At 39.2% G+C, this 72,089-nt stretch overlaps 1 protein-coding gene and 1 long non-coding RNA gene across 3 annotated transcripts; one reads left to right on the top strand and one right to left on the bottom strand.

Annotated features, from left to right (window-relative positions):
* Nucleotides 1–6,448: 6,448 nt before the first annotated feature.
* On the bottom strand, nt 6,449–10,685 carry LOC135987775 (uncharacterized). The gene is made up of 4 exons (XR_010606048.1): nt 10,552–10,685; nt 9,856–9,912; nt 8,714–8,985; nt 6,449–6,512 (listed from the first exon to the last, which is right to left on the bottom strand). It is a non-coding gene; the product is annotated as an uncharacterized LOC135987775 (long non-coding RNA).
* An 8,312-nt stretch (nt 10,686–18,997) lies between these two features.
* On the top strand, nt 18,998–51,805 carry HS3ST5 (heparan sulfate-glucosamine 3-sulfotransferase 5). Of its 2 annotated transcripts, XM_065631712.1 has the most exons (4): nt 18,998–19,157; nt 20,054–20,220; nt 45,383–45,521; nt 50,178–51,805. In XM_065631712.1, the coding sequence occupies exons 3-4, from the start codon at nt 45,415–45,417 to the stop codon at nt 51,106–51,108; spliced, it is 1,038 nt and encodes a 345-aa protein (XP_065487784.1). In that variant the 5' UTR covers nt 18,998–19,157; nt 20,054–20,220; nt 45,383–45,414; the 3' UTR covers nt 51,109–51,805. The 2 variants fall into 2 exon arrangements, with proteins under 2 accessions (XP_065487784.1, XP_065487783.1); XM_065631711.1 differs by lacking the exon at nt 20,054–20,220.
* The last annotated feature ends 20,284 nt before the right edge of the window (nt 51,806–72,089 follow it).

The raw sequence follows: 72,089 nt of genomic DNA, 5'->3' as shown, positions 1-72,089 counted from the left end.
AAATATACATCTCTAATATATTTTGAGGTGCCCCAGAGTACCACAACTCTGAAAGGTGGGTGTCCTCAGTTGTTCCTGTGTCATACCTGTTAACACTGTGCGTGTATCTTGAGTTATTACAGTGTATCAATTGGCATTAAATGCCTGTGTCCAGATACCTGAACTACTCTTCACATTTTTAGGGCACTGCAGCTGAAGGAATTCTTCCTTCTCCCCACATAGCATACAATGAGTCTTACACATAGGTACAATGTTACAACGTTTGGAAAAGAGATATCTTGAGAATGTGCTTTCGCATGCAAAAGCAATATTTCCTCAAAATTAAATCCATTGATCTTTCATGTAAATATTTTTTTTTTCCGTAAATTTTATGTTTATCCACCCTAATATGCCACTGGCATTCAGCTTGCCTTGGGCAATAAATTTGTTTGTAGTAGTAGGACTAAAGCAATAACTCTGTATTTTACAGTCTTAAAATAATTATTCTGGTCTGGTTTTGTTTTCTTTCTTTTTTAAGAACATGTTCTGTCTGCAAACACATGACTTGTTTTTGAAAAGAGTTCATCTTCCTCTAAAAGAAAAGAAAATCAAATAATATTGATCTAATTGTGCACTCACTAACGACTGCCTCAAGAAAGCAAATAATTCGGGAAAAAGAGGTGACAGGTTTGTAGTTTGACCATATCTATTATCATCTTAATTTCATAAAACTATAGACTGACCTTGAATTGACCGTGCATTTTATAAGCTCAGATGAACAGTTATGCAACCAGATCAGCTATCACTCGAGAGAGCAAAACCAGCCAGCTGACCAGTCACTTAAATTCAAGAAGAGATAAATCATAAACCTATAGATTTTGCATACAGTTTTAAAATAAATCCCTACAGTGGTTTTGCTTTGCACTTACACTGCAGGCACTCTGTGGTTTGATCAGCTTTGTCATTTCCTTTGAATTTACATTTACTAATCTAACTGGTTTAGCTTTCATATCCTTGGCAGAACATCATATTGAGAGGCTCCTTCTCTCAGATGGCCTAATTCAGCTCCCATTAAAGTCAATTAAATTACCTTGTTGGCTTAAGTGAAAGCTGAGTTAAATATTACACACAGACTGTGCAGGAACACCTACCAAAAGTGCATTTACTCCACTATCCCATGTCTGACAAGAATAAATAAAGCATGCTAAGAAACAGGGCAAATACAGAATGATACTATAACTTGTACCCTTGCTACTCCAAATAATTTGTATTTCAGAGACTTTTTGAGCTGTATGTTGTAATCACTTCTCTGTTTTTAATAGCTTTTGATGGATTTTTCATTGAAAGTCTTCAGTCTGCCTTTGAATCCACTCATACTTTCGACATTCACAAAGAGTTCCACAACTGAATTATGCCTATTTGAAAAAGTACTCTCTTTTGTTTATTTTAAACCTCCTAATGATAATCTCATTTGGTTCTTCCTAGTTCTTACATCCTGAAAAATAATCAGTCTCTTTTTCAGTATCTCCATGCAATTTGTAATTTTAGAGACTTGAACTATATTTTCTTTCTGCCAATATTCCTTTTTCAACCTGAAGAGTTCCAGTTTATGTAATTACCCTTCACAGGGAGGTCATTGCCCAACCTTATCATTCTTCTTTGAAGAATATGTACTTCTACTTCGTCTCTTTTGAAGTGACACAACCAGAACTATCTGCAGAACTCAAGAAGTAGGCACACCAGGAATGTACACAGTGACATGATGATGTTCCTCTATTATCCCTTCCTTTTCTACCATTTATTTTATATTTCAGATGTTCTGAGCACTAAGCTGACATTTTGCACAGAGCTATTTGCATTCATCTCTCCTGATGGGCAAGAGCTGATTTGCATGGCTGTGCTTTACTGTACATGTCTACTTAAGGTTGTTCCTACCAACATAGATTAGTTTGCCTTTTTCAACATTGAATTTTGTCTGCCATCTCATTTTCCTGTCATTTTGTACCATGAAATTCCTTCTGTAACTCTTCTCAATCAGGGTTTTTTTGGACTAACATGATTTTTTTGTCTTACCAACTGTTTCACTATTCAGCTCACTATTCAACTCAGTTTCCAAGTCAGTTTTGCCTATGTGTAATGAGAAATGACAAGAGATACTCTTTAGAGGGATGGTTATTGCTCATTAGTGATTAAATCTGTTCATTAGAAAGAACCAGAATTTTTATATAGTCCTTGAGCTGAAGCTCTACAGTGTCCTATCCTCCCACCTGTCTATAGAAATGCATCCTCTGAGATGGGTCTCTGTGTGCATCCCAACTGCTCAAAGTTTCCTTTCTCTGATACATCCTCACCCATTCCCTCACTCCAGGCAGGTGAATATAGTTTAGTTTGGGATTAAACCAGTGTTTACTTCTTCCAGTGGCAATTGTGAGCTTTCAGGGGTGATGCCCTCCAGCCAGTCCAACCACCCTTATTCCAAGGCTTTCAAGTGGCTGCAGTCCCACCTTCCAGCAAAGCTGGACTCTGTTCTCTACACTGAGCATGCAGATTTCAGTGCCTCTGGGCACCCGCTTAGTACTGGCAAGAGCTTGTCTGAGCAAGGCATTTGTCACATTCTAGTCTGGGGTCTGTGCACAACTGTTTCTGGTAACCTTTTTGAACAGAAGCCTCTCCTGTGCCAGATCTACAAGTGCTCATATGAGTTAGTACACAAGCGTATTAGTTTCAGATCAAAGCTTGGATTAGACAAGAATATTTTCCTTGCATAGGTACAGCCTAAAATGTGCATGCATAATCAAGGCAAAAAAAGAAAAAATTCTGTGTCTATAGAACTGTCCAAATAGTTTCTAATACAGGCCACATAGAAGCCCATGCAGCAAGATAAGTGAGTAAATGAAAATATAATAGCACACATCAGTACAGGGAGCAGTAGTCAGGGGGTATGGTGAGGCCAAATCTTGTTGCATGTGAGGAATTTTTCCATGTTCCAGGAGGATCTGTGGAGCTGCATGTCTTGAGTTAAGGAGTTGTGGAATAAGCAGTCGGCAAACTCGGTCCTGGAGTTTCCCAAAATATTTTAAAGCTTTAGATGTTAATACCAAATCATCAAGGGATTTAAATAGAAAAAGAGATAAGAAAGAGAGTTAGCACACCATATAAACTACTAGGTGAAAAAGCACAGATGTATTAGGTGTATCCCTGCAGGGAGCTGTGACAACAACAAAACCCTTGAAGTTAAAATACTATCTAACATGCTTTAATCAAAAGCCATGTGGACCTTTTGGATGCTCTCTTTCATCATTACTGTGATTAACATCATCTGTTCTTTCTGGCAAGCAAATAAATAGATAACTAAAACATGCTCAGAGGCTTTTGCCCGAAATGTGACAAATATGCCTTGCCAATGGATGAGAAACATCTCTTTCCCAGAGATGGACCAAAGTCAAAAAGTTGTGAGGCTTTTTTTTTTGTTTATATATGCATGTAAAATTTGGGAGTGGTACTCTTCTTGAGTAAAACAAATATATGTGAGTAAATCTCTTGAGCGAGAACTGATACCAAACATGTCGGGCTATGTGAATTACTTGATGATAAGATGAATGAAATAATCTGGGTTTTTTTTTGGTTTGTTTTTTTTTTTTTTTTTTTCCTGAAGAAAATGTGGTTTACTTAAATATTCTATCTGTATTTGTCTGGCAGGCTCTTATGACTTCCTATTAATTTTTGAACCAAACTTGACAGAAGATAGAAGTTTTGGTGATAGCTATAAAGAGAAAATTAATACTTGAATTAAGTTTTTGTTTCAGTTATTATTTGGGTATATAAAGTGGCTCTTTTCATTATTACAATATTTTCTTTTACTATGTGGAAGGGTTGTGTGCCTGGATTAAAATGGAAAGTGTTAAAAGTCATAACGGTAAAGGAAATATCAAGGTTTGATTGAATTTTATTATCTGATTTAGAATGATACTTAGAGTGCTGTATTTAAGAACAAACAAACAAAATCTACAATTTTTTTCAAAACGAATCTCTCTGTACATGGAGGTGAACATGAAAAGCACAGAGCAGGCTGCATGTTCTATAGTGTCTCCATGACATTTTTACATCTAAAGATCAGCTAGATGTCCCAGGTGTATTGTAGCATTTCTTCTGGGTTAGTTTGTTCTTCTCTCCAACAAATTCCAGGACTGTACTGTGTACTCCACCTTGTAAGTGCAAATAGCAACAGCCATAAAAAATAAGAAAAATGTTTTGAATTGGTAAGACTCTAATGGAGCCTGCATTTAGGAACAGCTTTTTATTAAAGGCTTCCACGTATTTTCCATGTTAGTAATACTGAAATACTATCAACTGAATACTGTAATTCCTGGTAGATCAGGACATATTTTTAATTTTATTCTATGTAACATTTGAAACACAATTAACATACTGCACATCAACGAAAAGAGCTGTTATTTTCTTGAGAGTACATAGCATGATGTGTGTTTGTGTTTCAAAAATGAAAGATTTCTTTCAAGAGGCTAGATATTGGCATTTTTTTAAATGTGTACATTATAATATCCCCCCAAAGAATATTTGTTGTTCACACGTTGGTTGTTTTTTCTGAAAAATAAGAGGTTACAATACGTATGATTCAATTTGGTTCACAAGCTAGATCTCAGACATCAACTTTCCATAAAGGAAAAGTTACCTAAAGATTGTAAATTATCTAATACTGCTAGTTTTCTTGCAGGCAATGAATTACATAGACCTCTGATTTAATCTACCTCGGCAATTCCTATGCCCCTGCATTTCTTCTAATATCTTCAACGTAGCTTTATATTGATAGAAATCCCAAAAGTGTTGTCACTACATGCTTTACACAAGAAAAGCAAATTTATAATTGTAGGATGACTTACACAGAAACAATGAAAGGTGAAGGAAAAAGGGTTTCTTATGGTAGGTGTGAATGAGTGCTGTCCACAACAATGGAGCACGTTAACAGCATAGTTAACAATAATCACTTAATTACTCTGCTTTCATAGATGTTTTTACAGATGCTGTCACAGCAATCCTTTCAGATATCCTTTCAGATAACCTTCGTTCTTTTAAAATGCTTTTCCTTGAAAGCAAATATTCAGATAATTTTCTTTCTCAGAAAGCCCACAGTGAAGCAAATGACTTTGCTCAATGCCATGAGGGATTAAAAAAAGAAGTTTGCTTCATGCTAAGAGAAAGGACTTTGTGCTAAGGGATGAAGTTAGGAAAATACTCCAGTGCAAGTAAAATATGCTGAAGATAAACGAGAGGAGTTCGCTCTGAGATGAGGGGACTCAGCTTTCCCTAGCCATACAAGTACAAACACCTTTTAATTTGTAGGTTATACATAAAATACAGTTGTAAGGAGGAAAAAAAAGATAAAATATTAATCTAAAACCTGCTATTGACAGTTGGCAAGATTACATTGTGGAGTAAAAGTGGGTAAGAGATTTCAGGTGAAAATTTTGACCTTAGTATTTGAGGTAACTGCAAAGAATTCAAAATTTAACATAAGTGTTTTTCCAGTCATGGAAAATGTGTATATATATGTGTGTGTGTGTATATATATATATATGTGTATATATATATCTTCAACACTTTTAAAACAGACTATTTCAGTTTTCGATGTGATTGTTCCTTAATTTTCAAACCTTAATACCAGAAAGTCAGCTCATGGTTTGGAGGTTGGGGGTAGCCTGCATATTTGGAGTTCTCCCCAAGATTTCTGAAGTCATGCTGAACCCAAATGAATTGTTTGCACACCTATAATGATTTTTACTTTCAAAAAACAGGTGATCAGTCCCACTTCAACAGACTTGATAAATTGAATAGATTTAGAGCAGACATGTTTTACTAGTAAAAGAAACAATTCTTTAATGTTCTCTCAAATGCAATCAGGAAGAGATGACAATGAGATGATGCTGTCTTATTGCCTGCCCATTTGCAGCTGCAAGTCACCTTGCACAAGTTTCATAAAAGACTACATGAAATAACTCCTAGACATATATTACAGTCTGAAAATGGCAATACGATTAATTTTCATTTTATGAGCATGCTCACACTCAATTGAAATCCTATCCTCTGCTTCTGTGAATACTTATTTCTTTCATACTCTTTCACTTACTCTCCTTGCTGGCTTCTATACTTCTGCCCCTTTGCTCTCTCCATTGTAACATTCCTGTGCTTTTTTCATTATTTTTTTCAAGAGGCACAGTTGAATACTGTTTCTCCTCTTGTTCTCTGAAACAGATGAATTATTTTGACTATGACATTTCTATGCCCAAATCAGCTTGAAAAAGACACCAGACATAGAAAACTCAAGACTGCATCCTCAAAATCTGAGAAAGTTTGAAGCCACAAAAAGCATGCTCTAGCACTAAGAAGCATCAGGAAATTTTTACTGAGGTCAGCAGTGTCTACCTCACCTTTAAGTCCTTCCTTTCTAGTGGAGCAGAGGATGTGCCTAAAGAGGCAAGGGAAGAGGAAGGTCATGTTCAGGTGGTAAAAATGTGCATCTGTTGGACAAAAGACCAAATAATAGCCCATTCACTTCATTGCCTGACTGCTGCCAGGATTTCACTCAAAATCATTTCAGGCTTGTGATGCGGAATTATTTTTATTCATACTGAGTTCAAAGGGAGCTAATGACTCTCAGCCCCTTCCACAAGTGAGCATTAACAAATAAGTTGGCCAGGCAGATAGGACCCACAGGAGAAATCCCTCTAGACAGGGTGTCTGACTCCCTGGAGAAAAGAGGTTTGCCTCAGAGACTCTGGAAACCAGCTGTCTTGGAAAGCTGAAAATTCCTTTGTAGGCACAGGTGTTGGCCTCAGGCCAGCTGTGGGGCTTGGAGCAGCTTTACACTCTCCAGCCCTTAGCTGCTGAGGGCTGCCTTCAGGTCCTCTGGACCTGCTGCACACCTCTCGGGCTCCCACTCCCCAAAACTGAAGAAAGGACAAAATCAAACTAGCCCCTTCTCCCCACCACCTTTGTGGGCCACTTACCATGAAAACCCACATCACCAGGTGGGAGGAGAGGTGTTCTTCTGGCCAAGAAAAGACCAGGTCCCTTGCCTGAGGCTGGGCAGTGTGTTTCCTCAGAAGACATCCCTGATCCATGCTAGAGCATCACAACCCCATCCCCTTCTGCAGTGCTAAGCACAGCCACCTGCAATAGACTGCCTGGGTGGCACCTGGGGTGACAGCGATGCTCTGCAGGAGTGTGTGCTGTGGCACAGGACAGGGACACCAGGCTTCACTCTCAGGTGTCATGAGTGAGTGCAGCTCAACTGGTCTGATGATTGTAGGTGTGTCATTTTGTGTGTGCACATGAGAAGACCTGAGATAACACGTTCTCTCTCTGCAATATAATTCACTGGATTAATCTATCTGATAAATTGAGACTATTTTTTTCTTACATCTAAAAGGAAACATGAGGCATTTTTTGTTCTGGCAAACACTCAATCACTTTCTTTGGTGAAGAAAAAAAAAAAAAGAAAGAAATTATTTTAGGTTTGCATGTTCTCCAGTAGCTGAAATTTTGAAAAATGTTTAGTAGCTTAAATCCCCAAATAGTCTGTCTTATCACTCAGCCGTAAAAGGCAATTTGAAACAGAAAGTTTCATACATTATTTAAAGCCTTGTAGATTTGTTATTTCCTGAAAGCCATTCTAATTTCATGATGCTGTTCTGTTTGCTAGAATTTTCTCATCATAGCTGTCTTGAAGATTTAGGCTAAAAATAACAAATATATCTTCCAAAGAGTAAAAATGTCAGAAATTGGTAGAGGAACTTCAGAGGATTCTGAAATGTTAACAGCAATGTGGAGGACTGATGCAGTAAAGCAGAGATAGATAGATTTTAATTTCCAGAGATTTCAAAAGTGGTTTTCACTGGTTTGAGTTACCAGTATTATTCTTAAAGGAGTGCCTTGTCAATCAAGTGTGATTTTTTTAAAGCTTCCTTAGATAGACCAGTAAAACCGTGGCCCTTTACATCTTCACATGACATTTTTTTGCATGAAATCTAATAAGCAACATCCCAGTCATATTCCATATTTCCATAAGCATAATTACTTTTGCATTAATAAAGCATGGTGGACCCCCCAGAAGGATGCTGCGGAGGTAGAGGGGTCCCCTTCACCCAGCAGCACCCCAGCACTCTGCACACTGGGCAGAACAGGAGGGCTGTCACGCTTTGCTGTGCTGAGCACTGCAGACAGGCTCTGACACTGCTGAACATCACATTGCATGGAACAGTGCAGATAACCACAGTTACAGCTTGTTCTGCCCAGTGTCATTTCTCATCTAAGATTCTGGTCCTGTGTGCAGGTACTTGCATGTGCTTTTTTTGGTGTGTTGTTGTTGTTGTTTTGTCTTTGGTTTTGGTTTGGTTTTTTTTGGTTGGTTGGTTGGTTTGCCTTTTTGGTTTTTTCGTTTGTTTGTTTAGTTTGGTTTTTTGTTTCATTTGTGGGTTTTTTGTTTTGTTGTTTTTCCTTTTTAATTTTGTTTCATTTTTTGTTGTGTTGGTTTTGTGGGTTTTATTTTAATGTAGTCTCATACTGCAGTCTTTGTAGGATCTAGGTTTGTCTTGTATGAAAGAAAATAATATACCTCGCGTAACAATGACATAATTAGCAGAGCCAAGAAAGAAAGCTAGAAATCATTCTGTCTAATGTACTTTAACCTTAGGCTTAAAAAGGAAAAAACAAACTTTACCTTGATGCAAGGCAGATGAAAGGCAATATCCCTCACACCACAGCTGGCTGCAAGTGTCCCCTTTTTGGAAAACAAGAGGTGTGGTGAGTGCTTCTGTGGTCCCTGCTGTCACCAGAGAAGTGCAGCCAGTCAAAAATGCCCTGCAGACATCAGGAGTCAGTGATGCCAAAGGGAGCTTCCCAGCACGTGTTCCCACACCTGCAGAGTGTGTTGGGGCTCTTCCTTGCTTCAAAGGCTTCTTTTTGGTCGCTATATAGAGGAAACGCAGACGTCTGTTGCAAAGGGGTGAAGAGCACAACAGAATAGTTGCTTTCCAAAGCTACAGAAGGTGCCCACAATAATGCACTTGACTCATGTTGTACTTGGCATTGAATCAACGTCTTAGAGCAAAGGAAGGATTGCATGCAGCAAGGTCATATGCAGTTAGTGACAATCAGCCTCACAGTACTAAGAAGCAAGCCCAGCTTATTTTAGTCACTTTAATAAAATCATTGTGGGAAAATGTTACCCAGGACTAAAGGGACTCTCAACACACTTCCATTACCAAATTAATATCATGCAATGGGAAGGGGTTGTAAGCTGAGATGTATTCCTCAATATTGTGCCTGAATCCTGCTCTTGCTGTCAGGGCTTGCCTGTATGAAACAAGCAGTGCTGCCCTGTGGCTGCCCTCCAGACTGCCACCACACACCCCCATGTTGGTGGTGACGCCAGACCATGATGAGCATAGCAGAGATGGTAAGCTTGTTGGTGAGCTGCCTATGCGTTCAAGCAGGAGAAACAGGCACCTCCCACCGCTTTTTCCTGGCATCCTACTCTCAGCCTTGCCTTGGTGAGGAAATTATGGTAGGCATAGGTAGGAGAAGCCTTACATCCTCCTAATAGACTCTCTCTTCAGCTGTTACTAGGGAGAATATAAAATTATCTTCAAAGAAAGATTAGTATAAGTTTGCTTCCTTTTCACTTATATCCATACAACTCAGCTATACATTGGAAAACTTTTTTAAAGGGCTGTCACTATTGGGGAATGTTCATATGCTAACCCCCAAGCTGATGTGGGAACACACAGCAGACTCGCAGCTCTCCATTCAGCTTAGTTACATGCAAGGCAGCTTTGAGTTCAACAGAATTGCTTCACCGACCTACAGGAAGAGACAGGCTCTCAATATTGTATTTCGAGTTTGCTGAAAATTTTTCACCTGAAAAGATTTTAAATTAAAAAAAGAGCATTGTTGACGAAAATGTTTGTGATTATAAACTACATTACAAACTGCCTCTTGAAATGCTTATTTATTTGTTTTTTCTGGTATCTGTCCAGCTGGCTAGAGAAAAATATATATATGCCAGATTTTTTTTTGGCAGTATTCTGATGGAAAACATGGAGGAAAAAATGGCAACAATGGAAAACAAATCAGCATTTTTCAAAATACTGTTTGTTTAGAAAAAAAATGACCATTTCTCACTCCTTGAAATTCTAAGAGCTCTAATTCTTATGCATACATGAAAGGAAGAGAAGAATTGTTCCACTAGGTTGTCCCCTTAAGCAGAAAAACTCTCCCATATGTCTTGCTTGCCCATGGCTCTTAGCCATTTTTCATCATATTTTGCCCATTTACATCCTTTCTCCGCCCCCTCTGTAGCCCTGTGCCATTTGCACAACACTTGCAGGTGCTGCTTTTCACTGGCGTTCCCCAGGGTGCTCCCACCCCAGGGTGACTGCTCGATGCATCATGCTGGCAGGGCTCCATGTGGAGCCCTCGCCAAGATTTTCCCCCTCTCCCCCTTGGTATATGAATGTGTGTAAACTAAACTCAGCAAAAATTTGCATACAGACTTACCTAGACTGAGCACAGAGTTTTGATGGACTGATCAAGCATCACAAGTTTTCACTTTTCTTTCTGTCACGGATAGAAATGTTGTCACATTTTCACTTTATATATGAAAAGAGCTGCATACAGTTAATGAAAGTCATAGGAGCAGTTCAACTGTGTTGTTAGGTTCAGAGCATGAAAGATCATATATCACTGTAACCTACCTAACCTTCCCTGTACTAAATGACAAACTACTGGAAATAGCCTTTGGGTCAGGTCTCACATTCACTAAAGTACTTGTCCTTCAGCTGAGGACTCTGTTGAACTCATATATCATTCAGCATCTTAAATCACACAGACTTGCATAAATGCTAAATACTAATTAAGATTAAAAAAAAATAGTGAAAGATAAAGTCCATGGAACAGGTCAAACCAAGACTTAATTATATTTAGAATTTATCTTTTTAGGTGACCTTATGAAGATAAAAGACTGCAATTTTCTAAGAGTTTATTAGGTTGCTACTGTACTTCATGCTGCAACTCATGTCACCCTCAGAACTAATTCAGACTACAGCTTATGCTCATCCAGATTTCCAGTTGAACTATTCAAGAAGCAGGATGTGGTAACATGGCTGAGCTCATAGGGGCTTGGCTGGTGCTGAGAAGCTTTTCAGATTTTCCCTACATAGTTTGATTAATGGATCTCAACAAGCGGTTCTTAAAAGGTTTTATTTCACATGCAGGGCATCATTTGCTGGGAAAATGTTATTTCAAACTTTTCAAGGACTGATATAAAATGCATTTTGGAATAAAACAGGAGCTATAAGTGGTGGCTTGTGCAGTTAGGTGTACTATGAAGTTAGTAATTATTACTTAAGCACTGCTCCATGCATGCTAAATGCTTTCTGAGCAGTGTTTCTGTCCCAAGGAACAAACACGCTATGAGGAGACAGCTAAATAGTCAGCAGACACTGAAAAAGGGAAGATGAGAGACAATTTATGTATCAAATCAGTCAATTCTCTGCAAGTAGCATAGCAGAAGTGTTGGGGTTTTTATGTGGCAGAAGGCAGGAAAGTAGCAGATATGCTCAGGGAGGTCAGGCAGTGAATATAGAGCTTTTGGGTGATGGAAAAGCTGACAAATTGGCTGCTTTGATGTGCACTGAATGGCACCAGGGTTTTCAGAACTGAGTAACATGACTTTGCGTAGGGCACATGGTATACATAATGAAAAAGAGAAGGAGACACGGTACTGAGTCATATGTTTTGAGATAAGATACGAGTTGCTGGCAGGGAGATGCAGGACCTATTCTGAGTGCAACTGCAGAGGAGAGGACTCTCAGATGAGAGAAGTGATGAGGGAGGGGAGAAGGAGATTATAGTGCACGAGGTCAGGAGGAGTTGCATACACGTGACAAGCACTTTTCTTCTGCATTTCAAAATGTGCTGTTAGGACAGTGAACATATTTGACAATAAGAATGTAAACGAGTCTGTTCCTGCCCTCTCCCCATTCCTAGAAATCAGACACAAAGGGTGGCACAGCATTACCTCAATTTACTGTCTGTCCTGTTCCTTCTGCACCTGGGCTGCTGCAAGTGTGCCATTTCTGCTGCTCCCAATGCAGAGGTGTAATCCCCCCTGTCAGCTGAGCTATGGCATGTGCTGTGCTGGGGTAGTCCCTAAGAAATTATTACCAGCCACTGGAATTCAGACAAAGTCCAAAGCTGCTTTGAATTACACCCCAGCTGTGATTAATGCAGGCACGTGGTGCAAACTGAGCTTCTGTAAACTGCAATGTTGTGTAAGGCAAGGAAGGAAAGAGTCCAGGGTAATTTTTCTCCTCTATTGTTTAAAGAAGTCACAACATATCTGCGGTGTTTTAAATCATAGTTAAATGGAATTCAGATAGAATTGTGATTCCTAAGTGTTTGATATGTCTTCTGATTAGTCTTTGTTGGAATTATCTGTACTGCAGAATAATTATCTATACACAATTATTAGCATTATAGCCTAATCACATCTATATACCTTTATGTATAATTTTTTAATTGGTTCTGTAATAGCCTCAGTGTAAAACCAGTAACCTGAAGTGATTACTCATTATTTTCCCTGTCCCTGAGTCAAAAGAAAAGAGATGAGCTAATCAAATCCATACAACTACCCAGTCTTTTCCAGAAGTAGCTAGAAATAACAGAAGTTTCTTTTACAGGGCAGAAAATCACTTCAAATCTTTCCACAAATGACTGCACAAAATTCAATGTAGAGCTCCTACAATATCTTCTCCAAAACCACTGTGGCTTTATTTACATTGGACAGAGAATTCATGTAATTGTGTGTAAGTCAAAGCCTTACTTAACAAAAAGGAGAAACATATTCCTTTTATGTCCACTACTGTATTATTGACAGGAAATCTTTCAATAGATTAATAAATATGAAAATGTAAAATATGGTACTAATCAAACAATATAAATGAAAACAACATATGTAGTATTTATAACATGCAGTTAAATACCCTGGCTTATATTCTGGAGTGACATAAACTGTCTCCGTCTTACAAAATGAAAAGCATTATGCTTAACCAGATAGTTCTGTATCTCAAGACAGAAAAAAAGAGGCTATATGTAAAGTCTATAGTTTCATATTATTAATTTAATATACAATTTTATACACATGTATAATATGTAGTTATGCGCAATAAACAAAAATGTATGAGTATAATATGCAGGATTTTGACAATATTTTATCATATATGATTTGTGTACACTGGGACAATATTGGGTTTTGTTAAGTATTATTTAAAGGTATAGATGACCACTATTAGAGGTTAATATTATTGAAGGTATAGATGTCACTATTTAATTTACTGTTGCATATGTAGTCAATGCACTCAGTACAACAGATCTCTTTATGTTAATCACTGTACATAGCCAGAGAAAGTCCCTGACTTGAACAGTCTGAATCTAATTAGATAACACAGAGAAAGGAAATATTTTAGGATATGATGCTGAGGCAATCACCCAATCAGTTCATAGTCATTAGGCAAAGGGGAAACTGAACTTGGATGTCCTATATCCTAATGATGTATCCTAAATTCAATGACCATCCTTCCCTACTAATGTTCATCATATTCTGTTATTCCCCTTTTTATCTTATTTTATACAGTGCTGTACTTCCTTTTTCAGGCAGAGTATATAATGGTCAAAGATAATATTGGTGCCAGAGGATAAAATTTCCATTAACAAGCTGATGATGTCAGATACTGTTACCAATTTATTTATTTAAAACTACAGATCTGTCAACAGAAAACTAAAAAGGGAACTTATATTTCCCTGAGTCACCCCCAAAAGATTTAGTAACTAAGCCAAGGGCATCAGGCTGGACTGATGTCACACAAAGGCTAAAGAGCTTTTGCTCAGCATCTTCATGACCCCAGTGCTCTGCAGGTTTGTCTGCTGTGGGATCCCTCCCAAAGGTCTGCTCTGTCTTTCTTGTCCTGTCGGTCTCTGGGATATGCACTGGAGATGTACTCTCAGGCACCAGTACCAGGGAAGAGGCTTTAGAGTGTTGTTCTTTGCCCAGAAGAACATCACCACAAGCCTTTCACAGTCATGCCCTGCTGAACAGCTGCCTTCTGATGCTGGATTTACTTGGACTCAGCATGGTCAGCCAGAATGTCTAGTCAGGCCCCCAAAATCATGATATTACTAAAAATTATTGAAAAAACATGGCTTTCTATCAGCCTTGGGTTTAGCTTTTGGACAACACTTCGATAATGTTTGCAAGCTATTCCCCATGGCCATTAAAGCTGGTTAATTGGCTGCTGATATATTGAGTGATATTTTTTAATTCTGTTTCTCCTCTTTAAACACGTGGATCTACAAAATGAGGCTTTATTAAAAATACTGAATATTATCAGATGCACTGTAAAAAGATGAAGGTAGGGTATACAGAGATAAAACAGCCTTTACCGAGAGCAACAGAAATTTTATGCTTGTATGGTCAGGGGGTGTGATTCAAATAGAGCTGTACCTTCAATAATATCTTTTTTTTTCTGCAGAATTTATGAGAGGAAGACCTTATTTCCAAGCTATGTTTTACCCAAGTACCATTAATCTGTTCCAACAAAATGGTTACAATACTAACAGTTCAGAACAAGGTTTCCACATCCGTTTATTAAAATACCTTTTTTTTCTCTCATCTTCACATCTTCTGTAATTTCAGCTAGTAACATTTGGCATTTTTTAAAGCTAGAGCCTACAGCATGCAAATTTTTCACCGTGATTTAGATGTGCTATTAGTGTAAGCATACGTATCAGGAAGTACAGGGAGAAATAATTACGGGGGGAGCAGAATTTTAAAAAGCTGGGCATTAAGTGTGCACCTGGACACTGACAGGAGAAAACAGAATACCTGTCTTGTCATCGTGTTAGCAGAAGCCAAAACTCTGCTACATTACTTTCTAGTAAGATACATTTTTTTAAAGATGTACCATTTTAAATGACACGAGATATTAGGAGAAAAATAGTAAAGGTTCAAATCTTTGAGCAGGAATTCAGCAGAGCTATTCACATAAAACTAAATGTAGGAACCCTATTCTTATGTTCCTAAGCACTGCTACCTGCTAAAAGTGTTATTAAATATCCAGATTAAATGATGCTACTACAAGGTGGAATATCTGCCTTTAACTTGAAGGAATTGTGCATCCAGCCACATGTGTGGTTGTGTGCGTGACTGCTATGGATATGCTGGGAGAAATGCTAATGTCAGGACAAGGCTTACGCATGCGCACCTTACAGTAGAAAATACATCTCTCTCATCTTGTATCTCTAGAGGGCTATTTAATATGGTTTTTAGCAGTATAAAGATGCAATATTGTGCTCAATAATTCTTAGGACTGCTTGTGGCAGTAAAAGTGTTCTCCTAATCTCTTACTCATGAGAAACGTAAGGGAAATAAAGCCATCATTATTAGTTCCTGGACTCTGAAAGGTGCCATTGCAATTTCGTCACTACTCTATAGAGACCTGTTCAGCAGCATCAGACTTTTAATTGCTCCAAACCAATCCAGAATTCAGTTAATTATGTGTCTTTTAAAAACTCCCTTTCTGCATAAAAGTAGGTTAAAATATTACCTTAATATGTTCCCCTTATAGATGTTTACACTTCTGGGTAGCCGTGTCAGTTAACCTTATTTTGCTTTGGAAGTTTTACTCGAGCTAGAAGGATATAGATATGTCAGCAGACACAGGATATGCAACACTCATTTTTACCTTTGCATCTACTTATCTATTTATGTCCCTACCTATAAGACTCATATAGCCCTGCTTATAATCATGTGTCTGGTCTAGGATTATAAAAATAAATACGCCAGGCACTTGCTAGGCTTTTCAAACACAGGTGTCTCCTGTCTGTCTTTTCCATGCACAAGGCAGCAGCATTGCAGTGCTGGGCCCTGCTGCTCACAGGTGGAAGAGGGGGATACTGCTGACAAGCAGGCCTGCTGCTAGGCTCCTGTGAGCGTGCACCTCTGAGCAGCAAATGACAGGAGCCTTTCTCCTGCTTCAGGATGCTACGGGTCAAATGCAGCTTGTCGGTAGCTGAGGCTGACCCTGACACTTGGGGCCACAAAGCAGGGAAGTGGCTACAGCACAGTGGTGTGAAAGGGTGACTTGCCAGCCTGGCTGTAGAGGAACAAGCGGCAGGCTTCAGTGATGACAACCAGACACTCAGGTCAATATGACTGACAAACGTCCAAAATTGCCAAAGCCTTAAACTTAGGTTTAAGTCAAAGATCCCTTACGAAAGCCTTACCTCTCTGAATCTTTCAAACACCTAGCAGTCCAGCCTAGCCAGTGCCCTTGGCTTCACACAAAATATTCCTGTCTCTAACACCATTTAACATAATGTAGTCAAGTGCAAAAGTGTGAAAGGTGAGATTTGTTTAATAATAGCAAAGTAAGGAAAAAGAGGATACTCCCCATATACTTTACTTTTAGCTGTCTCTTGATTGCCTTTAGACTCTATGGTGTCAAGATTGGAATTGTTGACATTCTGAACTTCAGAAAAAGCCAAATCAGCAAAGTCATGAGCAGGGTTTTATTCTGGGTTTTCTTACGTTCCTGCTGAGACCAGAAGTGTTTAGCTCTATGGAGTTTTCAGTTCAATCCACATTCACATTTGTACTGGGATCAGATTGATTGTGACTGGGTGATTTTTTTTCAGTCATATTTAACCCTTAATGAATGCAGAACCTGATCTGATTAATAACCAGCATGTTGCAAGCCCAGACTGCCTCAGTAGTAAATGATTAGCCAATGGAGTTTGCTGTCGAAAGAAATGATTGAGGACATGAACTGAATAAGATTAAATACATTTGACATCAGAATTTTAAAGCATGTAAGCAGAAAAGTACCATGTACTGAGCATGAACCAATCACTGATTAAGAAGGTTAGGAACTAACTTGCCCATTAAGTTGGTTCTTCTACAAATGTACACCTTGATTATATTTCACTATGTTGTTTGTAATTCATTTTATACTGTTCAGTTCCAGGGAGAAGGAGTATAAAGGAAAAATCCAGCATGCTTTGGACTCCATTGGAAACTGCTAGGAACAACTTGCTCTGATTCCCTCAGTATAGGGGGAAATTATAGTCCTGAAAATAGGGGTCTGACCCTGCATACCCAGAGGCAGCAGAGCAGCGCTGCATTAGGCAGACTCTGTGAAGGGGCGATGGCTTCAGGGAACAGGAGGTAACATAAGCAGGTTTTATCAGGCAGTTTGAACACTGGTTGGGATGCTGGCAGCTACCTGAGCTGAACTTTCCAAGCTGCCCACAGAACAGCCCTACCCTGACCACAGAAAGGGATCCACTAGGCAAGGTGTCAATCTGACTCATTCTGGTAATCCCTGACTGCTATTTCTGGGATTTTTAACAATGTAACCAATTTTGATAATCCTAATTCATGTGTACCTGTACAGACTTGTTGCTTAACAGTTATTAAACTTTTGCATGTGTAAACAGGCATTAAACACTCAAATGACTAAGAAAACCAATTGATGTCATTTTTTTGTGTTACATCAGTCTTTAACATTTAAGGAAACATTATGTGAAAGAATGGAACAACCTATAGTGGAGTATTGTATTGGAAATCAGACTAAGTACAGCATTGGGTCTGGTCATTTGCGAGTATTGTGCCAAATACACTGTGTCAAATATTTTCTACTGAATGGCAACTCATCCAAAGAGTTGTGCCATGCACAGAAATCATCTGCCTCTGTGAACAACCACAAGGCATTAAAAAAAAAAAAAGAAAAAAAGTAATCCTTGAATACTGGAAGTAAATTGTGGAATTACAACCCCAGGAGAGAATTTTCTTTTGCAGATTGCATGCCAGGCTTTTTCTGAATTATTATCACAGATGGTGAAACATTCCCATGGCCTTATCCTCATGTTCTTTTCTATTCCAAATGGAGTCCTTTGTGAAATGCCAGCATGACTGCATATGTTTGAACTCTGACTGTCCACTTAAACGTATGTTGCACTTCAGTGTTGTGGTCTCCAGGAGAGTGTTAGGCTCTGTTTCAGGAGGTTTATAACAATTTATTTTCACCCCAAGGCCACTGAAACCTTGCCTAGTAGAATCTCTGCTAGAGTATACTGCTAAACTAGAACAGAGTTGAAACACAATCTGTCATGCTGTGCTTAATCCAATAGAGCTGCAAGCTTCAAAAACTCAATTCCAGTCTCTCCCTGTCCTCCATACCCAGCTCCATGTGCCCATCACTTCCCTCAGCTCACTGCAGCGATCTTTCAGCTGCAGAGTTAGTGGGATCTGCTTGCTGATCCAGTGGAAAATGATGTGTGGCTGGCTCTGCAATCTCTTGGTCAAAGGTCTGATGCACGACCTCAGATAAGATGATTCGACTCCCTCTCTCTGCCTCAATAAAATGTGAAAATGATAGTGGTGAGGTCCCTGTAATTAGTTTCTATCCTGGTAAAAGATTTTCAATGACACTTTATTTCTCAGTAATTAGGGTGAGCCTATTTAACTGACAGGAAAGCCAAATATAAAATTACTTAGGTGATCTTATATCTTAGACCTCATATTTTCTTATGTTTGCAACAACAGGTATGTAATACCCATTTGTTACTTTGTATAATAGGTATTAAGAATCAATTTTAAAAGTACATAGTATCAGAGATATATAAAAGAAATCACAGGAGCTGCAGGTATTCTTACAGTGTCTGTGAAAATTTATATCATAGTGCTGTAAGTTTGGGATGAAAATACTGCTCACGTTTTGCAACTTCGTAGCAGCTGAATTTCAGAAGGAGGATAGGGGGAGCTGGGCAGAGTGGGTGCAATCTTTCTAGTGTGCCCGCAGTTTGTCATCCGATAGGGGCAGTGCTGACTGCCCAGCAGTCCTGCCCTCATTCCTCAACCCCCACTGCTGCTGCTGTGCCTGGGCACAGCACTGGAAGCTGTGGTTCCGCACTGCCTGTATTTGTAACCCCTATGTGACAGCCCATCACAATCTACAGGGGTAATTTACCTCGACTCCTGTTGGTGGAGCAGTACAAAACAGCTGGAGTGAGTGTGCTTATGGACTTGTAATTTGAGGGGCTTCTTGGTGAGTAGTGGTATGAGCATAATGTATCCAGTACTGGTACACAATGTACAAGCTGTATTGAAATAGATCTGTTCCACAGTAAATATGATTTTATGCTTCCTAATTAAGCAATTAATTTGAGTTTTGCCTACCAATTTGCAAATGTCAGGGGACAAAGTTGAGAACAAGTGCATGCTGTATTTGCATCAGGAGCTAACAGCTAAAGGATCGTGCAGAACTGATTGTATGCAAAATTGTTTTCCAGATTAATCTTTGGATGCATTTAAATGGATAGTTATTTTTACTTTTTTCTTCACTGATCTGATGTAACCTGGTATGACCCCCCCTACAAGAATAAGAATACAGATGTACAGAATGTCTTGGCTGACTGCTCTGAGTGTCCTTGAAAGTCCTTCTTTATTCTTATTAGGAGTCTGTTCTTTTCCACTGGGAAACACATGTTGTCCTGTAACTCTAAACTCGTAAGAGACAAATGTCAAGAAAACTTAGATGGTTAAATAAAAATTGATTTGCATGGTCTGAGACTGACAGCTGTTTCATACAGTTTGGGCCAGTCTATGGAAATTTTGAAGAATTAATAACCAGCAAAATCTGTTTCAAGTAAAATATGCTCAGTATGTTCGATCCAAATGACACTAATTTTGTCCACAGAAAACAGTCTTGAATAATCTTTGGTTCATCCACAGAAAAGAAACCAACCCTTTTGCTTAATAAAGATAGAGGAAACTTGTTTAATATGAGCATGTACTCATTTACCATCCATTATTTTATCATTACATGTATCTATGTATGTAGATAATTAGAGGTCTAACCCAGAAATGCCCAGAGAAGGAGAGTCAACATTGTGCTGGTTGTTATATCAGTTCTGCACCACTGAGGAATCCACTTTATTTAAGGAGAATCCCCAGGAAAGCAATGAAAGGAGTCAACGAGCTGCTTTACACAAGTGAGAAGACTCTGGTCATGCATGTCTAAAATGTGCCATAGAAAAAGATGTGATTGCCCATTTCATGGCCTATTGGACTTCACACGGAGTGTGCTTCTAGCAAAGAACATTTCTAAGGTACTGCATGCAATAAATGAATCCTCTAGGCTCTTGTTTTCAATGTTGCATGCACTTCTTTAGCATGAAAACTTCTGTGGAGGCTTCATGAGCTAAAAATTCTCTGAGGTGAGGTGTTGAGTCTCTAGGAAACAAAATTGGTAATGTTGTACCTCTGGGCATCTATACTCCCACTCTTCCATATTCAAAAATCAATGTATGACAAAGATGTTGTTTTACCAGGCCCACTGTACCCAGGCAGCTATTAAAATGTTATTAATGGTATCATAGGCAAATTGGCATTTGTTAAGCATATGGGCAGTATTATTAGCATGACATATGCCTGGCATTTGAGTAACTGTCACCAGTATATCTGAAACAGAAGGTGCCTTCTTCATGGGTCAGTTCTCTGCTGAAATCTGTAGAGAGTTGAATTGAAACTAGTTATTGAACCCAGTGCAATCTGGAGAAACTACCTGGTCCCTACAACTCCCATGTAAACCTGAGACTGAAGAAAAAGCTGCAGTTGACTGAGGAGGCTTATTCAACCAAAACAGCTGAGGTGATGCAGATACTTTCATCATGCAAATAAAAACGTAATATCAGCCAGTGCACCTGCAGTGTGATAAAGTACCCAGTGTGTATCTTGCAGCAGCTCCACAGGCTTTGTACTGTGTGTTTTGAAACTAAATCTTTCTTCCTTCTATTGACTTCTTGCCCTCTGGTACATTGAGTTGGCTTCTTGAGACGCTTTCACTAAGTACAAAGTCAATTGACTGTAAGTGGTGATGAAGAAAACGTCATGTGATTAATATTACAGTTCAAGCTCTTCTGATCAGTCACAGAAAGAGCAGTCAAATAAACTCAACTTCATTTTGAAGAATCACACATGGTTAATGGTGGAGAGTCTGCTTGGAACCCAAAGGGAAAAACAAGCCACTTGAGGCAAATCTCTCTTCTTTTACATAGAACAAACTGGTTGAGCAGTGTTAAAAGCTGCCTATTGATTTGTGCCCAGACTGAAAGCCATGCAGTGATGTAAATGAAAATGTGTCAAGAGTCAATATTGATTTTTTTTTCTTTTTCTTCTTCTTTTTTTTTAAAGCAAGGCCACCCCCCCTGGGAAATACTGTTAGCTATACTGCTAGGCTTGTCAGTGAGTGAAGTAAGACTCTTTTCCACAAGACTACATATGTCCAGACATCAAATTTCCTTCTTTTACTGAGGTAATATGGACAGCATGCTGAGAGCAGCTATGTTGAGAAAATTTCTTTTTTGAGAAAGTTGTCAGATGAAGAAAAAGAAATGACAAACAGAAGAAATCAAATGTTAGAGAAGATAAATTTACTGGGCTGAGCTTGCAGTCTAATACTTGCAGAGTAAACCCAATTTTAAAAAAAATCTTTGCTTGCAATAAATTTGTGTAACAATATAAATTATACTCAGCAAGAGCCAAGGACAAGGAAAGGGTAGAAAGGGAGTCCTGCTGTCCCTAGAGAGGTGTGTGCTTAGCTAGAGTAGACCTGGCAAGTTTCTCTAGAAAGATGCAGGCCCCAGCAAGAGGCTCTGCAAGAGTTTCTCTTTTTAGTGAAGCCTAGCAGAAGAGAAATGGGTGATCCCTGAAGAGTAATCCAAATATATTATTTGTTGAGTTCACGTCATGCTCAGCTAGGGATATATAAAGCAGTTTATGAAAATCCAGCTATCAGTTGCCTATTTTTTTTCCCTTGAAGAATTAGATGCAAACTGCAATTACTACTGTTCTCAAAATCAATATTACAGCTTTTTCTATTAGATGCCAAGGAGTAACCAGGCTCTTCTAACCAAAATTTCTACCTTACTGCCTCTTAGCAAGCAATATTCTTCCAGATTTTTGACAAAGACTCCTTCTCTGTAACTGTTATCAACCTGTGCTATCAAACTAATCATCTACACCTCACTTACAGGTGACAACAGGATGTGGCAGACAGCCTATTGCAGCTCTGATCTTCTAAGAATGAACCAAGGCCCACAAGTGAGGGTTGTATTTAGTGCAGAGACAGCCTTGTGAGAGATGCTTTTTATTTATTGGCACTTCTTAAGGTTTTGGATACTTCCACACCTCCTAGCTTTGCCTTGTGGTCAGAAGAAACACTGTGGTGTTTCTCTGTGAAAAACAGGTCTCCTGACTGTATCTGTCCCAAAGAAATCCTCACCTGAACCGTAGTTAACCCAGGGTGGCAAAAGAACTATTTTAAACTGAAAATAAATAAATGGAGAAACGAAATTCTAAATTTTATAGGGAACTAGACCAGGCACCACAGCTTCAAGTTGGCAGTCTTCCAGTTACTGGCAGAAAAAGGCGCCCCAAACTAGGAAAACGCTGTGGTAAATCAAAAGTGCAACCCCAAACATATTAAGGAAATACTCCTATCGATTTCATGTCATTGAGGTTCTGGTTCCAGCTGATTAAAATAAAAGTTCATTTTTAAGACTCTAGCAAATTTAATTTGACCTTTTATTAATGGCTGCAACTGAGTTATAAATGGATGCCTGGTTATTTGGGCTGCTGAACTGAAAGTAGTTGAATGAATGTATACATGGGGCTCCCTTTATATTTATCACCATCTCATATAAGTTTTTGACACTTCTATTTACTTTTTTTTTCTTTTTAATTTTTTGTTGCCAAACAGAATGAGAACCATAAATGTAGTAATTTTTTAAAATTATTTTAAAGAGAAGAAACACAAGGATAATAACATCTTCTGTATAAACTAGAAGTAATTTGTCACAAATCAGGAAAGTAAAGTGATATTGCGGTTGTTCATGCATTCTGCCAGGTTTGTCAGACAGTTTGCTTTCAATTTGGCATTATAACCATTCAGACTTATTATTAAAATTCATGCAGAGGGAGAAAGAAGAAAATATAACATTATTTCACTGCTATGTTCTGTATGTAACGTGCAGAGATATTCACCCAGTGAAATTCTATAATAAAAGAAATTATTAAGAAATATGAAAGGCAAAACAGTTATGAATTGGATGCATTTTATAAACCTGTTAAAATGTATGAATGGGACTGATCTGACATTAACTACTTTCCAAACATTTTACTTGTCTCATAATAATGTTCTTTGCGTAAATTATTTTACTTTTTCAACACCACAGTTTCCAGGGCTGTCTCACACTTTTCTGGGGACAATAACTGAAAGTAATGTGAGTTATTTCAGCCAACTTTGGAAACACCCATTTCTTCTGTACATCTGCAGAACTAAACAGGAGAAGGGCTGTAAGTTAGAACCACTTAGATACTCAGGCATGTAAGAAACAAGTATTGACATGTAGAGAATTTAACTAATATCTCCTGGAGTCCTCATTCCCTGGTGTGGTGCTCCACCTTGGAACTGCACAGGAAGCCACCTGAACTAACCAGGAATGAAATGAAGGGGAAAGAAGTATATGCCGCTGGCCAGACAGACATCTCCTTTCTCTTGATACTCTTGGCTGCAAACTCTGCCCTACAGCTAGGTGCCAAAGCCTTCTTTCTGTATTTGATGAAGCAGATACAATGATATTTCACGTTTTTCCTTGAAATTTCTTTCATCCATTCATTCGTTTGTTCACCCGCTATGAACAGAGACTTGTGATTAATTATTTGTTCTGGAGCAGGGACTTGAATCTTGATAACTCAGGTGAGTGACCTAACTGTTGGCAGTACTTAATCATGTAACTCTTAACACCAGCCTGTTCCGAAGGCACCTCTGTGATCTGACATGGCTAGAAAAATGGTTAGAGAATTGCCTTTGTTGAGAATTCAGCTTTAGGGACTCAGGATATTTGGGTTGTGCTAGGACTCTTACCTGGAGTGCCATCATTTATCTTTAAGCCTGCCTAAAGAGAGGTACTGACAGTTTTAGCATCTCCTCCACCCCAGTGGAAGAGAAGCCCATCTAACACCAGAACAGTATAAAAGCAATACAGTTGTAGCTGTGTCCTAAGCTTTCTGAGATGCTGCTTGACTTTTGAGGGTACACAGAGAGGCAGTGATCTGACCAGATGATTACCTAGTGGACATTCAGTGTCAGAAGCTGCCCCAATGCAGACACAAGCTGCAGCAAACAAGGCAAGACCTCCTTTCCTGGAAGTCTTCCTGCTGCACCAAAGCAGTCACCTGGAACCTGAGGGCTCACAAGCTTCTCCAGCCAGGTTAGAGGGAAGGGCTCAGTTAAAAGTTTCATTCAGTCACTGGTTTAAATAACAAGCAGTCTTTGGAGCAAGGAGCAAAAAACAGGTCTCTTTGCCAGCTGAGTGCCCTAATTGCTGCCCTATGGTCACGCTCTGTCCTGCTCTCTGGCCCAAGGAATCCTTAATTATATAATGTAAAATAAAACATCTTTCTTAGAAGAAGCACAGAGTGCTCTGTCCATCTCTCTGCCTCTGGGTATTCGCGTATGCATGTGCATACATAAAGACACTACTCCATAGATGGAGATGTTGCAATTCTCTTGGGAGGTGAGATATGTGAGTTCGAATCCTCTTAGGCTGGAGGGCAAGAGCGGATTAATTTTGTTTTTTTCATAGTCTTATACTAGAAGAGGGTTTTAATGGGGGGCTTGAGGAGGATGGTAGAGTGACCTTGGGAATGTTGTATGCCTGGTAGTATTTGGTTGAATACTAAATTGCTGAAGGAGAGAGAGGATGATAAGTAGGGGGAAAGAGGCAAATCAATTTTTATCTCAAAACTGTATTGGTTAAATTAATCATTTAAATGATCCAGTCTGGGTGCTTTATAAGATGTACACTTTTATGTTGAAGTCACTTGTCTTTTTTACAGATGAAATGCTTTGAAATCAGTATAGTGATATGTCCATTTTCTCGGCACAGGTCACAGAGGGTAAGACATGATAATAGTTTATCTGTTTTTATTTTAAAATGGAACCATTTGAATTATCTTCAAGAGGAAAAGAAGGCAGAAAAAAGAATGAAATAGCAGCTGTCTGAGAAAACCGGCCAAGAGTTACACTTTCTCTGAGAAATCTGTATGAAAAACAATTGTGTTGTTTAATGTTTGTTCAGGTGTTACATTCAGGAGTGAATTCAGCGTGTAAGAGGCTGTGAGTGAGTTTCAGAAAATGACATGATATGTGACTTACATTTTGGTGAAAAGAGAAGTGGGAAAAAGTATTACTCATTTTTCTCTCACCCAACTATTTAACCCTCTTTTAACACTTGTCTTATTTCAAGCACTTGCTTCTGTCCTCTTGAATCCAATGCAGAGTCTTTAGTTGCTTGCCCCTGGGAGATGGAAGAATCTGTCTGAGTCCCATTTGCTTTGAGGGTGTGATAGAGTGGCAAGAGGGAAAGCAGAGGTTTGTATTTTGTTTACAAGAAAAGGAGACAGACATGGGGAAGGAATATTGTGTGAACAGGGAAGAAAAGATTATGCATTGAAAAGCCTTTCAGAAATCCTGCCCCCCTCCCTTTTCCCTCTATCCACCCCATGAAAATTATTCTGGCTTTGATCCCACCTCTCCCACTCCCCTTTGTTCAGTGACACACAAGTATGTGACCCATGCCCTGAAAGGTAACAATTCCCATTTCCTTTCCTGCTTCACTTGGATCAGGAAGAGGAACTGTTTGAAAAGTAATGGTCATGAAATGGATTTTTAATGTGAGGTCAGTACTTCTTGTGAACATTCATGCCAAAAGAATTTAACCTGCCTGATTATTTAGAAACAAAAGCAAATACAAATAGACTGAGAACACAGTTAAAATGTGATTTCTAATTTATTGTAGTGGTTAAGAGCATATTCTAACTCAATTTGCCATGCTCTCTGTGATTACTGTAGGCTTGTCAATGAGAAAAACTCTTCCCAGTGAAATATCTGGATTCTTGCCCTTAAATAAAATAGTATTGTTTATGCCTTCTAATCAAGGATATTGTTTACAGGGCAGATAAGTGCTAAGTCTTCTTCCCATTATTGACTACATGATTTATTTCCTTTTGCAACTGCATTTAAATGTGCTAAAACCTCTCTTGACTGTTTATAATTTTTTCAGTGCCTTGCTCCAGTATGTGAATGCAGCACATTTGTATCAAAACAGCTGACTACAGAGCTAAGTTACTGGTCACCTGCATCGAAAAGCTGTGGCAGTCCTTTTACTGTTTATTTTCTTTTCTGTAGCAGAGCATTTAAACATGCTCAGGGAATAGTGTATTATTGGACACAGGTATAAAGAATTCATCAGGCTAATTGAACAATTAACCATTCCGCTGCTCTTGATCTGCAGAATTTTGCTTTAAGATTAGAGTGAAAAGGTGAAGATTAACACCTCTGGGTCAGCAGGGCTGATGAGACATGATTTATTAATCCTCAAAGAAAACCTTAATTGGACACTGGAGCACTCTTTCCTTCATTGTTAAACACTGCCAATTCCCAAGATAATTAGGGTAGATGGTGAGTATGATAGAGACTTATTGTAATTAGATGCACCAAAACTAAGGTAATGATTTTTCCCCTGGGAACACCATGTGTTATTTTCTCCAAATAAATCAGTGCTGATGTTTGCGAACACCTGAAAAACATCCCCTACAAATGGTCATTGACTACCCAAACATAATGTATAGAAGAGAGCTGGAGAACAGGATTCATAAGAATCCTTTGATTTAGAGGAACTGTCTTAAATCTCAGCCTTCAGAGCACAAAGAATTTACTGTACAAGCAGGTTAATGAGCAGGTTGATTTATTCTTATTTTTTTACCCATCGTTACTCATTCTTCCATCAGATTCTTTCCATTAAGAGGCACTGATTTACAGGAAGAAGTACTCCTCTAAGGAGTTGGTAGGTTTTGAAACCAAATCTTGGAAATTCTTTCCTTTTCAAAGAAACTTTTTTTTTTTTTCCAGGCAGTATAATGAATGTGATCATTATAATGTAGCATGAAGCTTAAGATGGGAGAAAAATCCGTAAGCATAGAATCTAGATACTGTACCCCAGGCTCAAGAAATGGAGCTGTGTAACTTCAGGATTCATTAAGACACTTGGTGTAGTGCAGCTTTGATGAAATAAGTTAACATTCTCATTAGGGGGTTGGAGCAATCATTTGGAAAAAGCTTCCTTTGCTACATTTGTTTACTGTGTCACAGGAAACATGTCCTCAGTCAACTGGGATAATCATTGTCAGCATTTTACATAGTTATGAAGCAAACTAATAAACCAGATTGTCGAATTATGTCAATCATGTCTAAACATCAACAAGCAAATTGCGGCATGCAGATGGGAAATTTGTAAAAAAGCCTAGATATTCAGTACAGTGTGAACAGTGCACATTGTGAGATTGTGATTTAAGACCAGTATCTGGGGGAAATGTGACTTTCCACTGTGTGACTCTGAAGCCAGATTGCTGTCTCTATTAAATTGTCTGGTGAGACTTTTGACATTTAGGGCACTGACTGAGGAGAACTTGTATCATTAAGCATTACGTCCTGTTTCTCCTACCCCATCACTTTACCCACCACATTATCGCACTGGTAGATTAGTTGTCTTGTTGCCTCTGCTAGAGTCCTCAGGATTTATTGCAACTTCATATCCAGACTGACTTCCCAAGGCTCTAGCTGGAGCGACGAGAATCAAGAAGTGGTGTCAGAATTTTTTCTGCTAAAGACATATGAAAATTATATATATTCCTACCTAGCCCTGTTGGGGATTAGGGTCAACTTTTAGCCCAGTGATCCCGATGTCAGCTTTCTGAGTGACAAATCCTTTCGGCACTTGTCATCTTTGCACTAGACACCACCCTAGAGGGGACAGAACCTGTTTGTGGCTGGTAGTTGCTGAGTACTTGTGTGATTTCACCTCTGCCCAGGCTGATACATAAGGGACAAAAGAATGAAGAGTTTAAAAAATGCTATAAAGCTTTCAGAATGCTTAAATAGACTGAAGTGAATATTGCATGAGAAACTAAGATAAAAAGTAAGACATTAATCTGTAGAATGAACAAAAGATCTATTAAATTAATCAATAGGTCTTTCACAGAGGCAAATATAATTTAGTTAAAGAAAACACAGAGAGTGCCAGAAGAATATAATGTTTTCCGCCTCTCCTAAAAGCAAGGATTGAGAAGAACAGTTATTGACTGACAAGTATGTTCTTCAGAAAGGAAAAACGTGCTCTGGAGGGTGGGTGTCGGAGCTGCGCTGAAGTTACAGACCCCCCTGCACTGTAGTGTCCCACAGGAGCGTGGCGTTCAACTCACAGCAGAGAGATATCACCTGATCAGGAACACTGGTACACAACACACACTAAAGCCGGTTTCTGTCCTTCTTAATATTTGGAAGGGAGTAGCAAGGAAAAGAGATGTATTAATTGCCCAGCAACTTTAACTGTTCTTTGGGAACATGATGAAATGATGGCAGAAAAAGTAATGTATATTTTAAACAGGGACAGCTGTCTGGGTTCCCAGGTAATGGGAAAACCTCTCTGTTATTGTACATGCCAGTGTAAGTCACTCTTTTCATTAGATAAGCCCTAAAGGGTTTGATGATGGTTCTGCCAAAGACACAAATTATTGTTCAGCCTCAATGAAATGTAGATTTTTTTTTTTTACTGAGAATATAATGCATCTTCATCCAAAGTTTTTACATTGTGATACTGAAAGTCCATCATTTTGATGGTCATTCCTTACTGATGAAAAACTGGTTTGATGCTCATTTTTTTTTTCCAAAGACTCGCTCAACTACAGATTTACCTGCACCATTGTTGCATGTCCTATTGTACTGATTTCCACTGATCCATGATCATTATTATTTTGTATTCCTTCATTCATCCTGCATAATATGGAGTGCTTGGTCCATACTGGTTTTTTATTTACTAACCTCTCTTTGAAACACAGTCATGAGCTACCCAGAGGCCAGGTATTTGGAGTCTCAGACTTTTGCAAATAACTCTCCCCTGTAGCATCAAAAGACTTAACTTCAATATTATTAGTTATACTGTTACAACTTCCCGAGAGTTTTAAGTGTCACAAGCTAAATTGAGGTGCAGTGCAGAATGTCCCTCCTAATTCTGAATGTTCATGGCCAAACCCAGGCACCTGCTATTCAACAGCAGTTTCCTGAAACTTGGGCAGTAGGAAAGCCAGAAGCACTAAATTGAACTATTAGTGTAACACACAGAAGGGGTGGGGGTGAACAAACTAAACAACTGTATCATACCCCAACTGACTGGAGTACTGATGTTATTAATTTGAAGCTGAACCAGCCATCTGGGCTCTTTAGCATCCATGTATGTTAAGTTGGAGTCTGATCCTCAGAAAGGGGGAACCAGGGAAAACTTAATCTGCCATTCTGAAGAAAGGCAATGATATTTCCTTTTCTCAGTGTGAAGCAGACTTTGCTGAGGAGGAATTTAGGAGGCTCATGGGGTCTGTTTGTGCTAGCAGGCAAAGAGGTTCATTTTAACTTCATCTGGCCCTTTGGGAGAGAGTAAACACATAAAGCATCTTTCTTTCCACACAGCTTCATGATAAAGTTTCAGAGTAGCATGAGCTTGACAAATCTCGCTGTACAATTCTAATTAAAATAGATCTTCCTTTAAAAAAATCAATTCCATTTAAAAAAAAAACCTCCACAGTTCTGCTTCAATCTCAGTCTCACTAGAAAGACAAGTATCAGTAAGCTGTTGGATCTTGTGAAAAAAAAACATACACAACCTGACTGATTGATTTTAAAATGCAATAAATTAGAAATCACACTTGACTTTTTCTGATTGGAACTTAATTTGATTTGGAATGGGTTTGTGTCCTTCCCTACTATTAATTAGCAATAATAACAGTGTTGTTCTTCTATGTGAATTTCAAACAGATCTCCCTTCGTATAAGGCAGATGGTTGGCACAGCTCAGAGCACTCTCAGTCGCAGCAGAGGTCTCAGCTCCATTACTTCTGTTAGCTGTCAGGGGAAGGCTTTGGTGGAAACAATGGTAACCTGAACAGGGGAAGAAGCCGTCAGTGGAATGAGTTTATGTTTTCCAAGCTGCAACTTGAGAGACAGCTACAGGCAGGAGGGGCTGTGGCATTCTCACAGCATTGTAGCCATCACGGCTTGGGTGCTGGGGCACTGCAAGGAAATGTATAGGAATGCAGTATGGTAGCGGCTAGAGCCTGCTTTAGAAATCCAGATATTAAACTGGTGTCAAACAATCTGATCCATATTTTTATCTAAAGCATTAGACCAAACCTTCCTTGGCCAAAACCAAACTCAATTGCATTATCTTCTGTTTGTTCAAGGGATAAGCCTCGCAGCTGTTCTTGTTGTGTAACATTTATCTCTTTAGAAAGGCTGCAATAACAAGAGAAGCTTACATGTAGGGACTGGCCCCTTCAGTAACCTCAGAAGGAGCGGGATGCACAGCTCTGTGCAGAGCAGTCTTGTGCTGACAGGAGACAATTGGGTGGATGGCTTAATTTTCTTTTCCTTTCTTTAGCTTTACACTGGAGACTAAATACTAGTCTGCAGAATTCCATTAATATTCAGCTGACAGACTTAATTTCAAAGCAAGTATTATATTTGTTATTTTCATAGATGGAAAGAAGCTGTTAGTATTCTAAAAGATAAAAGAGATTTTCTTTTTTCCTTTTTTTGCCTGGTGCATCAAGGGGTACAAACACATTCATAGTTCTATGGCTGGTTTCTCCAATGTACGCTGGTAGAGCTGTGAGGATTTAGGATGAGTGTGAATGTACATGGAGTGCTGGTTTCCTTTTAATCAGCCCTGTTCTTCACACAGCAGTGTGAATAAAGCTTGAAGCTGGGCACTGTGTAAACTGATGTGGATTGGTACCTTAGGGGTAAGCTAAGCAGAATGATGTTTAGTTCCAGTTATTATGTAGTACTAGCCTAAGGACTCACACGGAAATCTACGACCTGTATATATAAATAGCACAGGGAGCCCCTCCGGATCACAAGGTGGCCAGGTGCAGGGAAATGCCCTCTCACTGGGTCTTACTGGGCTGGACTTGGCAGTAGGGGGGACCAGCTCCATGGCTTGTCCCTGGTGGCCTGGGAGTATGGGAAGACTGGGCAAAAGCCCGACAGCTTCTCCCTGGGAGAGGCTTCCTACCAACAGGCAACTGGGGAGAAGCAGGGAGCGAGGGGAGAAGTGGCCTCACAGCAGAGAAAAATTGTTTACCTAGGATAAATGTACTTGCCTAAAAACTTTACTCCTGGAGTCCCAGGAGAACCACAGGAATGGTTCCTCTGACATGGGGTAGTTTGGGAAACCTACTATTGCTGAGGATATTTTGGCATCTTTTCTTCAGGTATCTTGAGCTGCCAAGGGAACCGAACCATCATCTTTCAGAGACAAAAAAATATAACTGCAGATACAAAGGGGAAGGACAGAACTGTGCACTGCAATGGAAAGCAGGGTTCTCTGAATATATAAAACTTCAACTCCATGATACCTTTGTACCTATTACTTACCTGTGTTTTACAAAACAGAAGTTAAGAAGGTCCTCAGCTTGCCTAATACAACCTAAAGACATGTCTACAACCACATAGTCTGTTAGGTAACTATTAAATAGGCACCATTAACTTCGAGGTAAGAGGCGCCCCATCTCATACCCCACTCCTGAATTCTGATTCTGTTGATAGTAACAACATGGCCACTGACATCATCCCACCTGATCGGATTTTCTTTTGCGATCAGTCCCATAGAATTACTAAATATATTAATTTTAATCAAACACAATACATTTAATGGTCTTAGAAGAGGAAAAGTGCCTGCCATTCTCAAGAATGAGAATTGCTCAAGGAAGTAATACAGGACATTATCATATTAATGCACACAAACCCCACAAATATTTCTAGAGAAAAATAAGGTGGTTAGTTAGCAAGAATGTTCACAGAGTCATGAGCGAAGCATCTTCAAAGACCAAAGGATTAAAGCGAACCTGCAGATAGGACAGAGTGCTACTTGAAAGAAAACAGTGATTTAATCCATAGCTCGTACTAGAAAAATAATCCTAGGTAATACTATAATATTGTTTCCTTATTCTAGGCTGTGATCTTGCACTTGCAGAAAACGGGGCCTGTTGCAGAGATGCCAGGAGGCGAATCGTTCACCTGAGTGGCTGTCAGCACAGGGGAAGGAACGTGGTGCTGCCATCCATCCTCCGTCCTGACAGGTGCCTCGGGTGGGGACGTGCCACTGCTCTGCAGCACAGGCAGCTCTGTCACATTCTCTCACAGCCGGCTGGTCAGCATGGTTACCACCTCACAGATGTGGATTTTTAAGCAGATATCACCCAGTCTTCTTTGCATAAGGGGAAGCACAGCTGGACAGAAATGGCCACAGGCCCTTTCCCACCAGAGCTTCTCCTTCTTCCCCCTCTTTTGCAAGAGGGCTTCAGTTGAGAAGTCCTGGGAAGGGGCAAGAAATGTATGTGCCACATGGGCATGTGGGGAAATTATTTTGCACCAGTGTAACTGAGTCTGGTCTTGTGCTGAACAGTGAGGATAAAGTTTTCCTCCAGGCTAAGCTGTGGCCCGGCTTCAGTCCATTAGCACATTGGTTTAGGTGCAAAGCTACCTATGTATATTTTTAAATGGAAATCTTCTGCCTGGTAGCCTGCTACCTGGTAATTGCATCGGCAGAGCAGGGTGAGGAATGTCAAGAAGGGATGTAAGCATGTTATGTGAATAAAGCAAGATGAAGTTAATCATAACAGACATTTGCTTAAGAATATATTGTACGTTCCGGCATAGAAAGAGACTACTGTCTTCTTTACACTCTGTAAGGTGAAGTAATTGAGAAGCTGTTCCATTCAGATGCTATTTCAACTGGGAAGCTATGAGATGAACTACCCCAAAAATTTTCAAGGAGCCAGACTTAAACTATATAAAAGAGGATCCTTCTCTGAATTTAACCAGCATAGCACATGATTCACTAAGCTTCAATGGTGAATTTATTATGTGGAAAAATTAATTTCTATCCCATCTTCCCACCTAAAAAAAAAAAAAAAAAGAGAGAGAGAGAAAAAGGAAAATAGAAATATTTCTAGTATTTCTTACATAAACTCTAGTTACACCTTCTGATGAAATGGCAGGATGAAGAGAGTCATTAGGGTTCAAGGTCAAAATGAAATTCTGTTCACATCTCAGTCCTTCATGCATCATTCTGCAAAATGAGAGAGCTGAACAGAGGAAGAATTAGCTGATTTCTTTTAAGTTTAGTAATTGCAAATGCAAAACGAATATCATTCTCCAGACGTGGTGCCAGAGGACAACACAAGCTAACTAAATAATGGCGGCTCTGATAAATAATTTATACACCATATCAAAAGCTGAATGAGATAAAGAAATGGAGAACCCATTTGAAAATTTGGAAATTGCTCAAAGCTTTTCCTACAGTGACTCCCAAGAGGATGAGCGTGGAGCACTAATAAACTCTGTGACCGTGTATAATTCATAAACTTTCTCTCATTTTTTGATTTTCAGTGCTCACAGTTTATAGTTACAGAGGAACAAAGAATGGAAAAATCCTGCTAGCAGTTGAGAAGAGAGCATAAGCCAACTGATTCCTCCACTTAGTCTATTCATAAAGGGCATCTGCTTTCATCCCAAACTGCACATGTACTGCCATTAAACTTAGCACATTGAAAGCAGAAAAAAACCCTTCTGCTCACATCCTCATGCCTACTTTATGTTTGTATTTTTATGACAGCTATTACAATGTGACATTATAACACAACAAAAGCCATTTCAGGATTATTTTTATTAACAGTACTCTGTTGCAGCTTTTGGTTAACATTCAGACTGGATTTGTTATGGATTCTTTCGATGGCAGTAGAGCAAAGCAGTGGATGCTATCTGAAGGCAGTGGGCTGTTTCTGAATGCATTACATAGCAAGAAACTTCCCCCTCACAGCCACACTGGAAAGATGTTACTAAATTAAACAAATCTAAAAATTACATTTGGATAAGAATTGTCTTGAAATTATTTTGACGGTCGCAGTAACAAGCCTGTGAAATCTGATTTTGAAAAGACATGGTGGGCAAGGGTGTTATTTTTAACTCTTTGCACATCAGCACTTTGTTGCGTGATTTCAGGCACAGTACAATTCAGTTGCACAACCAGCCTTTTGTAATCTGATGTGGATCTGAGTAGCCTGATGATTTCCCCTTCATGGATACATGAAATACTTTAAGCTGTTAAGATTTTTTTCCTCTAAGATGCCTTAGAGCTTTAATTTTTATTTTTGCAGTCTATCTAGAAACAAAGAACTGTATCCTGTGGCTGAGGGAAACCCTCTGCTTCCTACTTTGAGTACACAAGCAGAGCACAACACACTTCTCAGCTGCAGGATAATTCTTGAGCTGCTGAAGGGCTGCGATGGCACCCGCAGCCTCTGCTGCCATGTGCGATCATAGCAGCAGCCAGTGGAACACCAGAGGTGGCATCTCCAGCTTCCCACAGTCATCAAAGACACAAAGTAATCACCCTGTGCTCTCAGGGCACCCAGGCAGATCTGTTGTCCCAGGTGGGTAGGTGGGAAAGGTGAATACTGTGAGCAGGCTACAGAAGCAGCTACAGGGCAGCTGCCCTTTGGTGATTCCCTGTGCTCATGCTCAGGTTGTCAAGAGTCTGACGAAAGGGATCCATTCCCTCAGTTTCCCCCTGGCTGTGTTGCTTGCCTCTGAGAGCCTGTTGGGTGTTATTTGAATATTGGTTACTTCATTAATTTCCTCCAACCACCAACTGATGAATAAATTATTCATAAGTAAATTTATGAATTACCAGTTCTATTGATGATTGGATAATATTGAAGAAATAAATTATTCAGTCTTCTTTTCCCCCCACCAAACGACAAATAAATTATTTGTGAGTATTCTTTTTTCATTATTAGGTCAACTCTTCCATCACTGAGACATTTATAAGAAGTCACTCACTCTGATAGCTACACAATTTGTAAACAGGACCCTGTAAGACCTATATTTTCATAGACAAACAGAATGAGTTTATTGTATACTTAGATGGCAGTTGCTTTAAATAAGAGGTCCTTTAGAACATGAGGAGGTGTTTTTGTATACTTCAAAGGCAATTAAACAAAAGGCTGAGATATTCTGGGGTTAGTTGTCACCCAGCCAATATATTTTGAATTGTGTAGATGATTTTACAGTTTTCTGTATTTCCACAAAATACAGCTGGCTGCAGCCAGCCCACAATTCCAAAATATATTAGGATGTAGGTTCTGTAAATAAGTATCGGGAGCAAAGCCAAACCAGACAGATACCTTGACTAATGGCCACTACAAACGTGAACTGCATAGGCCAGAGATTATTTCAAGTTCCTGAACAAATTACATGAGCTTAATATCTAGCTAGATCCATTGCTTCCCTCTCTTCTTTCACTGATTCACCACTAATGTGGCAGACAAGTGACAGCCTCTTCTAGTGGCATCATTTCTGGCATATTTTACCATGCAGACAAAATGTGTCCATATGCAAAAATATGAACAGTCCACGTGGAGACTGTCTTTATGATGGGTCATTAAAAAAAAAAAAATCATCTCTAGGAATGGGATACTAAGTCATAAGCACCCGTAGAGAAAGGGTTAGATCCTCTCAATTCCATGGAGCTCAGGTTAGGTTAAGTCCACCAAGTCAATCAAACTGCATTAGCATTAAATCAGTATAAGGACCATGAATAGTGCACTGAAAAATATTGTCTAAAATGATACTCTAAAAGAGAGAGACAAGGAATCTCATGCCAACAGAGGAGCAGCCTTTCTATAATTTCTCAGGTGTGATTGCCAGTGAGGATCAGAAGCACACACCTCTCTCTGCTGGTGTCTTTCTTGCTTCGGAGACCCACCAGTAAAGCATGTGCAAAGAGGCTTTGGTTGACTTTCTGTGGTTTTATTTCTTTAATTTAAAACCATGGAGCAGGCATATTTGCCAGGCTGGGTACGTGTAAGAGAGTGAATACAGCCGCAAGACAGCAGTTATTTCTCCAGCTCATGTTGCCCAATGGGAGGAAGATGAATGGGCTGTGCAAGGGAAGCAGGACTGCTTAGTGAGCAGAGAAGCTCATTTCTGGGGAACACTCCAGCACTGTGCAGCTCTGTAGCACCTGGCTGCTGCAGACACGAGCTGTCTCTCCTTGTTTCCCCTTTCTTTTCCACCCAGATGCGGGCTGTGAGCTGCCACTTGGGCCAATATAGCAGTGCAATAGCGGCCTTTAAAACACATGCACAGCAGAAAATCGCAGCTTTTTTGTTGTCAGAGCAAAAGTGTTAATTTGTCTCCCTCTCTCATGGAGGCATTGTAGCACATTCCTGGTTAAACTGGCATTGATATTTTCACTTAGATTTCCACATTAAAATAGGTAGCACTTCTTAGGAAGATGTGGTCAGGACTTACAGGGGAAGCACCTAGACACTGCATTCTGAAAAATAACTAAGTGGTCTTTGGGGTCAAGTTTTTAAATGCTCTTTTCCCTTGTTCCCCCAGTAGAAACCCCATGGAATACCCAGACACAGAAATACACAGAAAAGTATGACAGAGAAAATGGGAAGGTAATAAAAGGGTGCCCATATAGATGTGAGAGAGAGACAGACTGGAAGAATTGTCTTTGCAGTGCTGTTCAGAATGGATATGAATGGAGCACAGTTATACTGGTCAAGGCCAGAGAAAATACCACCGCAGTAGGTCAGATAAAATGGTGAAGGGAACCCATGGGAAAATAGTAGATATATAGGTATATAACAGATTTTATCTTTGGAACATTTATGCAGAAAGAAAACATGAAATTTAGCCTGAATATGAGGTTTCAGAGAGTAGTGTGAGCTGAGTATTTCTCAGATTAAAGGTCTGAGTAAAAGACAGAGACGCTACTGATCCAGAACAAATGTAGGTGCTCCATATTAGACAGTGTGATATCCATTCACTAGTAATGGGGTAGTCCAGAATGTGTTTGGACAAGAGAAAAGAGACGAGAAAGTGTACTACATAAAGATATGCAAGTGGGCAAGAGAAAGCTGCCTGCTCCACAGGTCATTCAGGCGATGCTGGGGCTGCATAAGAAGCAGATCACAGAATCACAGAAGCTGAAGGAGTACAGGACTACATCCTATTTAATTGTTTTGCTGTATTTGCAGTGTCATCTCACTGCACCTGGACATTTGCATTGATATTAGGAAAAAGGACTTTTATCACTGCTGCTTACTCGAGTTTAGCGGCCAGAGCAAGACACAGCTGTGCAGGCAGTAGGCACAACTGCAGCACACGTAGCATGGGGGTTGGCAGAAGTGTAGCTAGGCCAATGTATCTGGCCTGAGAAGGAAGAACTAAGGTTAGCCCGAAAAAAAATGTTCAGACTCACCCAAATTATTTTTTCGTAACATATCTGTAGATGCATGGCGGGGGCGGGGGTGATATCTCATACATTGGAGTTTTTTCTCACTGGGTAGTAGAAGCCATGAGCAAAAATCTCCTTTGGTGTTTCTTATTGTAAATGCAGTGTACCAGCAAAATATATTTGCAGCTTGGTTAAATTTTTGTTGTTAGTTTTCTCATCAATGTTTTTGACTCCTAGTAATGTTTTGCATTTAAGTCAGTTTTGCTGCTTTTCTAAAGGAAAGCCACAGAAAACAAAGCTGTAAGGAGCTGCAGAAGACCATCTAGATTTTGCCACCATAATAGCTAAGAGGATAATTAACTTAAATTGTCTACCCATTTTAATTAATTAAATAACCTTCAAACAGTCTTTCATATGTCTTATTTCACGTATGAAATTATTTGGGAAAGGGCAACTTTTTCCAGGAAAATAAAAAAGGTGTCTACAAGCATGACTCAAAGTAATGGAAAAGAACATTTTAAAATTACAAGTATGTGAAAAGATGTAATTTTATTTCACATTGAATCATATTAAGCAGTAACTGCCTGCCTTCATATCCCACTCAATGCAGTGAAACTGTTCATGACAAAGATTGATTGGACTCTAAATAAAGGAGGGAAGAAGAAAGCTCTGGATATCTACCTGCTTACCTTTCTCTCTGAAGACTCATAATTTTCTTGTTTAAATCTTTCCCAGATCTGACAGACTGCTTACTCCTAAGGTGACAGCTCCATTGGCCTACCTTTGTGATTTCTCTTTTGACTTTTGCAGTCATTTCTCCCCTCTCTTCCATTTCACTGCATTTTGGTCCTCAACCTCCTTTTTCGATCGCTATTTTTGGTTGCAGCTGTTGTAATGCCAGCTGGAAGAAACAAGGCCGATACTCTCTTTTGAAGACTGTGAATTTAGTATCTTTTATAAACTTTCTGCAGTCAGAATTGCAGTTCCACAGGTTTTCTATCTTGATGTCATCAGCTCCACTGTTCCTGAAAACTGGAGCAGACAAGGAAGATGATCATTTCAGAAGAAAAGGAGGGAAGTAACTGGGGAAACACCATTAATTTGAAGAAAAGGGCTAACCCTACCAGATTAATTTCGTACTCTATGAAGAGCAGTGCAGGGTAATATACTCAGGATGCTGGCAAGGAGACAGGCATCTGTATTTTGGACTAATGAAGTCCAATTAAGATCTATGTGCTTGGAAGTGTTCCTGGAGCATTGTAGCTAAGCATGGATCATGGCAACCTAGTCATCATTCAACAGAACGTGGCCGCCTGCCTCGCCAGCTCAGATGCAATAAGGCAGTTTTTCTAAGCAGATGTGTCTGAGACCTCAAGGGCATCAAAGCGTCTGAGATTCCTAACTACTCTGACAATCTGGCAGCAGATCTGTTTGGCACAGGGCACCTCAAAGGCAACAGCAAGCTTTGGAGTTGTTTCTCTCTTACCAACACCATCTTGCTCAATGTCTTTCAGTAAGATGCAAAAAAAAACCCAAAGGGGTCAGGCTGAGAAAGCAATGTGATAAAGAACTCGTTATGGCCTTCTGTGCTGTTGTCACTTAACACCTCAGCCACCTAGAGATAGTAAAACTATGGATAGATGAGTCTTGAGGGTGTCTGGAGTTAAATGTCCCGTGGTCAGTGAGTAGACTAAATAGACATTACCACTCTCTATAGTCTTGAGAGAACCCAGATGCCTGGGTGCACCACCCAAGCCAGCTGTGATGGGCTTGGGGTTATGAATCACAAATGCTCTCTCAACACTGACAGTGTGCTAGCTTCTGTGAAATGAACATATGTTTTCTTATCTACTATCCATACACAGGCGCTGATTTTGTGGCTGATCTCCCAGAGTAAAGCAGTCTTTATGGAGAAAAGATTTTACCACTTCTTTGCACAAAGAATTGGCTTCAAGGGCATCTTAAAGGCTGAACCTGAATGTCAAAACTCTACAATAGCAGATAAAAAAAAAAAAAGAAGAGAGATATTTTTAAGTTATTGGCACAGCTGTGGCATAAGATTAAAGGAAATCTTTATATTGGAATTTATTTGCATAACTTACTGTTTTCTGTCAGCTTTGCTGACATTTTCTTCTCCACTGTTTCAGTCAATATTAGTCATGAGGAGAAAAGGACATGTTTAATACACAGGAACATTTACCTGAATTTGTGAACTTGTTCTATGTTGTGAAAGTATTTCCATATTTTCTTCCTTCACAACCTGAATTGAGCAAGTATGCCTTAATCTTATTTCATCCCATCTCACTCTCATGCTAGAGAGAAAAAATTGAAACACTGTAATTAATCATCAGAATTAAATTTCTTTTTGATATTGAAAATATCAACCATTAAGGAAAATTTTTAAAAAAATCCAAATTCCATTTCTGCAGGCTCAGCACTTTCCCATTCCCTCAGAAAAATGGTATTTTCAAAGCTTGCAGTTTCCATTATCCATTTCATTTTACTATGTCAAAAAGGGGAAGAATTTTATCTGTTCTTAGGCTATTCCATGCTATTAAGAATGAAAAATCCTGTTCTACTTTATCACGGTTATTCTAGCTCTTTAATACGGTCCATATGGTGCTGTGGTACTGTTGCAATTAAGACATTGAAGTGAAGGGTTCTCGGGAAGAAGTACAGTGGGACTGTAAGGTTTCCTTGCCACTAGCGTAGACCTTCATCAGTGGTGAGATTGCAGAAGGGGGAGGACCTGGAGGAGGCTAAAGAAGGAGCAGGAGCATGACTGGCTATTCCAGCCAGACCATGAAGAAGATCATGAGCTGATGAGCTGATGCACAAAATTTGAGGTATGAATTCCCTCATTTCCCAAATGCTGTGTGATTTCCTACCCCAGAAAACGTCTAAGTGCTTGATTTATATTAATTTTACGCACAGTGACAAATGCAAGAAGCTGTAGCTAACATTCAAGAAACATAATACAAAATCGAGAGAAATGGAAATGTGCCAAGTGACCAGTTCCCTGACTTGTTTTCTCAGTCACTGTATTTAAATGCTACACAAACTCAAAGATCTTTTTGCAGTGTATGAAGACAAATATTTGTTGGTCAACAGATGACCCCTGCTGGTGTGCAAAATTTAAAAAGTTTACAGTAACTGATTGATAAATTAAACTAAAAAAAAAAACCTATTATTTTTTCAGCCTCCTTTGTGCATATTTCCATGTGGTTTGTACTTCACTTTGATTAATCACATCATTCCATCATGACTGTATCTTTTCAGTCTGTTTGCCAAAGGATTATATGTTGCTTTTCTTTCTTATGTCTCTCTATAATCAACCATATGTTTTTCATTTATCAATAGCATCTTCTCATCTCTGTTTCACATGTCCAAAAATTTTGCCTCTGAACATTTTCAAATAAGTTCCTGGTGATCTTGTTGTCTCATTGTCTGTTTATTTGGAATAGTTGATTATAGGAACAGCTTCTGTTTTCAGTGCTTCTGCACAATTTATGGTGTTATCAGATTCAGACTTTTATCAGTAATACCATCATTATTGGTATGCTTTTTCTGTTTTCTTGTCCTCATGTGACTTTGACCTAACTTGAACCTAAACTGACTTCTACAATAGTTCACTGAAAATTCACATTATTTGGCCAGAACATGCAATATCTTCCTTTATCCATGATCACTTCATCTTGTCGGGAACAGTTCATCTGTTTTCCAGTTGGTATTATCATCAGAGTTCTACATAGTTGTACTGTCTTCTCTTGGCAATTCGCTCAATAACCCCAGTCGTCTCACCAGCCAGTATGGGAATATGGGGAGTGGGGTTGGGTGAGGCATTCACGTCAACACACTGATAAGGTGATAAGGCTACTTTCTAGTGCTAAATGAAGGTTCTTTATTTAACTTTACTATGTCAATCTAACAAGTTAGATCAGCTGTGCATCTGAAATCACAAACCACTTTACATTTTTTTTCTCTACATGACGTTGCACACACTTTCATTTCTAAAAATTATGCATTCCACAATGTGAATCGTTTGTGGTCTTCTTTGTGCATCGTGACTCTCTTGGATATCCAGGAAGGGACTTTTCTTATATGCATGTTTAACTAGATTGTTGAAGACAGATATTTCTGATATAAGCCCACTAGAGATGTGCAGTAGTATACCATCATCTCTTTTGGTAGGAGGTTCCACATTCAGCATCCAGCTACCAAGAGATTTCTGCCTGTGGCTTTCCTAAACCTCTTCCTACCACTCAGGAGCTTATATGCCAGTTCAGCTGTCATCCCTAACAGAGAGCAACATTTTTTTAAAAACACCCTTATTTGCCTCAAATAACTGTTAAAATCTTGTCATTTTGGATTACATTTTATCTTGCCTTCCAGCTTCTTGTTAAGTTTAAAAGTATGCATTCCTTACAGAAAACTTTGTGCAGCTTATAATGTGTTCCAGAATTTTCATTTCTTCCTTTTCTTCTTTCCATTTCATTTAAGTGTTGCCATGCTAGTCTCCAGCAACATTTCCGCCTTAGGGACCTTCACCTTAATCACATTCTGGTTGTATTAACTCTGTGGCTTAAATAGAAGTGTTTCTTCAGTCCTCTCTTCTGTCACCTAGAGCTATCTCAGTACAGCCATTGCAAGATGTAGCCATTTCTGAAGCTGAGATATTATTTTTCTACTATTTTCATTAAAATCCTAACATGTGAGGAAAGTATTATTGAGGTCACAACCTCTCTGGAATAAAACACCGTCCATGGACTTAAATTAGATGCTGAAACTGACAACAAAAATGAAACAAGCAAAGAAATAATGTTAGATTCGCATTTCTAGTGAGTGTTTAGTACTTGTCATTCTGCGGAAAAGTTTTCTCTACTCAGGTACATGCAAACACAGAGGAAATGGAACTGGTTTAGGTTTGGGTTTTTTTGTTGGTTTGTTCATTGTTTTGGCTGGGTTTTTTTTTGTTTTTGGTTGGGTGGGGTTTTTGGGTTTTTTTGCATTGAATCTTATTGCAAAAATTAGACCTTGTGGAATCTATTTTGGGAAAGAGCTTGTTGTTAATTTAATTTCATTATGGCCTGATGACCACCACAGTCTTATGAGGCCTGCAGGTAGGACTTAACTGGAGTCCAAGAGACGGTACAAGGGAGAACACGTGGACAGCACTTTAGTTTAATGTACAGGGGGCTGCATGTGAATGTTTTCTGAGAGATGAAGTTCAGAACCCATTGTTGTAATGCTGAAGTGATACTTTTATTTAGAGAGAGTAGCACTAAAGGATTTAAAACTGGAAAGCTATGGAAATTTGCTATCATCATCATCATCATCACCACCATGTCCTCTTTCCTCTTTTTTTAATTAAATAGCTTAATTAAAAGAGTAATTAGCAATAGCATATCAACATAGAGATATAGAATCTATGCATTTTTCTTAATAATTAAGCTTCAACTATGGTTTTTCTGCCTTGCTCAGTGTCTAGAATGCCTCATTTATATGTCATTTTTATGTTTATTTTTTGATGTTAAGAAAAGTATATTACAAAAGAGGCAAAAGTTTATCATGTAGTTAAGGCATGAGATTGGAACTCAGACATTTCACACTGAATCCCACTGGTGCTACAGGTTTTCTCTGTGACCTTGAGCAAATCACTTAATCTCTCTGTATCTCTGCTCCTCATTTATTTTTTAAAGGATGATAACACTTCTTGTCTCTGCATTTACATTGCAAACTCCTTTTACTCTGTGTTTTATATAATTCTTGTTGCAATAAGGATCTTAGATAAGAATTCTTATTATACAGTTGCTTTTATCGATGCAAAAAGCAGTATATTCTGTATGAGAGGTTATCCTATATGAGAGGTTATCCTGAGCTATAACCTGGCTGTATAAGGAGTTACTATTATTATTAGCACACCAGAAGTGTGTTAGAGACTCAGTGAGACTCAGAGCTTCAAGGTTGCATGGCTCTTTTATCAATAGATGATGGACTGGTCCTACAAAGGCTTTCTATACAGCAGTAGAATAAATGTGCTTGAGAATTACTGTTCTGCCACCCTTGAAGACAATCACTATGGAGTGACCCGCATCCACACCATTAAACTCGGCCAGCACTAAGGCAGGCAGGCTGCATGATTGCTGTCCATTGGGAAGGGTCCCTGGCTTGTAGTAGCTCCTAAGCTATCCTGGAGTCTCCTGAGAGCTTTCTGGGCTAAAAATCTAACAGTATGGGCAGACAAAGAAACATTTGCAGGCTCTGCTTAACAGTGGCCGGTCAAACCTTGCACTCTCACTACCCATTCTGCTTCTGTATATAGTTATATGCTTTTAATAATCTACTCTGGTCTTGCTTAATGCCAAGTCCTAAGACTGGGAAAGAAGAGAGTAAGCTGCAAAAGGAGCTTTACTAGTAGTAAAATATAATAAACTTGACATCAAAAATTTTTCAAAGTAAGTCCAGTCAAAATTCAGAAGAGAAGCTGTATCTATTGAAACTACTCCATAACAAATTGAATAGTCTGTGGTTAAGGGAGTGAGTATATGGATGAATCGTTCAGGTGATTCCAGTTTATACTTGTGGTTTTTATATCAAGAGAATCAATTTGGTGATTAAAGCATTCATTTGGTAGGTAGACGATTTGGCTTTACATCCTGTGAACTAGTGACGGGATTTGAACTTCGGCCTCCTGTATATTTATAAGAAAGCCCAGGACTGGTACAGAGTGGAGAACCGTGTCATCTTGGCTGTGCTCTGAAAGGAGGGACTTGTCTTTCTTCTCAGTTCTCGTAAGAAGGCATTAGGGATGCAGCTCTGAGTCTCTTAAACAGGTCTGCAGTCCTGAACACAAACCTAATGCCTAGGCAAGAGTTAGGCTAAAGACAAATAGTTTTACTCAGTACTTCCTTCTTACTTTGTCCAGGGACCTCCCGGTTATTCTGATTCAATCTTTTTGGCACAAGGTCACATTGTTTGACTCATGCCTGCCTCCTATGTAAAGTATTTGAAGCAAAGATCATTTGGGAGCTTTAGATGGTCTCTGGCACACATCAGAAAAGAAAATTTAAGTCTATGCGTCAGTGTTGCTGAAATCTGGGGATACGTACATGCTCAGTTCATGGATTCCAGTTTGTGTGCCATCAGGTTTTGAGATGACAACCAATGCTGCTGTCAGGCAGATGAGTTGCTTAAGGGTTTCTCCACAGAAGAGGTAAAGCTAATGCCCACCACAGGGAGCGCTGATAGGATGAGCTGGTGTGGAAAAATGGTCACTGTGCCCACCCCAGCTGCATGCTTCTCAGATCTGTCATCAGGGGCTTGCTGGCACAGATCAAGAAGTACACTGGTTTAGATTTCTCTCCAGTTTATGCTCTAATAAAACTAGAGACAGAGTAAATGTGTCCCCATGTACTGTATGCGCAGGAGTTGCAAGCCTAACTCCTGGTTACTGATGCCTCACTTGGCAGCAAAGCATTCAAATCTCTGTTAAAATCTAGCCCAGGCTGATTCTGAAGGGCTTAAACAGAATTACCTAAAAAGAGACCCTATTATAATACGAGCCTTTACACAGTCAAGACCCACTGTATGGCTATCAGACAGCCCTAGTAACAGCGGATGTAGCTGAACTACCACTTGAGAATTATCAACCTATCCCAGACATGTTGCCTGGTGTTACCATGTGGGACGTGAAAACAGTAGCAAACAAAAAAGTTTTAACTACTTATTTTGCAGTTTGAAAAGATTTTGCAAGTGTGGCTTAATCACTTGCAACAACTGATTAAACATTACCCATATTGCATATTGCTTTCTGATGAGCGTTTTATGTGTTTTTGTCTCTGCAGACTGCAGAAGTCCTGAAGATTGATGGAGGGCCATGCTATTCAAACAGCAGCCGTTGCTGAGACAGAAGCTCTTTGTACTAGGCAGTCTTGCTATTGGAAGTCTCCTATATCTAGTTGCCAGAGTTGGGAGCTTGGATAGGTAAGTCATTACATAGCTGCTCTCTTAATTAAAAATAGGCTCAGATTGTCTCAATTTTGTCTTAAAGAATCTCATTTCTTTCTTCTTCTTCCTTTTTTTTTTTTTTTTAGTGTCCACTCATATAGAAAGACTGTCTATTCTAGTACTGGTTTTCATTGTTATTTCCTCCTCTTTGGAGAACAGAGCAGGAAAATAGTCATGGGTCATCCCTGTCAAAGTATTTCTGTCTGTCCATTTATATTCTAAGCACATTGGCACTTGTTTTCAGAGAAGAAATAAAACAGCATCCAGTAAAAATGTCATTACCACAGCTCATTTTTGTATCTGTGCATCTGTGTGTTGACCTCTAGTTTCAGCAAACGAGTTACGATGTATTTATATATCATCTTTCTAAATTTATGAGCAAGTAATTAATGTTCTACAGTGGTAGTTAGAATTAAGTATAAGCCTGCAGAGTAGCTTGTCAAGTTTTGAATACTATTTCACTTGAAAGATTGCTTCAGGGTTTGAGAATTTTAACTATGACAATTAGCCAGTATTTTCTGGAGTTGAATGTGCTAAATAACTGGGTTTTCTCTGCAAGTGATTTCCTGGAGTGCCGTAGAAAATCCAGCAGAGAAAATCAAAGAGTGTTTGGCACTTGACCGGGCTGAGTTCTGAGTGGTTATTGACAGCACAACAGTAGTGCTACCTGCACTGACACTGCTGTTTCTGTCACCTTCAGAATGGCCTGGGACTGCCCCAGCAGGTGACACACAAAGACAGAATTGAAAAAAAACCAAACAAAACTGTTTGAAAGAATGAAGGAAACAAGACTTCGAGATTTCCAGAAGCTGGTAAACAGCTTGACAGTGCTAATGCTCTAATAGTGCGCTTCTTTTTAATGATGGAAAAAACTGAGTTCAAAATTGTGACACAACGCTGCGTGAATACACAGTGCATTGAAAGTGAATTGAAAGCAGAGCTACCTAGTGTCCACTGCTAGGTAATGTTGAGCTCTATCTGAGGTCACTGGGTGCCTTCTTCAGCTGCTTAAATCCACTCCAGAAGAAGAGGGAGACTGTGTACTCAGCTAGGACCAAGTGCATTGCAAACTAAGCCCCAGAGTTTATATTTTCTTTCCCCTGGTGGTCAAAGCATCTCTGATGCTTCAGAGGTGAAAACTTCACTGAAATTAATGTGATTCTGTAAATGGAAGGAGAATTCCTTACTGGTCCCTGCAAAAGGATATTTTATGCTCAGAGGCATGAAATCTAATTAACCTTAGGCTATTATCAGTGCTTGCACATCTTCAGAATTTACTGATGGCTATAAAATTATCTTGCCACAGTATTTGACTCACTGACCTCCTGCGGCAGTGAATTCCACCTGTTTCATATATAATGTTGCCAATAGCAGTAAAATTCAGTTTCATTCTCTTGCATTACCCAGTGTGAAAAATACCACACTGCTAAAAAGCAGCCCTTTATTTGGACTTGTTATGAAGGAGAGAGAGAAAGAAGCACTAGAAGGCATGAAACAGATGAATTAACTGGAAATGTTCTTTGTTAGCAGTAGGGCACAATCCAGACTTGTTGAATTTGTCGGAAAAAGGACACTGAGTGGCTTGGATAGACTTTGGAACAACTAATTGTTCAGGAAGAAATCCAGATTCATTTATGCTTAATTTATGCTGATTCAATTTGAACAAGAGACTTGGAGATGGCCCACATTTAATAGCCTGAGATTGGGCTCTTCAGTGGGAATGTTTTGAGCTTTCTTAAGCCCAAAGGGAAATTACCTGTAGCTTATCTGATTCATTGAGTCATAAAGTTGGATGAGCTGAGCACTTCTCTCCAGGGGAGGCCACCATCCTTCAGATTCTGAGTGTATGGAGCTACTTCGCATGTGGAAGCTCAAAGAAATTCTGTGCCTGGCAATTTTGAGAATATCTGCACCAGTCTTTCGAGTTGCCCGACTCTCTCATTGGCAGTATGGGGGGGCCTCTGCACCTGATTTCGGTGCTCTGAAATGCTCCTGCTGCAACCAAGCTCATAGTCTTTTGCGATCGTGACACTATATTAGAAGACAATTAGCAAGTATTCTGGATCAGGAGAGACAACACGGGTATTTGTCATTAAGATTGCACAGACGTACTTCAGTTGTTTTGAAATTAGGCAAAAATATAGTTCCCTGAGATGAGTTGTTCTATGGTGGGTTTTCTCAAGAAGAATATTTGTGGAGTTTTACTGTAGCAGGTAGAGAAATTGCATGTTTTAGGAGAGCAACTTCAGTGATATAATAAATGTTATACTCTTGCTTTGCAAAGGACTGCTATTTTAATGTAAAAAAATGACTCAGAGAATCAAAAATATTAACATGTTTTGATACAACAGTAAATAGTTACATCTGGCGATTCAGCTACTAAGATCTGACAGCCTGTTTAATACCACCACTGCCAAGATCTTTAAATGATTTTTTTTTATTGTTTAGAGAGAGGATAAGAAAGGGGATAGAGTAAAAAACCTGAAATGTAAAGTGTTGATGAAGGACTTTTAACAACATCCAGTCTTTTCCCTTAGGCTAGAGGATATCTTGAGTATTTATTTACTTTTAAAGGAAACCACCCTGTTTGACAAGCTGTTGTGTTACGCTGAAGGCAGTGCTAACTGTCTTTTTGAGCAAAAGAGATAAAATTAGTTGAGATGGGTCTGGAACTGCTGTTGTGGAATCCTTTTTGCTTGAAAACAAATAACAAATACACAGAAGGAGAGGGAAGAGAAGAACAGAGATAGCATTTGCCACTTCTGTTTCTTGTGCTTTTAACTGCCACCTCGCTGCTGCAGAAAGACTCTTATCAGCCACACCACAGTCCAACCAAATTGTACCACTGTCATGTCAAGACATTGCTTTCTGTTTGTTTTGTTGTGTCATTGTTGTTTGGTTTGGTTTGGTTGGTTGGTCAGGTTTTGGGGGGAGTGGGTTGTTTGTTTGTTTGTTTATTGGGAGGTTTACTTCAGTGTTGCAATGCTTCAGTCATTGCAACCAAGTCAGGCTCTTACTCAGTAGATAGCAAAAAGTAAAGGAAGAGACTGGAAACTTGAGAAAACAACAACAGGAACTCACTTCTCATCACACTTTCTAATTAGCCTGCAGGACTTAAGTAGAGCTCATGTGAACCCAGCAATGTCATCTGAGTTGTTTCTTCAGTTCTGTCTGGACAGACTGTATCTCTCAGCATCTGGATAATCAAGGGAACAGCTAGCGGGTCAGCCATGGGGCACCAAACTTATTTTGTCCCAGCCATCCATTGTCCTAGCATCAGTGTCAAATTAGAGACCCCAACAAGGAGTGATGGATGGAAAAGCCATAAAGAAATAAATAATTCTGTCCTGAAAGCAGGTTTTGAATAATATACAGTAAATGAGTGAGGGGCCACATGCTGAGAAACCACCGTAAATACTGAATACCTAAACAGCTATTAATGAGCATTGCCCATCTGGTATACTGGCTGAGGCAGGGGTCCTGTGAAGAATAATAGCATGTGGCCATGTAATTTAAAAACCCTATCATAATACATATGCACAGCAAGCTCAATTAAAATTGCATAGGCAACCTTTCTTCTTACATATCTTTAGTTTTGGAGAGCATGGCTCCACAAAATTATTAATGATATTTTTCTGTAGGACTTTGGAAGCTCTCTCTCTAGACACCAATTTCATCTTCAGTGCAATATTGGCCTGTATAAGGACTAAAGCACTGATTTGGGAGTGGAAGTGAGAGCTTATTCAAGGTTCTGTAGTAACAAAATTTTAACATTTTTCTTACTTAATCATTTCTTGCATTCAGTGACATCAAATACAAGAATGAAGCATTAGAAAAGTGGAAAACAGGTGAAATAATGGCAGGTGAACATAAAAGAATAGCACAAAAATGCAGGGGCAAAAGAAGAAACAGTGAGACACAAAATGAGGTTCAGTGGAAGGATACATAAGTGATGATAAGAAAATCAATGATGTAATGATGCATTTTTAAAAACTTTTCTTGACATTCTTTCTGTGCATTGCTAATCTTTCCTGATTCAGAACCCTGGTCTTTCTGATTCCATCCCAGGGAAAACACCATGCACCTTCTAAAGAGGAGGGAAAATATTGAAAGATGAGGATTTTTTCATCCCTTTTGCTCCTCTTCACAAAAAAGGCCATCTCTTGATCAGCAGCTAATAAAGTCAACAGAAGGGGAAGGACTGAAAATAATTTGGGCTAAAATAAGAAAAGTGTTGGAAGGAGATGACTTAAATGAACTGGATTTTCAGATCAAAATGACAATTTAAATTAATCTTAGAATGTTTTAAAAACTGCCAAAGCAATCACAAAGTAATCAGCAGTGTGGGAAGTGAGAGAAGGTTCAAGAACACCCAAGAACAGTAAACATAGTGCCTATGTTTGAAAAGAGCAGAAGGGTAGAGTTGGGAGTTAGCCAAATCACAGCAAAATACTAGAATAAATAATCAAACTATTTTCAAACATTTTAATCACTGTCAGAACAAAATAAAAGTTGAAAGATGCATATATCACATCACATTGCAAGAGGTTTCCATGAATGTGACTGCCTTATACAGAAAACTTGCCTTAATAGATACCCTCTTTTTACAAATACTTCTTGTCTTGCTTGCAGACTGCAGCCCCTCTGCCCCATTGATGGTCGATTTGGACCCCGCGGCCAGGACGAAATCCCTCTGCGAGCTCTGCAGTTCAAGCGAGGGCTGCTCCATGAGTTCCGAAAGGGCAATGCCACCAAGGAACAAATACGACTGCACAATCTGGTTCAGCAACTTCCCAAGGCCATTATTATTGGGGTGCGGAAAGGAGGCACCCGAGCACTGCTGGAGATGCTGAACCTTCACCCCGCAGTGGTCAAAGCTTCTCAAGAGATTCACTTCTTTGACAATGACGAGAACTATGCCAAGGGGATTGAGTGGTACCGGAAAAAAATGCCTTTTTCTTACCCTCATCAAATAACAATTGAGAAAAGCCCTGCATATTTTATCACTGAGGAAGTACCTGAAAGGATTTACAAAATGAACTCATCTATCAAATTATTGATCATTGTCAGGGAACCTACCACAAGAGCTATTTCTGATTACACTCAGGTGCTGGAAGGTAAGGAAAGAAAGAATAAAACTTACTACAAGTTTGAGAAGCTGGCTATTGATCCTAATACCTGCGAAGTGAACACTAAGTATAAGGCGGTGAGAACCAGCATCTACACAAAACATTTGGAGAGATGGTTAAAATATTTCCCAATCGAGCAGTTTCATATCGTGGATGGAGACCGGCTCATCACAGAACCACTGCCAGAACTCCAGCTGGTCGAGAAGTTCCTAAATCTTCCTCCGAGGATAAGTCAGTACAATTTATACTTCAATGCCACCAGAGGGTTTTACTGCTTGCGATTTAACATTGTCTTTAACAAGTGCCTGGCAGGTAGCAAGGGACGCATCCATCCAGAGGTGGATACCTCTGTCATTACCAAATTGCGCAAGTTCTTTCATCCTTTTAATCAAAAATTTTACCAGATCACCGGGAGGACATTTAACTGGCCCTAAATTAAACTTCATACAACATTTTCTGTTGCACCTGAGACATGCAGTTAATGTCTCTGCTAAAATATGCACTTTTCATAGACATGGCTATCAAAGTAACTTTTTTCATGCATACTTGTACATATGCAGTGTGTGACCAAATATATGGTGGGATCAATTTTTTCTACAGAGTAGTAACTAACATAAATTTACTGTCAGCATACTAGCATCTTTTAAGATATAATAATAAAGGGAAAGGAGGTATTTAGGAACATGAACTCAGACACCGTTAAAAGCGTCAGTGTTCCTTTCACTTAGTGAAGTGTTTATGTGACATACTTATTGACCTAAACAGAATATTAGTTTATGCCATGAAAATCATGTAAAAAGTCTGTGAAGCTGTGAGAAAGTATGATTTTCAAGCTATATTTGGTATGTATATTGCTAAAGGAATACTGACACTTTAAACGCAGTGCTGAATTTTTACAATGAGAGTGGATACTACTATTTTCTTATTATTTGAAATGAATATCTTGTATCATACAAACTACATTGTTTCGGAGTTCCTGTGGTGAGTTTGCACTATTGTTTTATTGTATGGACCATAGTGTCACTTGTAGCATGTCAACCAGGTGTCAAAAAAAGGTCAAATAATTTTGTTCTTCTATGCTTGTGTGTCAACAAAGCTAAACATCATGTACATACTGTACAATGTTTGTAAATACTGGTTTCACACTAAGTAATTCTATTTTGTAAACTGAATATGGCTATTTAATTTATTGTGAAAATTAAATTTATTGTGGTATTTAAAAATGGAATGGATTAAAATTACCTATATGTGCAATGGCTTTTCACTTTTGCTTGATGTACATCGGTGCGGTCCCTTAGCCCAGATAAATAATGCGAATGTGTGAGAGAGAGCTGCATGTGTAAACTTGTTTTCTAGACAGCTGAGAAAACTGATACATGTGGTAAAGCTGAGTTTATTAAAAAACTCATCCATCTGGGAATCTGGTATAGTATACACCTCAAAGAACATTATTGCTGTTCCATTGCAGAACTTTGCTATAATTAATTAAATTGCAGTAGTCTTTAAGGCTAGAAAGACTGTAAAAGATTACTGTAACCAGATATATCAGAAAAGCAGAGCCACTATTAAAACCAAAACAACTTACACATAAACAAGATCAGAAGAAGAGTTATAGAGATTTCATCACCCAAAGCTGATGATATTTCAGAAGTCAAGGAAAACAGTTGTGATACCTCTGCTTTTATCTGGTAACATATGTACCTACTCTAACCAACCACAGTGTTGTTAATCCTAGTATAAACATATAGCTCATGTTTCCATTCAGTAAGTAACAAGAAATTAGTTCAGAAAATTAATATTTTCATGCTTTATACATGATATGGCTCATAAAGATTCATAACGAAAAAAATAAAAACAATAAAATGTCTTTTAGAGAGAGAAATAGAGAAAGAGAGAGGAAGGAAGGAGGGAGGGAGGAAGGAGAGGAAGGAAGGAAGGAAGGAAGGAAGGAAGGAAGGAAGGAAGGAAGGAAGGAAGGAAGGAAGGAAGGAAGGAAGGAAGGAAGGGAGGGAGGGAGGGAGGGAGGGAGGGAGGGAGGGAGACACTTTAAAGCCAGCATCTAAAGACTGAAAGACTGATGGGGACACAGATTTTGGAAGGCGTCCAGAATATCTGAATATTCTGAGCTATGGTAGCAGAGTAGCTGGTAGTTCAGATTATAATAAGATCCAGTTTTCCCTGTGGGCTGCTTATCTTGCTCAGTGATTTGGAAGCATCGGTTTTCTAAATAAGTGATGTTTAAATCTCTTGTGAGAGACTGATGCTTGTCTTGCTGTATCTTTAATCGTATGTGCTAGCACTATGAGCAATGTGCCCTTTCTTCGTGCTGTTCCGAAGCCTTGCCAACACGAAACGGTAGAGCATATGTGAAATTTTCTGCAGTAGCTACAATACTACTCACTGTTTTCCTATACAAGAGTCATTTATCCGACCAAAATCCAGACATAAAGGCTGAGATATTTAACTCACCTAATAGTGTTCAAAGAGGAGATTTTACCCAATTTAACATTTGCATGATCTTCAGGTGAGCAGATAGATTCCCGACAGCTTTGGATGGTACTTACCGGCTTCATATAGTCCTGGCTACAAACTATGACTGAAGGCTGAGATATATTTTCAATGAAATGGACAAATTAGGCCACAGTTACCTCTAAGCATGAAATATACATTTGAAATTAATATCTCTCTGCATTGATCAGAAAACTCACAGAGACTGGGATCTAAAAGGCACGACTATACATATTCCTGTTAAAGTCAGCTTAACTCCAGCCTATCTTTTGCAGTTTTGGAGACTGTCACGGAGGCACCTCAAAATAAGTTTAGGCGGACAGCAAGGTCCAAAACAAACTTTATTCTGGCTGGAAAAGTACCACCGATAAACCGATTAGAAACGGGGTTTATACAATTAGTTAGCACTCCGATAACATAAGATACAGGTTGGGATATTAGATTAGGAGATTATTTGGAGTGCAGTGAAATAAGAATGAGGATCTACAGTGTGCATATAAGCACTCACAAGAAAACAAATCAGAGCCCTCTCTGCCTCGTTTTGCCCATAAGAGATAAACACTAGCCTACTGCGGCCAGGACTTACACTCATCTGTCCCAGACAAGGAAGTTACACTCGCCTGTTTCGGCAAGGACTTATTCAAGGATATAGTCAGTAATTTATCACTCACCCACACACGGAGGTGAGGCGCTCCCCTTCTCGGGAGGTTACCTTAGACGGCTTCTCCGTCTAAGGGGAGGGACTCCGACAGCACGGCAGACCCGCAGCTCCAAGGAGACCACATAAAGGAGGTCTCCAGTGGGAACCCCATTTATAGTCTGCTCAGATCTGGCTGTGGGCATTCCAGAAGCTTCTCGGATTCTCTGCGCCCCTCCCCCGACTGTGGGCCTTCGAGAAGCTCCTCAGCTTCTCTGGGCTGTGGGCACGCTGGGCCCCTCCCCTGCTGACGACCCTGCCCACCGACTCTGCGTCTCCACAAAGAGCCGTTAACTGCCCATTGAAGGCCCCAGTTCTGAGAGGGAGATGTGCAACTGCCACACCAGTTCTCAGGGCATGTGGGGGAGGAAAGTGCAACTGCCAGCTCAGAGGCACATGGATAAATTTAGGCAATATCTTAGACAAGCTGGTTCAAAAAAAGCACAGAGGAACAGTCAGGAATAGCAGGGGAGGACAGAGGTTTCAGAGGCATTACAATGTATTTAGAAGCTCAAAAGAGCAGGAGACTGATTCAGTTTCACTGAGCCTTCAGTGTAACATCCTTGAGCCTTTTTGATGTTACCTAGTGAAAATAAAATTTTAAAACTGGTTCTTCATACATGGATCCAATAGACTCATCCAATGCAAAATCCTAGGTTAATGGTGATTTTGCTGCAGTATTCATAACCAGTTTGAGAAGTTCTGACCTTATGGTATTTACCTCTTCAGGACCAATTTGTGAATAATTCATTTCAGCCTCTTTGCTTTGCTTCCCAAATCCTGAATGAATCATTTCTATTCAAATTGATCATGAGCGTTCAGACTGGGAAGAGTGCTTATAACTTGAGTTTATGATTGCAGAGTGATGCACAGCTATGTGAAGTTGCAGCTGTTAACTTATGGCATTCAAGTTCTCTAAAGACATTGCATCTTTCGTAATTTCTGTACTGCAAAATTGCAGGCTTCTCAGCTCTGATAAATGTTTGGATTAAAACTGCTAATATTTCTGTGCATTTTTATCAGATTGTCCCAGCTGCTATTTAAACTAGGTAGAACAACAATTTGAAGCATAAAAGAATATGAGAGATGAATTTGAAATTGTATTTTCAGAAATGAGTATATAGTTATATAAAGGACTGACATTTGGAGATCAGCAATTCATTTAGCATCAACACATTATACTGCCTTTTCTTAAAGAAAGCAGAATAACTGTGATGAAAATGTATTTGCCCTATTTGAGTGGATTTTTTTTGCCATGGTGTCTAAGAATACAAGAGAGACAAAGGTTTTAGTCACATATTTCAATACGCTAGTCCAAGATTTTTAAGAGGCAATAGACACAAACAGAAGCACACGAGGCACCATCTGAATATCAGGAAGAATTTTTCTGTGAGATTGACTGAGCACTGCCCCAGGTTACCCAGAGAATTTGTGGAGTTTCCATCATTGAGATATTCAAAGCCCATCTCAGCACAGTCCTGGGAAACTGGGTCTAAGTGTCTCTGCTTGATCAGGGGGTTGGATCCCCCTTCTAACCTCAGCCATTCTGTGAAGATCTCCCTCTAGCGTTAATGTTCTTCTTAAGTATTGCCACCAGTTCAGTGTTAGACAGACCTCAGAGAAGGTCCAAGCTCAGTGTCACAAGCCAGTCCAGTCACTGTTCAAACTCGAGTTGTGGAAACACTACTATGCACATGTTTACTCCATGGCTAGCTGACCCTCTGATTGAGGAAGAAAAGGGTGTAACTTAGATAAGTCTCTTTTTCACATCCTGGGTGACCTCAGCAGTGATTTTGAAGGGACAGAGGATATAGTAATACATGATTCATAGCAGGTAAGCTTCCAGAAAAGATAATTTAGTGAAGCTCTTTTCAAGAAGGTCACAGTGAGCAGTGTCTCTTATGTGACATTTTCTATAGCAAGACACTGAGGTATACCCGTAAACTTGGGAAAATAGAGCCATTAAAATTTGTCACATAGATGCATATTATTTAAATTCTCTGCAGTTCCAAATTATATTAGCACCTGCTTATACTGGGCATATGCCTTAGGGATATATCCAGAACACGCAGGCTGCTGAGTGAATGTAAAAGATTCATGACTGAATACACGTGGTAAAGATTTAACTTATATTGTTTCTCTGTTTTGATTTGAGTTGTATGTAAGATGAACATGTAGATATTAGTTTGAAGAAAAAAAAAGCAAAAGATCAGTCAACTCAGAAACATATGAAAATAAAGTTTTGGAGCAACATTGCTTCCTTGTCCTCCGTATAGGCTCCTTGATACTAATGAGAATTGTTGGAATCATGATTTAGCAAGCTAGATCTATTTTACTCTAAACAATCAAATGTTAGCAATAGTGAGAGAGTAAAGTTCCTATAAAATTACTGGGAACTGGTTTCTGTGAAGATTTCAAATGATACTTTCGTAACAGATCCACAATTCTGTTTCGAGGCATTTTCAACTTGATGGAAAAAACTTAAAGTGGGGTACCTAAATCCTGCGCTGAAGTCATTGCATCCAGTTATTTTGCAGACACAATTTCACATATGCAACTGATTTATCTCCCATGAGGTAGGGTTGAGTGCCCTAGCAAAAAGTGATTGCTTGCAGTTTAACTGATATATCTCACTGAAGTTTCAGCAGTGCTAGAGACTGATATATCTCACTGAAGTTTCAGCAGTGCTAGAGACTGTTCCAGCAATAGCATATCACTGAAGTGAATTATCTGCATCCTTGGAGAAGTCCAAAGATAGAGCCATCACTGGAACGGATTTTTAATACCCACTTGAAAAAGTTCAAGGCCTAGCTTCTCCTAAAGTAGCTAATGTTGGAGCAAGGATCATGCAGAAGCATTATTTGTTAATGACAGTCTAAAAAATCACTGCTCCTGGTTTTGGTACAATGACTAAGAAGACTGCAGTAACCAGGAGGTTCACAAATGATCCTTCTTGATGAAGAAAAGGTTAGGGACTAAATGTATCCCTGCTTTCATTAAAATGAGATAAAATGCTATTTCTTTTCTGTGAAAAAAAACAAACAAAACCCTCAAACGAACAAACACACAAAAAACCCAAAAAACAAAAACAAACAAAACAAAACAAAACCACAAACAAACAAAAAAACCACACACACACCCCCCAAAAAACCACACAAAAAACCCCCCAAAAAACCCCATAGGCTTGTAGACGAAGCCTACAATCCCATGGCAGTTTAAGTCAACCCAGCTGACACCTGCCAAGATCCCAACCTCCCTGCCAGGGAGGCAGGCTCTTTCCCTCTCCTTTGCACTGACTCTCATGCTCCTTCCACATGGGGATGCTTCAGTTCATTGCGCAAGCAGAAGGCTAACCTAACCTAATAAGATGAGTAACATCATTGAAACTATACTGGGTCAGAGCAGAGGTCTTTTCAAACCAGGATCTGTCATCAGAAGTGGCCAATACCTAATGCCTCAGGCAGGACATAAAGACAGGGAAAGCATGAAGACATTTCCAGGCTCCAATGGTTTGCAGTCATTGGATGTCTCCAGTGGGACAGCGCAATCTCCAGATGTAGCAGCACTGAGTGCCTTCCTCTTCTGTGTACTTACCCAGAAACCCCTTGAACCCACCAACAAAGTGTTCCAGAGCTGCACTCTAAACTCTCCTATGTTAACAAGTTGCAAGAATAGATGTGTAAAATGAATCAGAGAAGTTTGGGTAGTACCTTTAAAATCTGATATTGAATATAGAAGTTTTCTTTTCCTTCCCAATTCACTTTGAAAATGCTATGGCTTGTTTTATTAGTCTGTAAAAAAAAATATTGCCACACTACTTTAAAATTATTGGAGATCCCTGAGCAGACTTGGTCCTCAGATTTGTAGACGACCACAGAAACAGACTAAATTATGATAAATTTTACTTTTTAAAGAGCTTATTTGCAGAGAAAGGGACTTCAGATAAATGTCTTATAAGCTTTCTAACAGTAATCTCAAACATTTTTTTAATTACATCTGTCAACTCCAAGGAGACTGACTGGCTACTAGGTCATAGTGCTGTTAGTCTTCTACTTCAGCATCACTGTTCAGAGTCTATCAGTAAGATTTACTCCACCAAGAAAAAAAGAAAAGATCATTTAAAAGGCTTGGCAACATAGATCTAGTGACTGTCAGATTGCCATATAAGGACTTAATTTTGTTACTAAAGGCTCATGCATGTTACTGAAATAGTGATTTGCCCAAGCTAATAATAATTTCTACCTATGAGTTTATTTTTCTTTATTTACAAGTTTCTGTGAAGTGATCTCTATGTGTGATATTCCACAGCACACTTCTACCAGCTGATCAGGCTTGGCTAATCTGTTCTTTAAAGCCTGATTTACCTTCTGACAACTTTGAGACAGAGACAGTAAACCCATCTTCAGAACTACCAGCTATCACTAACTGCATTTACTTTTACAGAGAAAGGATTTTCAATTCTTTCTGCAATAGTGCACTGATGAAAGAGTCAAGCCCTTAGAGAGCATCCATGTGTTATCAATCTGGATACCAGCTTTTTTCCCATGGCTTGAACTGACAAGTGCAAGGAAAGCACAGAAAAGACTAGAACGCCATCATCCATCTGCTGCACCGTGCTTAGCATATGGTAAATAAGATTACCTGCTGTTTTGAGATCCCTATTAAAACTGGCAGTAGTATGACTTCAGGAGCTGATGTTGACCAAGCAGCCTGACTTTTTAGTTCATATGTGGCTTCCTTTCAGTTCTGCTTTGGCTCCATTCAACTTCTATGAGTTAAAGTTCTCTGTCCTGGTGCACAGCGATCCACAGCTCTCCCTGAAAGGTAAGTCTTGTGAGACAGAAAAAGAAACGTCAGCAGAGGCTGTCACAGTGTTTGCCCCTGTGACTGCAAAGAAAGATTGTGGTACATCAATTTCATTCTTCTGATGTCCTTTTATTTAGCTGTTTCCCTCTAACACCTTCCAAAATAATCTCCCCTCAGCAGCAGTGCTCACTACTTCAGAAGGTTAATGCTTCTGTGAAAATGTCCTGATAATTGATCTGGATTCAGGCAATATGTGAAATATATCTATTTTTAACAGATTGTAGTCCTTTCATACAATGCATATACTGTACACATAATACACAGCAAAACAGTGAAATGACAAAAAACAATGCCACTTCAAACCATCTAATGGTATGCCTCAGGGTGATTAAATAAACAAAAAGAAACATGACAGATTCATGCACATCTTACTCTTGTCCTTAATTGCAAACAACTGTTTTGTAATGTATGAGGCCTTCGCCATCCAATTCCTCGGCTGATTTTCTACTGATGAAAGACTTTCCACTTCATTGAACTGTGAAGGCATCATTTCTATTCCAAACCCATGGAGACAGAAGAATTAATTTACAATTCCCTACTATATGAAAAAAGTGATAGGCATTTCATAAGAGGTTGGACTAGCAGCAGCACTATTACTAACTTCATCTTCAGAAAATTGCTTCAGCTGTTACAAGCTCCTCAGCGTAGCTCCACTAGTAATACAGCTTTAGGAACAGAAAAAAGCCTTTTTACTTTGGATGGCTGTGGTGTATCACAGTGCCTTGCAAAGAAGCAGCCTGGACCTATAGGGTTGGTGAAGCAAAACCATCATTTGTCTTAAAAAATGAAAAGCACCACATTTGCTATGCATTGAAAGAGTAGCCTGCATCAAGGAGAGAAAGGAAATAATGGTCTTCTTTTTTTAAGTGAATGGTAAGGCCAATCTTCTAAGAGGTAGCCACATGTAATTATCATTGCCATCAGTAGCAATTAGCAATGCGTATCCTATACAATGGCCAGTTACTGTTACACCTTCAGGCTCATTTAAATCAATGTGCCCTGAAGGCCTACAGGATTAGCTGGAAGAGAAACTTGCACTCAGTGCTGATTAAGGAAAAAGTCTGACTATGTTTCCATCCTGGAATCTGAAAATGCCACCTGAATGCACATGGTCTGCCCTGGTACAGTGGCCTGCCATTCTATCCATGGATAACAAAAGAGGAACAAGTACAGCTACTCTTACAAGTTCTTTTATATTTAAGATCCAGTAGGATTTCCTTTTGCAAAGCCACACAGGCTTTATTTTAAAATGTTGCAAATTGACATTGAGTATTTCACAGCTGTCACATTCGCTTCCACTTTTGACACTTAGATGTTAAACGAAATCCAGAATATAGCTACTCAGACATCTTATCAAGCCTTGGAGCTACCTAAACACTCCAGATTTCAATTTTTACTTGATTTTAATGGTTTAGAATAGCAATGACACAAAATGTTAAGTTGCTTGATAAATAAAAGTAGCAGCAATGCATTTTTATACTACATAAAAGAGTAGAAATCATCACAGGAGTAGGCTGCAATTGTAGGGACCTTCTCTTCCAGGTTGTTCCTAAGTGTTAGCTTACAAGGCTCTTCTTGCCAGCTTTCTTGTTCAACCGAAAAAGTGCACTGACCTACATCCAAAGGCAGCTTCTACTTGCAGCATGGCCAGGATATTCTTTGAGTATATGAGACAAGCATTCAAATTCCTCTAAGCTGAGGAAACTCTGAAATGTAAGGCAGCCATTTTGGGGGGAAGTACAAAACAGAGCTGCTGGCGAAGCAAGGTTGTGTGCTAGGCTTGCTCATCACCAGCTGATCTTGTACAACCTCCTCAGGAAGCCTAGTGGATGAATGCCATGAAGTCTTGGAGAAGTAAGAGGCTATGCTGATATTTCTGGCGATTATATTTGTTGCTGAATCATTAGAAGGCACTGTCCTTGTTCATGGTGAGGGTAACCTAGCACCTACTTCTGGGTTACAAACTCTGTAAGATGGTTATGAAGTTTAAACATTACAAAATTGATCTCTAGTTACCCCAAATGTCTTGAAGTGAGACTCTTGACCTAGAGGATGTCACATGTGAAACAAGGCTCCAGGTCTGCAAGTTAGCAGCCAACTTCAAACCAGCTAAGTTTCTGAACACCATAGCAGCCTGCGCAGTGAAACCAACACTATCATTGTTTCCAGAAGAGAGATGAGACCAGGTACTCTGCAACATTTCATCTCTGAATAGTGAACTACAGGGCTGACGTTGTAGGTGTTCACATGGTGTGGGGAAACCTAAGTACTTCGACTCGTTTGGTCAAATGGTCAATGGGTAAAACTGGTCTACTAGTCACCAAGCAATCTTCAAAACTAGTAATGCATTATGAAAACAGCAATAGAGTTCATTTGAGTAACACTGATGATCTCGTTTCATTTCCTTACAGCTCTTTATTAGTTACAATTCAGCAGATCTCATGTCCTTTTAACTTGCACAGCTTTTTGTGTAATCAAAGTGAAGGTGTAGTAGCACTTTTTTCTGCTGCAGCTTTGGGGAAGTGCATTCTGAGCATCTAGATAATTCTGATTTTCTCCCACAAAAATAAAAGTCAAATCCAAGATAGAACCAGAGCCCACAGGAATGAAGTACCACTGTCTTCAATTTAAGAGACCCCGTCTGCCACACCTATAGTAAAATCAGTGGGAGGCAGCTCTGTTAAACCCCATCTTATGATTCTGTAGTGAAAAGAGGGAAATTTCATGTGTGAGGAAGAGGGGAACATCACAGAGACTGGAGCCACTGTTCAAAACAATGTATCCTCAAAGACAGGGCGGCATAGTAAATATGCTTTGTCTATACTGATTTTTGGTCCTAGCATATCCAGCCTGTGTAGCCCAGCATATTTTCTGCTTGCATCTATATTAGGAAAACTCCATGGGTGTTACACTGCCATGCCCTGAGTATGGTCAGGTAATTGACAGAAACCCCTCTGGGGGACTGATGTAGCACCCTTGGCAGCACGTGTTCACCTGTTCTCCTCTGCCTTACTTACCCCATCACCTTCCCACTCGGAGTCCTACATCATTAGGCTTCCCACAATCTCTACCAAAAGGAAACACAAATCCAGAATAAGGACTAATCCAACATCTCCCATGCTGCAGACTCATTCCAAAGTGGTGAAAGCACAGAAACTCCTGAGCTGTGTACAGCTCATGGGCAGCCTCAGTGCAGCTCCCAGGGCTGCGTTATGCTTCCCAACTGGCAGAGAGGCTCGGCTTTGCTGCAGGAACCCAAATCTACAAAGCTGCAAGGGCAGGGGCAAAGTGGGTTTGTTTGCTGATGCAGGTGTGCACCCTGGCCCATCACTCAGTAAAGAGATGTGATTCCTGCGGGCGCTGTTCTCATCTTCTCTTTAGGGATAAAAGGCAAGTCTCTCCCTTGCTACATAACATTTCTTTATATGTACAGGCAGAGCAAGCTTTATTTTAAGCCTTTCATATACACCTGCTCTTTTCTAGTCTCCAGAGCTCACCTACATCATATCTGAGCTCTTTCCACCTGGAAGACAGACACCTGGCATGGGTCTTCTCTCAGTCTCTCCCTAAGGCTGTTTAAAAAATCTCTTGTTTTTGTAAGACTTTGTTTGTTCACATATACTGTTGTGGTTTTGCATTAGGGAAGGGTCTCTGTGAATTTTGTGTACTGGGTTTATGTCCTTTTGTAAAGTAGCAGATATGTAATTGCTCAGACTTCTCACAGGAGAGAAATCTTGCCCTTTTGCTGGTTTTCTTGCTTGATGACTCTCAAAATTTCCAGGGGGCAGAAAGGGCAACTCTGTATGTCAAGCCAAAGGTACTATGAACATGACTGACAGAGGTTATTACTCTCTTAATCAAAATACAGGAGAAATGAATTACTGTAAAAGGAGCTAATTCCAGTTGACATCTCAATGTTTCAAATGAAAGGAGATGTCTGCATATGTTTTAAGCTACTCTAAAGCAGGCATGGCCAAGCTGTGGCTCCTGACTCACAAGAATTTTACTCAGGGACAGTTCATGCATGGCTTTCAGGCAAGGATTATGTTATTTCTCCAAGACAGGGAACTGCATTAGGCTGCAGGATGCAAGAGAAGCCTGTGAAAGTTGTGGATGAGAAATTTTATACAATGAGCTAGCCAGCGTGAATTGTTCAAATGAACCATTGCTATAACCCTGTAGCTTGCATCTTGGAAGGATAAACAGCTTCTGTATCTCATAATAAAAGCCACACACACACACACACACACACAAAAAACTTGGAGATAATAAAAGTGATAGACAAAAGACACTAGTTTCTTTGGAAAGAAAGAATGCATAGAAGCAAGCACAGATGTTATTTGACAAGAAATAAGAATAAAAATCTGTGGATGTAAGTATGAAAAAAATATATTGAACAGAAGAAAAGAGAATAAAACAAATCAGTTGCCATATGTGATGGCACAAAATAAGAGATGCAAATAAGCAAAAACATTTAATGCCAGTCGAAGTATTTAAGAAGAATCAGAAAAGTTTTAACAGGTATACTGGAGAAAGCAAATAATAGAGAAAATAGCCTGATAAATAAATCAGGACATATATTCCCTGATGAATGGAAAAGCAAGATTTGAAAATTAATTTTAAACCAAAAAATTATAACTAAAATAAACTGAAGACACATACTGTAGCTTGCATTTTTTGGGAGCTTTTTCTCCAGGCATATGCCTTTGCCATGTTGGTCATGCACCTCTACATAATCCTGAGTATCTGTGCCAGGTTTCTGCTACCTGAAGAGACTGGCTGAATTCTGCACCCTTGTGTTTATGAGAACAAGAGCAGAGGCCCACCAGCTTCCTCCCCTGCTCCCAGCAACCTCCCAAAGCTTCCTGCCCTCAGCCCACCTTCAGCAGAGGGACCAAAAAGCTTCTTCCACCAACTGGATACTTAGGCTTGAATGTCTTCAGTTTGCGGAACCTGAAGGCTTGATCTCGGCCTGCAGTTCTCACCATCAGGGTCCCACAGAAAAGGTAAGTGTGGCTCTTCTGTACACAGGTCTCTGTCTTTGGAACAGCACCTGCCTCTTGCTTCTCTGTTCTTAAAGTGCCTGTCAAATTGGGTTCATAATTAGGTCACTTTAAGCTGTTACAAAGGAAGGTAATCCTAATTCTGAATAAGTAATGCAGTTTAATAATAACAACAATAGTAATAATAATGAGAGTGTGAGAACTGGATTATCCAATGGAGCCAGCAGAGAGAGCACTCAGATCATCACTCAGAAGCAGAGATGTTAATTTTCTATTCAAAGGCCAGAGTCATAACTAAGATGAAAATCTATAAGCAAGAGGACAAGGTATTGAGCAAGACAGTATAACCAACAAACTAAAAAATAAAGAAGATAAAGATTTCAAACAATGATCTTATCCTCAAACTTCACTGCAAAAATGCTCCAGGATAGAAACAAACTTATTTGACCCATTACCTGCAACAGAACTTCAGAACATTCCTCGTCATGAAAACTTGAATGCTTTGAAAGTCAGAATTTCAGTTAGCAACATAAATCCTAAGAATAGTAGCTGTGATGGGGTACTGCTGTGTATCTGCTTCAAGTCGTCAAATCTACCCAGAGAAAAGGATTGATGCCTTCTTAAAAATCTGTCCAAAAATTATAAGAAGGCAAAGCAATATCACAGCTGATGGTTTTGTCCAAGGGCATATCTGTTTATGTTTGAAAGCTCATAAAATTGAACATAACATTAGTGGTGCATCTTTTTAATTTGATATTTTAAATACACTATTATTTAATAATTAATTACATTTTAAACACGAAGTTCAATGCCTCCTTGATATTTTATATCTTACCAACATTGGTGAGCATAGAAGTCTTTCCTCAGCCATTACCAGAGAATATAAAAACTGGTGAGAGAATAAATAATCTGGAAGTCAACTACTGTTACCCAATGATTGTATTTTATTGTCATTTTGACTAAAGATGTATCATTGGTTTATTGAACCTGACGAAAAAAAAAGATCAAGATCAGTTTCTGTGCAGAATTGCTCCATCAGTGTCAAGACCATTTACATTATGCCTCCTTCAGTATCACTGTCCCTCCTTGCAATTTTGTTATTTGATAATGCACAAGTCCCTTCTGTGTCATCTGCAGAATGAGTTATCAGGATGCAAGGTAGTTTTCATAGCTGTCTGGGGGTTACTATATTTCTGCTCCTTTGCAAATGTCTTCAGCATATGAGATTTCCCTATTGTGCACAGCAGTCATGCTGACAAGGCTAAGATTTCCAAACATCTGGAGGCTCAACTGGCTCAGGAACAACAGTTCCAATTGACATGCTAGATATTCAGAAATGCCAACCCAATGGACAGGGCCCTTAGGTCATGTCTGGCCCAAAATTACTTGTACTGGGTTGAAATTTCTAGGCCAAAAAAAAATTGCACATGCTCTAGGAGAATGGCAAGTTCAACTTTTTTTTTGGGAAGAAGCGTCAGAATTTATCCCACAGTGCGCACAAAAGAAGTTTGTTTGACAGCCTTGTTGACTGAAAGTTGCTGTGAATGGCAAGCACCAAATAGCCAAAAGCAGCATGAATTTCTCTATAGTTACCAATAAGGTCAGGACAAAGTAGGACAAGAGGAAAGAAACTGATCTAGTCTTCATGCTCATTTCAGTCCTTTGCTTTTCAGATGATTCATGTGGCAGGGTTTCTGTTCATAGAGAATAAGACTTTAGATTCTCAAACATTTTCTTTCAATAAAATGAGCCTAGGAATAAGGGCATAAGCTGTCATAGCCAAGATTTCTAAAGGTAATAGTAGCTATTAATAGGTGAAAATCTGAGTAGTAGTTTTTAAAAAAAGATCACTGAATAAAAGTTCAATAGAGACCCCTGAAGACTGAAAATGGACCAGCTTAATGTCATAATTAAGACAAAATCCTATGGGTATTCCAGAGATTATAGAACAGTTAGTCTAACTTCTCTTTTAGTAAAGCATTACGTATCATTTTTTTAGAGATCAGATGGGAACACTTTAAAAAAAAGGAAAATGTCTTGATTTAAGGATAGGCAGCCTTCCTGAAGAGAAGCATAATCATGTTTCACTTAGAAAGGTAGTAAGAGGCAGTTTACTCCCATTAATCTCAAGTAGATCAAAAGGATACAGATATCATAATTAAAATTTCAGAGAGCGCATAAAGAAGTTTCACAGTGGTTGTGAAGGGCTAAGAGTTGTGAGAAAAATGAAAGAAATTTGTCTGCAATTATTGTAGTATAAGCTTTTGGCAACAACGATACTTCTATGAATGTCCGTACTGATTTGCATATTTAAAGCTAGAAAACAAACTGTTCCACAAGATTAATATTAGTGCCAGTTTCTGAATTGCAAATGAAAATATAGGAAGACTATTTTTACAGGTGGCTTTCCCACTTTCAAGAATATATTTTACAACTCAGAGCAAGCATCAACAAAAATCTCAAAAGCAGCGGCAAGTCAGCAGCTGAAGAAGCAGCTGAAAATCAAGATATTTATGAAAGTACACACAAATATGGATTTATGTTTCTAACCTTAGGCATTCAAGCTAGAAGTTATTGGCTTTTAAGAAACATATATGATCTGATAAAAAGGAAGGCTCATCTTAATATTAAGGCTCTGCCTGAAAATGCAAGTGCTATGGGTTGAATTTCTGGCTCTGCCTCACTCTCTCTGTATGACCTTTGGCTGGTAACTTGTGTCTCAGTTTCTTCTCAACAAAGTGGGAATCATGTTTCTGCACTCTACAGAGGTTATACCAGGTAAATTAACTAACATCTGAGCCTGACAATGCACAGCAATGGGGAGCAAATAAGTTAGACATGTATCAGAGAAGAGAGTAGCAACAAAAATCTGTGTTAGCGTGACAGAGACACAGTTTCAAAAATAATTTTATGAACTTTTTTTCCCTTGACATTTGGGGTTGCTGGACTTCTACCAAACTGCAAAACGTCTTCAAGCTTCAATAGCTTAGCTCCAGCCTGATAAGGCAGCAGATGCCTCATGAGAAGGCACCTGTTCTGCTCCCCTTACTGCATTAGGTAATTATGTGCAAAGCAATTTAGATATGCAGTCTCTAAAAGTCAAACCATTACCTCTATCAACATCTTGATCTACTCAGGGAGGCAATGAGAGTGTGTTGAATGAACTTACAGCAAAGTACACCTCCTCAATTAAATTTGTGTGTGTGCCTACAAGTGTGTGTGCATCTGTTTCTGTATGAATCTATAGATTCGTAGATAATTTTGCCTCAAGAAACTGGTGGATAAAGCAGTAACAGAAATCTCCTGTTTGTGTAAATGGATTGGAGCCAGGTGGTGAAATATTATAAACTGAAAAGTTCATAAGGTCAAACAGACATATGGTGGGAAGGCCAAAATGTCACATTAGGTCAGGATGTGTCACCACAAAAAGAAATACACAGGAGTATTTCTGCTACTTTGGAAAAGAAATAGGAAAGAGATACTGATCCATCACTGATACCTTCTGCTTTCTGTTCTTGTGAGTCCCAAATTACAGCTGCCTCTAGTCAATAGCATTGATTTAGCTGGTGAGTGTGAGTGGGACAGGTCGTACCTCAGAATGGAGATGATAACACTTTTGTTTTTTAGCTGAGGATTTACACTTCTGCTAACTCTGTAGTAGTCTCAACTCTCCTTCTCATCAGCTTGTTTTACCAATGGCAACTTTCCAATCACTTGTCTATCAAATACATCTGGCTTCCCTGAGGTAGCGTCATGATCCCCTCTGCAGGTGATTCAGCTTCAAGAACTGAGAAATGTATTCTTGTATTCTCAGTCACAGTGGTCAGTGCTTTAGAAGAATCATATTCAAAGAGTATCAGGGTAAAGAGAGACTCCATTGGTGATTAAGGATCTCTTTCCTACCAGGCTCCTTTTCCATGTACAATTGCAAATGCAATAGAGTTTCTTTCTATGGTAACTCTACCATCACACCAGTAGTAGGGGAAAGCGAAGAATGAGAATATAAAGTTTTTGTATCTGCAACTAAGAACTTGAAAATCCTTTCAGATACCAAAGACTTTATGGCTCCTCTCAAGCACAGATGACTTGGTCATTATTGTGCCATTTAAAGCAGATAATTTGAACCAAAGCAACAAGTAAGGAGATACATGACAAAACATGAATGAAGGAAAACTAACCCTTCCAATCCCTAACATTCTGTGATTCTGTGAAAATCTGGAAAACAGAGTATAATTATTAGCAAAAGAGCATACAAAATGCAAAGTACTGCTCTGATATAGCAAGAACATTCTAGCGCTTCCAGTTGTGGGATCTACTCTTACATCTCCTTTCTTAATGAAAGGAATGAAGGAAGATGTCTGGAAAATGCTCTGTGGACCAAACCATGTGAAATATAAAAGTAAAGATACGAATGTCTTGACAAAAGGATGCCAAAGTCAAATGTTGACAAAAATCAACTGTAGAACCAGTCAAAATGTTTTTATTCTAAAAGAAAACATCTTGTAACACAGAGATTTGCATTTAAAAAAACCCAAAATACAGTAACAAAAAATCCAAACCAGAAGTGTTCTACCTTGACCCATAATATAAGTAATCTCTGCAAAGAGTGTCTGGGAATAAATAAGTCACATGCACCATAACACATATATTGTGAGAAATAAGTGATATTTTATTGAATGAATTCTGTCTGAACACACTGATGTCACCTACCTGAACCACAACAACATGTCCAGAAGTATCAGGAAAAGCCACTCTATTCTACATACCATTATGTAACCAGCTGTTTGTGCTCATCTTCGAAGAGCATGCTAATAGCTAAATCTGAAGATTGGCAGCAGTCATAATACATGGAAAAACAGCTCAAATATTTTTTGAAGTCTTTAGCAATATGACTGCAGCTTATTTTCATGAGGAAAGTACTAATCCACAGAAAGAATATATGTTTATACTGAAGGTAAAAGCAAAGAAATATTTACATTTTTCATATTTATTTGCATATTTAAATCTAATTTATCTAGCATGCCCAATGAGCCACACTTTTGCAGAGAAAAGGAACAATTCAGCTCTGTTTGCTGCCTTTTGTTTCCATTTGATTTAAGTTTGTTTGCAAGTGATGCTAGATTCCCAGTTGCCGGGTTTGTTGTTTATTGATTTTTACTATTATTGGGCTCTACATATGCACAGGAATTCATGGTCCAGATATTTTTACTAACTGTGCAGTGAGAACAGTACACAGGGACCTTTTTTATCAAAGTCAGTGAAATACCAAGGAGGCAGGGCCAGATCCTAGGTACACCTAGGACTCTGGGACTGAAGGTGCTCAAAGGTGGGGTTATTAAGGTGTAATTATACAGAACCAAGGAAATTAAGCTGAAATCTTGTCCATGATGCATAAGTATCATAGGATAAAATCTCACAGATTTCTGAATGCTGTAACCAGCCCTACTATGATAGTGTGAGCACTTAGGGTTAACGTGCTATTCTATTTTCCAGCCTGGTCTGCAGACAGCCAGGATCAGACTAGGTCTGGATTTGCATTGCAAGAACTATTAGGCTGTCATCAGAGAATCATTTCATGTTTTTACTTACAGAGAATCATCAGGAAACTTTTCGGTTCTGTTATAGTTGTGGAAAGAAATGTCCTAGGCCTGCAAAATATATCCCCAGTATAACTGCTCTCAAGGGCATGGTTGTCAAGATCTTTCATCAAAACCTGATACTTTAAATGGAGCTCATTATACTCTTCCAATAACCTATTCAAAAGACATTCAGGATTTTGAGGCTGGAAAAGACTAACTTACCACTTTTTACAGCCTAGTAGTCAAAAGATAAGTCTCAGAAAGGTCCATGGGTGAGGAACACAAAAAGGTTTAGATTACTGATAATAAAGTCTTCAAGAGTTGGATCATATACCTACTTAAGATGATAGTTATAGAGCAAGCTAGACAAGCAATTTATCATTTCCGAGTTATTTGTCAAGTAAATAACTGATGCCAGGAAATACTGACAAATGTAGGAGAGCATCAGGTTCAGCAAGATGCATCCTTTACAGGTAGATTATCAGAAAAAGGCATATAGGAAAAGATGAAAAAAACCAATACAGACTAAGTACTATTTAAATACAGTTTAAATACCTTTATGCTTTATTTTATTTATATTCTATAAGTCTAAAGAATAAGACTGGGGAACTTGAATGCCTCATTTAAACAAGAGTCTTGATACAATAATATGTGTACCCGGGAATTCATTAGAAGGAAAACATCCTGTTGAGCACTATGGCTACATCTCTATCAATAATCTAATTAGGCTCAAGTCTTAGTCTAGAGCACTGTCTCACCATGGTCCATATTGCTAGCACTCTTCATGGCAAGGCAGTGATTTGTTGTGACAGGCACTCTCCAGACATCTTATTTATTAGTATATATGTAGCTTATAATACCAGCTTATGAAGCATATAGAAAAGCTAGAATATGCATAAGTTAAGATGTATATCACATATACAAGTAAGGTCACACTCAGCCTTTTTCTCAACTCTAAGTCAAATGGATTATCCCTTCACTTTTGCTAACTGTAATTTTGCCACTTTACATTCCCTAACAGATGAAGTAGAGAAGTCTCAGTCTTCTTCCACACTCCAGACACAGGAGTCTGTTGGGCATGCCCAAAGGGAACACCAGAAGCCTCTTTATAATTAAGAGTAGTTCAACATAAAACAGATGGCAGAGCTAATGGAAGGAGCTGCTTTGGAGATGGGAAAAGAAGAATCCCTTGGTGGAGCCAGCCTGTGCCAAAAAACTGTGACAAGCAGCAATAAAGCTACCTTCATTCAATACCAAGCATGTTCACAGGTCTGCATGAACCACTCTGTCCCAGCTCCTGAGCCTCAGCACTTTACAAAGACACAAGCAAAGCCTAGAAACACTTATTACTCAATGCAAAACATCAAGTCCAGACAGCTACCAATCAGTCTGGGGCTATGAAGTCTACACAAAGCTATCCTCAAGGTTTTAATTTCAATTAATGCTGTGCTGTCTCTCTACTTGTCAACACTGGCAATATCCTTCATGCTTGGAGTGTATGCTGTCCATTAGCTGCATGGGTACAAATGACAGCATTGACTACCACCAAGACTCACCTTCCGAAAGGAAACAGCTGCATTCAGAACACTTGCAGGACCTTGGCAGCAACTATTGCCACCACTGTAGCCAGGAGCTGATGAGCTGATCTCTTTCAGGCAGTGGCTTCTGCTCCCGCTGAGCTCTGGCTGGCAGGACAGAGCAAGCTGCAGGCTTATCCAGAGGGGAAATTCTTGCTGTAGTAGGGGCTGGCTTGCTCCATGATGAACTTCGTAAATCCAGAAGGAGCTGGAAACTGCTGCCCTAGCTGTGCATGGTGCCTGTGAAAGGCTGCCATTGAGCAGATGGGGAGCTTTCGATTTGTGTGGAGGTAAATGAGCATTTTGCTTTTCTTTTGCTCCTCATTTTGAGAATGCTTGCCTGAGAGGCAAGATACATGATGCTGGGTAGTCATTGCAGAGCATATAGTCAAACACAGCTGTTGTTCACCGTGATGAGGAAGGCTTTATCATGAAGGGCAGAGGAAGGCTGCTGGGCTGACATGTGAAGGTAATCTATTTTCCTTTGGCAAATGCAGTAAGTTTTTTTTATAGTCTTGGATGTCAACAATTTTGTAGCAGTTAAATCTCAGAATGCAATTATAATTCCATGTTAAAATGAACTTTAAAGTAGAAAAGCAAGGTAAAAATGGGGAAGGACAAAATCTCCCTCAGTAAAGGAGAAAGATGTTCCAGGAAGAAAAATTACGGCTGGAAGATTCTACCTTACTATGAGAATCTCTGAATCTGCAGCTTAAAATGCAGTACTACATTCAAAAAAGAAGAGTGTTAGTACTCCATACAGAATTTGTAGCAATTTTGTACCTTTTTCTCAAAGGTTGAGAATAATAACATCCCTGAAAATACAAAAGATCTAAATGATTTCTCTTTGTGTGTCATAAAATAATATTTTTTTTGAAATTTAACTTAATGGAAACTTTTATTCCCTGGAGAGTAGCTGGGAGCTGACAGAAAAAGCAATGTTCACTCTGGGCTGGGAGAGGCTGATAAATTCTATTCACATAAGGAGCACGAGTTGAGAGTATAGGAGCCAGTTGTAGCATTGTGCTCCCCTGAAAATGACACAGAAATCCTGGTTACAAAACTTTACTGTGTACTAATTGAAGGGGGACAGCTGGAAAAGCAGTGTATCGGCTAGAAAATTACATTCGTTATATATGAGAGAGAGATTTCTTCCAGCAGTTGGCTTATTAGTATCCTTAGAAA

Source organism: Caloenas nicobarica, chromosome 3 (assembly GCF_036013445.1).
Source record: "Caloenas nicobarica isolate bCalNic1 chromosome 3, bCalNic1.hap1, whole genome shotgun sequence".
NCBI classification, from domain to species: domain Eukaryota; kingdom Metazoa; phylum Chordata; class Aves; order Columbiformes; family Columbidae; genus Caloenas; species Caloenas nicobarica.
This window is presented reverse-complemented; position numbering and strand designations above follow the sequence as displayed.

What these genes read in the sequence shown, in the direction of transcription:
- HS3ST5 (XM_065631711.1), top strand. Translation starts at nt 45,415, where the DNA reads ATGCTATTCAAACAGCAGCCGTTGCTGAGACAGAAGCTCTTTGTACTA. An exon ending in AGAGTTGGGAGCTTGGATAG is followed by an intron (nt 45,522 to 50,177) that starts GTAAGTCATTAC and finishes TCTTGCTTGCAG; the next exon opens with ACTGCAGCCCCTCTGCCCCA.